This window comes from Toxorhynchites rutilus, chromosome 2 (genome assembly GCF_029784135.1).
Source record: "Toxorhynchites rutilus septentrionalis strain SRP chromosome 2, ASM2978413v1, whole genome shotgun sequence".
In the NCBI taxonomy this organism is placed as follows: domain Eukaryota; kingdom Metazoa; phylum Arthropoda; class Insecta; order Diptera; family Culicidae; genus Toxorhynchites; species Toxorhynchites rutilus.
Window position 1 is genome coordinate 316092844 of NC_073745.1, and position 72089 is coordinate 316164932.

Here is a 72089-nt window from a genome sequence, read left to right on the forward strand (position 1 = left end):
TTCCTGAAAGACGTAGTTCTACGTCCAAAAAATAGAATCTCTGATATCGACATATGTAAAAAATCCTCAGCTTTCCAGAAAAAAATAAAAAAATATAGCGCCCTCAATCTTGGGTCGATCAGTTGTACACTATTCACGAGAAAAATATAGATTTTCCTTGGTATAACTTGTTTTGACCATCAACATGTCATTGAGAATAGTTGTTGTACCATAGAGTCCCGCCCCTCACTCTCGCTTCAACTGAGCCAATGCTTTTTCAGACTACCATATCACATCGCTACAACTTTCATTTTCATCTGGTGCACAATACAGAATTAGTAGCCGAATCACCAAATATGGATGTTACGAATTGAATTGGCAAAACACATCGCTTGATAAACTTGATATCGTTGGGACTGGAAAACATTATCAACGTAACGAAGGAATCTGCCCAAGCACTTAGATAGCTATATAAATATTTTAATCAGAGGTATAGAGGAGAAATTGAGACTCGACCGTACGATTTCAAGCATTAGCATCTGAAATACATTCGAGGTTTATTTAGTCGTCGGCTAATCAACAGCCTTATCCAAATGCACCTGTGCTTTGGATTGGAAATAGGAAATTATTTGCATAAATCCGAAACCAGAAACGCGGACGATGCGAGAACATCACGCTCTGCCACAGAATTCTTTTTTCAATTTGATGGTCAGAAACTTTGTATAACAACATATGGCGCTAAACACAAAATCAGATGGAGGATATAGGTTATGAATTCTAAAGTGCATAGTAGAATTAAATCTTGAATACTGGAAGGGATATGATTTACGGAAACAACGGTTTACTTCCGAACTGGAAACAGGTTCAGTAGCGATTTCCATAAACCTTCTATTATCATGTATTTGGAATATAGAGGGGTTTCGATGTTTTCGCAGACCTCGTTGTGATTTGTTGCAATTTCCAGACATTTGGGTTTGGATTCAAAATGCTCTTTATATGGATGTTGGTATGAATTAAATGAGATCTATCAGCTTAATCCCTTAATTCAAGTTGGAACATGAAGTGGGACGGGACTGTCACCATTATTTGTATTTGAAGTGAGGAATAAGTAAACAAAACAATGTTAAAGGTTCCTAGATATAAGTCGTTCGGAGGAACGGTTTTCAGTCTCAGTCTCAAGCAAACGAAACCAAATTTGGCATATGGAGGTTCTAGGGTGCAATAAATGATTATATGGTGGTTAGGTACTCCTCCTCCCTCTCTTAGGGTGGGCTGTCATACAAATGAAAAACAAATTTCTGCATAACTCGAAAACTAATCAAGCAAATGGAGCCAAATTTGGCATGTGAAGATTTTAGGGGGCACAAAATGTTTCTATGGTGAATAGACACTCCTTCCCCCTCTCTAAGGGGAGAAGAGGGGAAGGGTCTGTCTTTGTTCGATCATATTTTCTGTATCAAACATTTATTCCATGTAACGGAGAAACATGTTATTTGCAAGTGGTTGAAAAATCTTGAACGAGAATTGTGTCTAAAAAATAATCTGATATTATAATGATGGGTTTTGGTAAAAGTACTAGAAATTTTTTTTTAAAAGGTAAATTCAACGGTGTCGATTAGAAGATCAATCAATGAACAGTTCTGCGATTGGGCTCATGAACTTGCGCTTAGTAAGAAAACGTGAATGTTTAAAGGTATTGATAAAAAAAACAAATTTTGGGCGGAACGAAGTTTGCCGGGTAGGCTAGTGAATAATATAAATGTAAATTTGTTTTTATAATCCTGAGTTCTATGATTGAGTTAAACATTCTTTTTATTTTTGACATGTTACCAAATTTGTGAGATCTCTCGTTATCTTGGTCGTACCACACATCATTTTTTTAAATCGATCACGGTCTTCTCGGCCTGAATAAATCAGTTATTTTTTCCACTTTTTCACTTACACAATGCAAAACAAAAAAAAGAGACTGAATAACCAACTTTGGCACAAGTGTTCTTGTACATATTTCTTCAAAAAAATATATTTTATTATATTTTAAGTGTAACAATACCATCATTGTTCTTAAACTGCGTATTTTCAAAGCAAACATCTTTCACAACGATTTAGAACATTTATTTATTAGAATCTTGTATAATCCGTAGACAGTATTTTTCACATATATCTCTTATCACTATTATCAAGTACATTTTCCATTCCACGTGCGTGGGCCACATAGTCAATAAAGGTTTCTGCACATATTTCTTCACTTCTTCCAACTACTCTATAGGAATATTGAATTGTGCATTTATGCAAAACAGCGTTAATCCACCTGTAACTTGCGGAAAGTACCAATCGCACCACTCTCCAACTCGGCATCGGAAGTTTCCTTCCAGTATTCCGAATCCGTAGCGATCTCCATGTCCATCTCGTCATGTGCCAACAGGTACGGCCGCATTTCACGACAGCGATTCTTGAAGTTCTCGATCAACACCGCTTGCGAAATTTTTCCGCCATACTCTTTCGGCAGCAGATTCCTGTCCACCTTGGCGTACAGTTCTTCCCAGTTGCGATGACACTGTTTGTAAAACACACTTCATTAAATAAGACCGCGTTGCTTTCCCAGCAAACACACAATACTCACAAAAACGCGGCTCCTCAGCTTCTCGTTTGCCAGTTGTAGTGCAAAATTGGCGACTGTCACCGCCACTCCGGGTGTGTTTACGATGTGAACCTCTTGTGTTCGCATCGGTGTTGCGTTGTTGAGCACCCGCGCCATCATTCGCATCTCGCTGAAGGACACAATATTCACATGAGCCAACGTGATTTTAGAGAAATCGTAAATGAGCACAAATCCTCCACACTGAACCTCGTTCAAATCGTGCAACATCTCGGCCATTAGCATATGGATTCGGCACGCATGGACGCCAGAAAATTTGGTCGGATCCACACCCGAACCATTGCTAAATATTAGAGTCCTTCCTTTGCTGTCGCGCTCCGGAAGCGGAAACAGATAACCCGCATCGACCAGTGCACAAAGATCCGGCTCATCTAAAGATAACTGACTAAACCACTTTCTGTGTAGAACACGTGCCGCAAGATACCGTTCGAGCATCTTTGAGGAGTTGATAAAGTTATACTTTTTCGTGCGAAGAAATCTTAACAGAAAGGGCGCATCTGTGCGAACCTTCTTGATGTAGGGATGCTTCGCTATCCAATCCCTCAGCTGCCTGAGCGATTGCTCCCGGATCTCAGGATCTTCGCGAATAAACTCCCTGGCGAGTCGCGTGAAAAACTCATCCATTTCGGCCAAACGATCGTCATACTTTTCTGGTGCCTTATCCAAACACGGCGCGCATATCTCACCAAGCATCTTCACAAAATTATCACTTTCACTTCGCCGACGGCCACAATACTGCGAAACTGTTTTCAATATTCAGATTGAGCTCTATGCTGAGCGAGCATCTGTTGCAAACTAAAGCTTCTGCGGACGAATAGTCATCCTATATAAAAATTTATGCGCGAGTCTTATTGCTGTACTGAGGTACTTTTTTAAGTGAAGGCATAATGCTGTACTTGCTCAGGTGGTTAAGAGGGACAATTAGCCGTATGATTTTTGATTTTTCTTTCAAACCTAACTTATGCCAGTTTTGCCAAATTATCTATGGATCTGTTGGCACATTCAATTGGAGAGACACGCTTTCGCGGTAAAACAGATCTGTTTGTGTTTGTGATGATCATTGATTCGAGATCGAAAATAATGCTGTTACATCGGGCGCAGCAATTATTCGCAGCATAATTTTTTAACATGCTGATTTGTTGCTGTCTGCTAAACCTCTCACGCACGTTATTATGTAACAATTCTCCAAAATACTTGCAAGGGAGACTGGTCATGAAATGAGCAAACAACCACTGATCAGGTTTTATTCGTGACCAAAATGATGATTGCCTTCCCTGGTGGTACCCCACAGTCACTTATTTCGATTCATTTGGAGTTACAGCGGTTTTCGGCGTATTTGAGATCTAATAATTACCTATTTTCATCAGTGCCCTGAATGCGCGATGTACTTTGGAGGACTGGCGCTCCCATGTAAGCTAAAGAAAGAGTTTTGCCGATTCGGTCAAAATATAACATATTTAAATGAAAATAAAGGAGTTTTTTCAAATAATCACAGTAACAGCCACTTTTCTCGAATTACTATGCACTTCTTAATAATCAATTGCTGTTAATGGCGGATCATTCCCAGTCAAATGATACATCAGGCTAATTTACTAATTTCAATATCTATCTAATTTATTCATTTATTCATGTACTGTTAGTAAAAATGACAAAAAGTCAGCTCCACACCGCGCTGATTTCCAAAACTCTGTGGTTCTTGTCCCTCAGCTTCCTGAATTTCTGTATTTGGTAGTTTTCAGCTTGTTTATCATGATCATCAATCATGGAACAGATTCGTTTGAGATGTGTTCAATGTGTCGTTGGTGCAGATACGCTGAAGTTGGTTTAGCGTAGTACGATGAGGCTATTGACGTAGGACTACGTTTTTCATTTCTGTACCGGGGTGTAAGTTCAAAGTTTCGATAACGAGAGAGTGACGCTGGACTGCAAGGTTTCGAACGTTAATATCTTTTTACAGGATGAATGGAGTGGTACAATAATCACCTCATCCGAAAGATAAAATGTCAACGAGTTATATGATTGTCACTTATTGGTCCAAAAAATCGTTTCAATAGCTGAAAAATTGCTTTGAAAGCAAGCTAATGAAATCATAACAATCTAGCTCATCGATGATGATTGGTAATCGCAATGTGTTCCCGAATACATGCAAGATGTGATTTTTTTTTGCTCGCTTGCATTAGTGTTTAGGAAACCATAGCGGACACATGCAAGGCGTGAGTACTTTTACTCGCATCAGTTTCTGTTCTGCTTTCGCATGGAACAGTCATAAAGAATTGTTCGCGTGTGAATGCGTCCGAGCGAAGGAATATTCGCACCCATTTACGCATTCGACTTGGTGTTCCTGTGATGCAATCCAATCCGCGTTGACGGCATTGAGCTTCGTATTACGGAATGGGGGAGTTTGCAGAAGAAATGAACAAACTTTTAAAATAAAAATTATGAATGAATTTTTTTCCCAAATCAAATTAGTACTCTATGTAAATGAAAATTACTTTTGCTTGCAAGTAGTGAAAAAATATACAAAAATTGTGTCTAAAGATGGTAAATTTTGGGGAGAATATCTGAAAATTCATAGAAAATAGTTTAAATTAGAGTCAGAACAATATACCTCTAGTAGGTAAATAACGCCAAGAAAAATTTTCATATAAATTTTAGCAATTTAAAACTGCATTAGGGCCGACTAATCTGATGGAGAATAGTTGGCCTCATATAAACTAATGTCGTATCCAGATGTCGACACCATTCATATTTCATTTTCACCATGAAATGGCGCCCTCAGTTTCTATTCTGCGTATGGAGAGATCATGGAAAATCTTGTGTTATTCTCACGAAAACAAAAATGAATCATGTATCAAACATCTTCAGTTGCTTTTACAAGGCCACTCAAATTCTATCGGTTCGTTTCAGGACCACCAACAAGCTCGAAAGAGTTGAATTTTATGCAATTGCAATTTCAATAAATGATTACCGAGCCAACGGTGGTCCTACGTCTGCCTTGCGATTATATCACAGATATAACCCACTTCTTGTTTTTTGCAAGCCCATTAATCGAATTTAATAATAGTAGAATACCTTTCGGTGACGACAGGTGCCGCTTTTTTAGCTTTCCGTATTTTGATCAAATGTATTTTTTCTCCTAAGCTCATGATAGGTTTTTGCCATCCGACTGACCGATTCCTCCCAAAATTTGTTATCTCACAAAGTGCATTTTTGCCTTGTTCTGATTATTCTTCTTTATTTCCATCCCTCATATGTTTGATCTAAGATCTTTTAAGTGAATAAAAAATTTACGAGAGTCTTCATATTTGCATCTAGGCTTTCATTCGGAGCACAGATATCTTAGAAGTTTCACAACACCGAGGGTTGTGACATACTGGCGATGGGGGTGAAAATGGATTACGGGGGTTGAATATGTGAGCCGTTTAATACGAAACATATTTCCACAACATCCAATGCATAATACTTAACTGTAGTAAGAAATGGTTATTATTCAATAATTTATCAAAGTTTGACGTGTAAATAGTCAAATAACACCTCAGAAAGAATCTCATGCCCAGCATTATACAGAACTACTAAAATTGTAAATATTGGATAGAATTATTCTTTAAATTCTTTACCAGATGAGTCATTACTGATTTTGAACATAAAATTTTTTTTGAGCTAGTTTTGTTTAAAAAACATTACACTTGAAAGAAAACCATATTTTGTTTTCGTAATTAGTGATTGTAATTGTTTTTCATAGCTTACATGGTTTCGGAACTAAGGTCACCATATTATTTATATTTTTTCTGGAAAGCTGAGGTTTTTTTTTACACAACATATCCGAATATCAGAGATTTTGTTTTCGAGTGATTTTGCAAAGTTAACGTGTTTTCAGTTTTCGTTCAATATTCCTATGTGACTAGAATCCACTATTTATGCATATGTGGTATTTCATGTGGCTTCAAATTGGTATATCGATCTTCTGAATCGGCCCGGTAGTTTCAAAGTTATGAATTTAAAAAAAAAGTCATTTTTGGAAAAAAAAACGGAAAAATTATTTTTTGGACCGTCGGTAACTTTTGAAAAATCATAACTCAATAACACAAAATAGCGCATCTCTGAATTTAGGATATGTTAGCTAAAAAAATCTAAGCTTCAAGAAAAAATATGAAAAAAGCGCCTTTGGTCCCGAGACAATGTAAACTATTAAAAAATACAATCTATGTATATAAAAATTGACTGCCATACAAATGAAACACAAATTCCTGCATTACTCGAGAATTATTCAAGCAAATAGAACCAAATTAGGCATATTGATGTTTTAGGGTACAATAAATGTGTCTATGGTAGTTAGACTCTCCACTCCCCTCTCTAAGGGGAGGCTGCCATACAAATGAAACACAAATTTCTGCATAACTCGAGAACTAATCAAGTAAATGGAACCAAATTAAGCATATGGAGGTTTTAGGGTGCAGTAAATATTTCTATGATGGTTAGACTCTCCACTCCCCTCTCTAAGGAGGGGCTGCCATACAAATGGAACACACATTTCTGCAATACTCGAGCATTATTGAAGCAAATTAATGCTGTTAGTCCATTTGATGTTTGTGATAGCGAAATTGATCTTTGTTCGAAATTGGAAATGGATTTTAATGTGATAAAAAGCACTCCTATATCTTCATTTATCTATAGAATAAAAAAGATCGCCAGAAGTGTTGATAAGAGCAGAACTCGAGGAAGACATTGTCCGATTTAGGGCTATCTTTATTCTATCATGTTTTCTGTATAAAACATTTATTCCATGTAACGGAGAAACATGTTATTTATAAGTGGTTAAAAAAAAAAGAATTGTGTCTCAAAATAATCTGATTTTATAATTATGTGTTTTGTTAGAAATACTAGGAATTTTATAGTAAAAAGTAAATGCAACGGAGACGAACAGAAAATCAATCAATGAACAATTCTGCGATTGGACCCATGAACTTGCTCATAGTAAGAAAACGTGAATGTTTGAAGGTATTGATAACAAAAAACAAATTTTTGGCGGGACGAAGTTTGTCGGGTCAGCTAGTCCATTAATAAAAGAGCAAAATCAAAAATTTTCGAAGTATAATATTTTTCGAAAAGAGACTCTGATTGGCTTTAATTTGATATAACGATCATCTGAATCGGTACAACAGTTCAAAAGTTATTAGTTAAAGAAAAAGTAATTTTTGGAAAAAAAAATCGACGGTTTGTATCCGAGACACGATCCGCTTAGGACGTAGGACTATGAAATCTTTTTTTTTAAATGTGTTGGTTTATCATTTCGGATATTTTTTGCGAATAAGTCGAAATTTCATAAATAACATAAATAATAAGAAGTTACGGGAACCCTGAAAAGGTTTAATGGCTTGCGTGGTTTTGTAGAATCATTTCGAGAAGCAACGATTCTTTCTTGCCTTTGCGATTAGCCATTTAGGCGTAAGAGTATTCATTCCTATTCTATCGATACGCAACATATGTCGCATTTTTCGGCGTAAGAATACTTCTATTGTTCGAATGTTGGATACAGCGGGACTGTTGATACAATGCTTCCATTGTTGTGTTTATAAATAGCACCAATTACCGATGCAGCAGATCGATCGTATGTGGGGTGAGAGGCTGGGATCACCATCACATGATGATTGGATGCATGGACGTAGTAGCTAGAATAACAAAAAAAAAAATGATCAGTTGACGGTTCTGTGTTAAAAGCTTATGATTGTTCGCTAAGTAGCGGACACGCAAACCAATCAGGCTCCGAAGACCCCCTGTCGCAATTTGTTTCTTTATATTTAACGAGAGGCATCTTCCGCCATTCAACAAGCATCAAATACGCGTCTAACAGATGCACATAGTTGCAGCGATAAAAATGAAACATCACGAGAATGACCGTTTATGGAAAATCGTTTCCCGACTCTCGGTCAAAACCGTCAACAAAGCTAGGAGCTTGAGGGGAAACGTAAAACACGAAACGAGCAGAATAATCGACCTTTGTTTGTTGTTTAGGGCACAGACGTAGAAGATTCTGAGAATTTTCCTCAGAGGAGATGCAACACGTATACTTTAGCAACAGCTTACTTACTGTGCGAGGGTGGAGTGTACTTCGCAAATATTCTCTTTTCGCTATCTCCCTTCGTTGTTTGTATTCTAGCGGCTACATAAGTTGCCCGTTATTGACAGCTCTTTTCGGGAAAGCAAACAAATGGACAGAACAAATGGATGGGGAAATGAGAATGTTTCCAATTTCCATCAATTTAAACCATACACAGACTATGGGATTGTAATGTAACAACAAATCTTAGAAAATTTCCGATTCGATTGGTATGAAAATCGTTGAAATCCGTTCGCGGCAAAAAAAGGTTATTGACGTTAACTTCATTTCATAAAAACGTGACCTGTTTTCTGATATGGCACCCTTAATGTAAGACGTAGTCCTAAGTCAAAAGAAGCAACCAAATTTCGCCCAGGCTTGGTTAGAATGCCGGACAACAGCCTCGCAAAGATCTCCCATCGAATCTGGTGGAGACGAGAAGAAGAGGAGCTCAGCGAGTTAAGTGGTTGGACCAGGGAGCAGGACTTGGGAAAATTGGTGTTGTTGGAGTTGGCGTTGGAGAACGGTTTATTAACGAAACCTCGTGGTGAATGAGCTCTCATCTGTCTATGATGCTGCTAAAAGAATGTCTACCACTGAAAATACTGTACATATTATAGTAACTTGAAAAGCCAATTTTAGGGATATTTGAGGAATGATCAGCATATATTATATTCATGATATTATATTCACGTAAAATGATATTCAAACTGTTCACCTAAATACCCAACAATTTGATTCAGTAAACGGATCAAACCAGAAAACACGAATTGGCGACAACAAAAGAATTCAATTAATTATCACATTGACATCGGGAAAATGTTCAAATCCAGGTGCCTCGGAAATAATGACGTCAATGTTGGTAGCTTTACTTGCGTGTGGCGTCTCTATATGTATCTCCGACTTTTAGATTCTTTAATCAGGTCATCAAACCCATTCTAAGTTGTTTACAATTTATATGGGTTTTCGCCAGTATTATGAGATCTCGCTGCTATCGTAAACACACGCGCAAGTCATAAACTGGTTCAGGCTGTCCTAGGTATTTTCACTTTTCTAGATTGTCGCATAGTATAAGGGCTGATATTTTAATCTCAAATGAATTAGTAAAATAGTCGGGTTGTCTGAAAAGTAATTTCGTTGACTTTACAACCAGAGGACTCTTTAGTAGCTGAATGTATTTTTTAACAGTCACCTTCACGCTCAAAGTGCGATTAACATACCAGTAACAAAAAGTCATCGTCAACTATTCTCTCCGACAAATAAAGTCACCGTCAACGTTGATGTTGATGGTGTTTGGATGCAGAAATCAAATTTTCAATATACACAGTTTATCAATTGAGTTTAGAGACTGGTATTGAACTTTTAAACAAGTTATTTCAATACTAGTTGACTCTATCTTTCAAAGTAGTTTTCACTAGGTATAATACACTTCTGAAATCTACTTAAATTCGAAGTTCAACGTTTTAGTTGAATCCGTTAGAAACAGCTGTCAACAAGGCTCTTATAATGTTGTCCTTTTGTTCTCAATTTTGTCAGTGACTTGTGACCCAACGCATTAGTTTGTACAAGAGTCTAACATTCTGGATTGTGATGTTCGGGTCGAATCCGGCACATTCTTGCCATCAAACTCTGAGATAATATTCTCCAAAAAATCGTTTGGAAGGGTGAAACAATCTTTTTACAGATGACAATTTGAGCCTCGGAACTTAATTGACATACTGTGTTTTTGATTTTACGCTCCTTTACATTGACTCTACGTTGTAAGCGTTTCACACCTACGCCCCTTTATTTGATACTCATGTAGCAAGACTTGTATGTTAAAAAGTTTGTTTGATTTTTGAAGATAAATTTTGTTTGGGGTCGGATCAATCACGGAGAAGATACAAATATCGTATAATTTCTTAATGGGTTTTAGGCTATGTGAAGCATCCGAGGACGTTGCTTGTTCCATCCAATTTCCAAAATATCGCCTTGTGCCGATTCATTTAAATCAGGGGTTCTCAAAGTGGCCGATATCGACCCCAAGGTGTCAATATTGGTTTCTCAGGGGTCGACAAGAACGAAAATTAATTTTGGGGGTCGACGAGGTCTGAAAATTGACCCCCATTAATTAACAAATTAATAAGTCCTTGTTTAAAACTTTCAAAATCAGAGGTGAACCAGCCTTCGGCTGTAAATCTCTTTAATAAAGAAAGGAGAGAAAAAACTTTCAAGATACAGTATAAGTTGTTTTTCGTAATCCAAATTAGTAGAAAGTATGATTGTTGTACTTTTCAAAAACTCGACAAATAGATCAGCGCGCATAAGTTCATATTAGATGATAAATTTAGCAACTGCATTTGGCATTTGCGTTCTGAAATTTGTTGGAACTTGAATAAACTCATGTTCTAATTTAATTCAATAGATTGCATTAATAGAAATAGAATGAAAGTCACCAGGTTCATGACATAACACTGATTTAAAAAAAAATAATACTAACGTATGATTTTCATATTTTTTTCAAAAATTGAATACCTACTCCAGTATTTGTGAGTAATTTGTATGAACATAATTACCAATAAATTAACCCTTTGCGGTCGTTTGTCTGCTATCAGCCACCACAGCAAGCCATCATACTAAATACTTTACTGAACGATGCAATAGTTTACAGTTTTTCTAAACAAATTTGGATATCTAGTAAACTTTTTCACGTATGTATAAGGAGTGAATATGAATAATATGAATAACAGGTAACGGCACTTACTATAAACAAAGTTTTATTCACGTAGAAAGATAAGAGGATTTCTTTCAATAGAAATCAATTCCGACCGCAAAGGGTTAATACCTATATAATTTTACATCTATTTATTTTGTTGAATTTTGATTAGAAAATTATGTGAAGATTACCCGCTTAACCCACGGTTGCAGGACTTCCATATTTGTTTGGAATCATGCAGACTTTGGTAAAGCAGCCAGATATCTAGACCGTCGTTTGTCTAGTCCAGACTTTCCGCACTTTGCCCAGATTTTTCCAGATTAAAGAATAAATCTACAATCACATTTGACTCTATTGAGTTGGTTTGGAAAGCTTGTTCGTGCTAGTTCTATTGAAACATTATTCAAAATGATATCACTGATTTCCCCGAAGGGATTGGGAGGCCAGACTGGGCTGGCTTTCTCAGAGCACCGATAAGCATGCTGGTTTCTTCGAAGTATGTAGTAAACACATAAAGTTTCTTGGATGGTTGAAGGATTTCTTGAAGCATGCTGCGATTTAGAAGCACAAAAGCGACTGCTAGGATCACGAATGTTCTCGAAAATGGTGAACACGAGGAGCCCGTTATGCCGGATTTACAATCCTTCACAATGAGCGCGATTTTTTTCTTCAATAATGCTTCCTTTACAATGCAGGCTTTTAATCGCATGTGATATACTCACTCGCGATATTTTTCAGTGCAGCTTCTTACAATGGTTAGCAATATCGCGCGATAATCTGTCATAATTTTTCTGTCAAACCGGCATCCCTCTGATCATATTGCCCAAGGCGCCTAGAAGTATATACTAAGGTGGGCCAACTTGCTAAAACCACTCTTCAGCCATCTTGGAAGTCTACTGTGTTTTGTTTGTAAACAAAACACAATACGCTATTGCCGAAGCTCGCTCGTGATCAGTCTGTCTCTTTCACGCTACAAGCAAATAATTCCCCTTCTACTTTCTTCCGTGCTGTTTCCATATACCGCTCCCCTAACCAACTTAGTGACGAAACGGCCTCAGCTAGTACCATAGACCCGTCTTGATATTGCCATTATTTGTTATGGACAAGGTCATACTAGATTGGTGGAATAAAATCATATCGCTAGAAATGTGAATGCAAGTATAAACTCCAGATTATTAATAATTGAAAAACTAACGAATTCAATCAAGTATTAACAAAAATGTGTTAAAATAATTATGATTATACAGCAATACGCTTACAATAGGTGATCGATTCAGCTCTCACTTTATGAAGCGCTTCATATGTATAGAGCTGAACATTTATTTCGATATATCGTTCCACCCATCAAGCATATTTTGTTCCACCTGTCTGATGTATATAGTGTCTCCTATCAAAGCAACGCGATTTTCGCAGCCAAAGCTTGGAAAGTTCTATCTTGAAAGAAAAAAAAAATCGCGCTCATTGTAGATGATTGTAAATCCGGCATAACGATTTTTATTCGTCAACCAATCAGAGCAAACCGCGAAATCACCCATGACAGTGTGAAAAAAAGATAGAACTCTCCAAGCTCTGGCTGCGAAAATCGCGTTGCTTTGATGAGAGACACTATATACATCAGACAGGTGGAACAAAATATGCTTGATGGGTGGAACGATATATCGAAATAGATGTTCAGTTCTATACATATGAGACGTTTCATAAAGTGAGAGCTGAATTGATTACCTATCTCAAGTGTTTTGCTGCATAATCATAATTATTTTTACACATTTTTGTTAATATTTGTATAATATATTGTTTAATTGAAATCGTTAGTTTTTCAATTATTAATTATCTGGAGTTTTATACTTGCTTTCACATTTCTAGCGATATGATTTTGTTCCACCAATTTAGTACGACCTTGTCCATAACAAATGACATTTGTCCATAACAAATGATGCGAAGTAATCCGTTCAGATTGATTGTCGACGAATCGACGGATCTTTCGTGGGAATAGTCCTAGCCTCAAGGTAGCCGTACATTGCTTGTCCGGAGGTCAACTAATTAACACTTTTTGACAGATAAAGTTTGGATTTAAATTTGTATGAACAATATTTTATTTACCACTCTTCAATTCTTAACAGTAGCAAACAATGTCAAACATCAAACATGGAAAAATTCGACGGAAATATTTAAGGTAACATAACCGGTGTGGATTTGAGTTATTTTCTTCGGGGAAAATTTTTTATGCGGTCCCTATCCACCGCACAATTTTTTTTTTCAAATTGTTTAGTGAACACGACTTTTTAAAGCTACTGGTGAAGTTTTGAACGATTTTTATGCGATTTTTTTGGGCGGTCCCCCACACACGCTTAAAGATCTGTATAAAGTTGCGTTTGATCAACACAATTACGAGAGCTTGGAAAATGTGTAGGCTGGGACAGCGGCTGAACTGCTCATTACACATCAAACCATTCTACCGTTTACTGAAAATTTTACCAATCTGAAAAAAAAATTACCAGTCTGAAAAATCAATCAGATTAACCAGGGAACCCAGGGAATTCAAACATAATTTTTGCCGGTGTCCTGAAATCGAGGTTTTTTTTACGTAAAAATGACTCCCAAATAATTATCGCACATTTTTAGCAGCCCTAAAATGTGACAATGTGACAATGTGGTTTTTCATCTCACTTTTCGAACCACGGAATGGATGACCCCGTAGAAAATGATAGTATCGAATCAACCATCAATGGTTATATTGGAATAGTGGACTTGGCATACAGTTATTTTCTGACGTTCGTTTTTTTAACAGTTTCAAAATATTTACATAACCGGAAACAGCGTCCGAAAACTGGTGTCATGAAAAATGAGTACGCGGAATCTTATGAATATGACAACAGCAGCTCTCTGAAGCAGTGTTCACCACATCTCCTGGTAAATTCGTCCGAAACTTCGAAACACATCAATATATTCATTTGTTTTCAAGCAAAAATTTAATTTTACCTTTGAACGCTGTTTCTCACATTAGCTTAAACGATCAACATTATAGCATCATTTCCAACAGCAAAAACTACGAAAACTATGTTACCGTAGCGATATGACGAAATTGAACCTTACCATTTTGAAAAGGACCCACATATTGTGAATGGTTGGACACAAGCAAACACGAAGAAACGCCGTCACTGTGATTCATTCGCATAATTCGTACATAGAGCGCGAAAGTCATCATCCCCCTCATCCGAGACTTTATTTCGCTGTTCTTCGATGAGTAGGGTGATTGGCTGAAGTTGTAACCTTACGGGTGGTTGATGAATGAACTTTGTAAGTTTGTACGGTCTACCTCCAAAATAAGTGATTTGTTTGGGAATAAAATATCTCGACCGTATGATGAAATACCCAAATACGAACAACGATGGCACCTTCACCCTTTAGCATTTACAAAAATAATGCCCAAATCGAAGAAAGCGAAATTTCGGCACTTGAGTGTATCTTACAATTACCAGTTACCACATAAACACAAGCTTGATTGGTGGACCAAAGCAGAACCGACGGAATTATTATTCGAATCAAAACGCGCGAGAAAATGAAACAAATGCGCGGAGATGGAAACGAAGATTAATATTTGTGTAGTTATTTGTTACGTCGTCCTCTGAGCCCGCAACTAGCTACTAGCGAGTGCCTCACATATGTTATCATTTTTGGGGCTTGCATTTTGAACATGAACGTTTCTCCTCTGTAAACCTTAATGCTTGAGGTGCCCATCCATTGATTGACGAAGCGTGCAAGAAGTGGCTTTCTACAGCTGGTCGCGAGATTACTAGCGTGTGTGCGTGCGTGGTGGCGTGGTGACCGTCGCATAATTATCACGGGCCTTTCGGAGATCCAGTTTTTGTCCTATCTAGTCAAGGTCATCGCTAGTGGTAATGATTCCGAAGTTTGTAATGGAATGGAAAGAAGAAGAAAACAGATTGTAATAAGGTGTTAATGTACTTGTTATGTGTGAATAAACTTTATCTATTTATTTGCGTTCTTGCGTTGAAGCCGTTTTTTTTACTTGTCTCATATTAGAGCGACGAATTGCGTTGGAAACCAAGTGTGAATAACATATGCTTTCGCTAGAGATAGAACTTACTTCAACAGCATTGTAATAAATAAGGTACAGGTTAATGAGTTCATAAAAGACAGAGCTATGCATACTGAGTTTACTATTCTATAACTGCTTTGGCCAAAGGTGTGATCGATAGAAACATTTTTAGCATAAAATCTGCGGATTCAGATGCACAATAATTAGATTCAAATTTTAATTCAAAACGATTCATAAGATTGAAAACTCTTTACTCGTGGAGAAACAAAAATAGCTAAATTATGGATTATATCTATTGGTAACTATTGAAGAATTTGACAAATGCACAATGATAATCATTGAATCAAACCTAAATGGATGTTTAATTGTAGCCTACAAAACAATTCCAACAGCGCTAATGTAATTAATAACACGATGATTAAGTTTAGTGTGCAATAAATCGATTGTCAGACAATTTCTGTCGTAATCGATTTATTGGGGCTCGTAGCTCCATCTTATTGGAGCCGTAGCTCACCCATGTTCGAGTCAAATTTGCATTTTCAGGTCATAAAAATTGGTTACCATGACTTGGTCGCACTTTTATAGACATTTCTCCTGTTATATTGTTTGAAGAGAAATGTTCAACAATTTCGCGATCCCAAAAGCCGAATGATTGCCAGATTTTGTGCCAAACCCCGTTTAAGAAAGTCGTACTGTTTACGTTATAATGGAGTTGGTAACATCCGATAAACAATTATAAAAAATAAAAACTTTTGTTTAGAATAGACTCCCAAGTTGAACGCGTATGATGGCTTTCTCTAGTTCTTATGTTACTAATGAAACAGCGCAAAAATAAGCAATACGAGTCACCATATTGAGAAATTTCCATCCTACGTTCTGTGTTATTTGTCATAAATGGCGGATGCAATTTACATAATATCAATTAAAATCAAATTATTCTTTAGTGCATTATAATGTCTAGAATGGTAAACTTGTATTTCATCGACATTGGGTTCTTTCAAAAATTAATATTCTTCTTGGCGAATGGACCGTTTGTAAATTTCGGCTCCCACTGTAGACGCTGGCCGCCAATGTAGGCACCCTTATTGCCTATATTTTGGCGGTTAAATCAGTATCCAATATTTACCGCCATGAACGAGAACGAGTTTAGATTTTTTCACTATGTGATATGGACATATAATTTATTCAATTATATCTGCAGAACTGGTTTGGCTCATCGTCCAAAACTGGTTGAAATGCATTTTGCGTTTGCGGAAACCTCGAAGTTAAACTTGGCCAGGGTGGCCATGGTAGTGGAGGAAAACAAAAAAATGGATGGGTTATATCTATGATATAACCGCAAGGTTGACGTGGAACTACCTTAGCTTAGCAATCATTCGTTTGTATTGACTAAATTCTTGATTGAATGAAACAGTTTCCAAATTCAATTGAGTTCAATATATTTGAGTGAAAAAAATGAACAAATGCCGTGTAAAGTCAATTCATTTATTGTGATTGATTGTTCTTCGTTACAAGTAAATTTAATGACGGACCTTTTACGTTTGGTATGATGATTAGAACAAAATATATGTACGGAAGAATTATCAAACGTTTGATGAACCAGCCTAAGGCTGAAAATCTTTCCAATAAAGACAAAAAAAAATTATCAAACGATTATTTTATTTTACATTTCCCTCTGAAGTTTACATCCCAAAAGTGTACATACTTCTCGAATCTCGAATTTGCTTGAAACTGGGAAGTTCATTCGCTTCTAGTGTCTGCACGATTTTCCCAGGTTCCTAAGTTTAGAAGATCATGTTAGGACAGACATATTCCATTATGCACAAAGTACTCGCAGTTTGCATTTATTTGCAGAGCCGATTTCCCCAGAAACCTCGGGTTTGAAGTCTGTGTTAGGGAAACACATTTCAATCGGAACAAAAATACCCCCGATTTGTATGAATTCGCAATGCCGATTTCCCCACGGATTTGAAGTCTGTGTTAGGGAAACACATTCCAGTCGGAACAAAAATACCCCCAACTTGCATGAATTTGAAATACCGATTTCTCAAATCTCTATTAGGGAACACATTTCGGTGGGAACAAAAGCTCCCCCTACTTTCGTGTGTTTGCAATGCCGATTTCGCTGCTTGGTTTTAAAGGGAACATTTTTCGATGAGAACAAAAGTCCCCCTACTTTCATGTATTTGCAATGCCGATTTCCCCAAGGCTGCTTGGTTTTGATGGCTGTGTTAGGGAAACCGTAAATCGGGCCAATCAAAACGATGCAGTTAGGGCGTTTAGATAACGCCTAATATTTTACAGTTATTCAATTGTTTATCTAATGAAAAACAACATTTTGTTAGTTGCGATAGATGCGTGGAAATATTCCCTATCAATTGATGCAAACATCTCTCCTATCCAGTACGAAATGTTAGAGCTATAAGCATTCGAAATCTTTCATTTTTTCCTGCATGTTCTGTGTTTAGGTTTTCATTTTACCCTCCATTTATTCCGGTTAGACGTAGTCTTACGTCAAAACTGGGAAGCGGTTCTCAATGGAATTTCCCCAGAATCATCGACCAATATACGATAACCAAAGTTGCCACATTTTCATCTGAACCGGAGGTGTAAAAATCTTTCTCATTTGTACTTTTGACGTAGGACTACGTCTAACCGGAAGATATAGGGGGTGAAATGGAAATCTAGGCACTGAACAAGTAAGAAAAAATGCAAGATTTGGAACGCTTATAACTCGAGCATTTCTCAATAGATCGCAAAGGTTTTTGCATCAATTGATAGGAAATATATCTACGCGTCTATCATAACGAATAACATTTCATTTTTCTTGAGATTAATAATTGAATAATTGTGAAATATCAAGCATTGTTCAAATGCACTATGTGCCCATTTTTGATTGGTCCATTTTGTGCTCCTCAAATCGTACCGACCAAAACGGGCAACCAGAGCAGCAGCGAAATACAATGAAGCACGATTGGAAAGGAAAAAGAAAAAAATATGAACGAAACATTGGTCGCAGTCTCACACATGCGTAATTCTCGAGCCAGCCAGCTAGCTTAAAAATCCCCGCTCCGCTGCCGTAACGATCATTCTTTGTGTGGACACCGACTGGACAACATCGTTGCTGGACGGGCTGGACGGCGAGGGATCGAGTGCCTTTCTCAAGGCAAGAGGGCGGAGGTGGTAGCGCTGGAGTAGAGTAATAGAGTAGAGTAGAGTTTTCAAAGGGCCTATCTCAAGGCTAGAGACGAATGAACTGCAAAAGTTTAAAGTCTCTATAATTCAAGACCTTCCTTCCTTCCTTCCGTAACGATCATTCTCATCCAAACCGTACATCACATCGTTTCGCATCACATCACATCAACAAACCAACACAAGCAGCCATGTCTGGACATGGCAAAGGAGGAAAAGTGAAGGGAAAGGCAAAATCCCGCTCGAACCGTGTTGGTCTGCAATTTCCCGTAGGTGTATTCGACAATTGCTCCGCAAGGGTAGCTAGGCCGAGCGCGTTAGTACCATTGCACCAGTCCACCTAATCGGCGTTATATAGTTTCGGCCGCCGAAGTGATCGAGTTAGCTGACAAAGCTGCCAGCGACGATAAGAAAACCCGCATTCAGAACAGATCACATTCGGTTCGGTGGACATCAAGACAACAACAGGCAATTGCAGCGAGTGGCGAGTGGCAAACGCAATCGCAAAACGGCAGCAGGTAGCACAAGAAAAAAGCTTGTTCTTTATACAAACTGCTTTGGTGGCAAATCCAGAACAAGGCGGCATCAAGGGCGTTCGAAATGGTTTTTTCCAAAACCACGAGTACTAAGTTTTCTAAATTGGAACCATTCCATAAAACACGGCGCTTTTCAGGGCCATTAAACCTTCCAAAACAGAGTTTACGAAATACAGTTCGAGTGGCAAACGCAATCGTTAAACAGAAAGGTTTAGCCGAACAATATGGGGATATCGAGTGATAACAAAACAATAAACTCTTTAAAGATATTTTTGTGATCCTGAAAAGGATCCTTTTTAGCCTGCATGTGAATCCAACGAGCGAACAAATCGTAATGAATGTATTTTTTTGCCATCGCTGCCTTTTAACGCTCATTCGTTCGTCTCGTTGGACTCGCCCCTTTGGCTGAGTTTGCCAATTTGTCTCTATCCTGTAAGCGTGTACCGCTAAAGTACAAAACGCTCGGATCCGCTGAAAAATATATCATTCTCTTTCAAACCGTAAATCAGTGTGGTTGTATGGCATCGTTTCACATCACATCGCATCAACGGATTGGTGCCGGAGCACCAGTAGTATACCTAATAGCGGTTATAGAATTTCGGCCGCCGGAGTGCTCGAGTTGGCTTGCGAAGCTGCTCACGACAATAAGAAAACCCGCCTACAGAACAGAGCACATTCGGTTCGGTGGCAACAACTAGTTTCAGCGAGTGGCAAACGCAATCGCAAAACGGCAGCAGGTAGAAGAAGGAAAAAGTTTGTTTATACAGACTGATTTGGTGGCAAAACCAGCCACCGTACAACACGGTGCTTTTCAGGGCCATTAAACCTTTCAAAGAAGAGTTATTAAAAGTTTTTCACAACATCAATGCATTCTAAAGTGACATAATATGACATATAATATAAACTGATTTATTTTGTTTATGCTTGTTCTTGAACTTATTGGTGGTTGGGGTCTTTTAAATTGATCATTCAGTTTTCACAAACCCATGCATGGTTCCCGAATTAAAAGTGGCTTCAAATTACAAATTACAAACACAGGATGGCATTAACGAATTTTCTCGGTAGCAAGAACTGTTTTCTTTGGTTGATAACTGATGTTGAAAATTGACTGAGGTTACATCTGCATTGTATAGAAACATAACTAAGGAGCAACATGATGAGCTATGTATTTCCTGCTGCTCTGTTCTTATTTTAAAGGACTTTAATCCGAATGTCATCCGTCCGTGTATTTACTGTTGGTTTTTCAGAACGCTTATAGCTCGTTTATTTCTCGACAGATCGTAGAGTTCGTCTCCAAAACCTCAGTTTTTTTTCATTTTTATTTACTTTGTTTGCGGAGATTACAAATCTTACAATTCATTCGTCTCCGAAACCACAGTTTAAGGTACGGTAATGTGCTCAATAGTGAAATATGTGATAGTGAATGAGCTGATGACCATCTATTCCCTATCACAGCCATCATTTTGATTGTACGATATGTGCATACGCCGAAAGATGCCCGACGTTGAACATTTAATAAGTACAAAGCCTTCAGAAAAAAATCAAGAATCAAGTTTGTAAAAAAAAACGCAAAAACACAACACTAGAAGTTCTTTTCAGAACCCCAACATGTTCATAAAGAGTAAACAGTAAACTAATCCATTTGTCAGGTAGATAGGTAGGTATTCACGAAGGAGAAGAAAATAAAACAATAAATTTAAAATATATATTTAGCAAAAGCTGTCCCCTTTGTATAGTCCTACGTCACTCCGGTTATGTCCCCGACATTACCCACCCGTCTTTTTTCTTCCAAAAAATCATCGGAAATATTCGTTGCGTTTTATAAGCATTAAAAAAACCTCATTTATTGACGTAGGACTACGTCTAATCAGAAGATATAGGGAGTAAAATGAAAATCTAGGCATTGAACATGTGTGAAAAAATGAAAGATTTCGAACGCTTTTAACTCGAACATTTCTCAATAGATTGCAAAGATAGTTACATCAATTGATAGGAAATATCTCTACGCATCTATCACGACAACTACTAAATCGGTTTGGCATGGAATGGCTATATACATAGTCCTTCTAAATTTGGAATTTGAATCATTCAATAAAAATTTAGATCTGCCGCCACGATGTTAAATCAAATCTTTTGATCTCAAAATAGCGATCATCGTGTCGTTGTTAAGCCGATTTCGAAGCTTATCCTTGTTCTGATGATACTCAGAAAAAATGCTTCCTACTCAACGTTGATGCTTGTTAAATTGGACAGTTTTCTGAAACTTAACGTTACAGCAGTCTGATTTTTGTCACAGTTTTACTGAAATCTTTTTCATCTGTACTATTTCTTTTAAAAATCTGTATCATTGGAAATATTTGTTGCATATAAGCTTCAAATTGCTCATTTGTTTGATAATTGCTATACACACTCTTGCTAAACTTTGACTGCATTAGTTATTAAAAGTTTCGAGCCGCCCTATGATAAAATATTTAGAATTCAAGGTTATGATCATCGTATTGTTCCTTGTCGATTTAGATGTTTAGTTTCGTTGTTTTTACCATTGCAGCAGCCTCGATGGTCCAATCATCGAAATCCAAACTCTGCCACATCTGTACCTCCACGTGTTACGTATGTGTCACTCCAGAAAACCTGTAACTATCTGCACCTTTGTACAAAAATCTGTAATCTGTACCAGCATTTGTTTTGCTTAAAATATGAACAGTCAATATAGTAAAAGTAGTTAACAATTTGACGATTAAAATTGATATCCTTTTCTGATTTTACTAGCCATTCGTTTTCCCCCACAACGCAACGAGCAATCTTTTTGTCTACAATTCGGGCGTTAGCACACAATGTTAGTCGATGCGTATTATGAATTATTCTCCATTTGCCGATAATAGTCATTTGTCAGTTGGCAGAATCAATGGAAGATCTCGGAAAGATCTTGGATGGTTTTACTCTATTCTCCCCAAAGATTGGATGAGACTCTGGCTCGAAAGGAAATGCTATTTTATCCATAGTATATTTATGTAACTACTAGCTTACCCAACGAACTTCGTCCCGCCCAAAATAGATTCTTTTATTTGAATACTTTCAAACATCCACGTTTTCTTACTAACTGAACGTTAGTGAGTCCTCGGGTTTAGGGCACACCAACACATTTGGCCTTCCATTTTTGTTTATATAGATAGAAGACATAGGAATGCGTTATTCCGTCTGAAAATCCTTTTCCACTTTCGAACAAAAATCAATTTCGTTAGCGCCTACATCAAATGGACTAGCTAATTGCAGAACATATGGGAATTCCATTTTTTTTCCGATGTTTCTTTCCGCTATATTGATCTACGGGAAGAGACGAATACAACGAAATATAGATGACTCAAATTGAACCATTCCTTCCTCGGGTTTTGCGCTTACCAACACATTTGGCCTTACATTTTCATTTATAGATATAAGATATGGAAATGCGTTATTTCACCTGAAAATCCATTTCCACTTACGAACAAAGATCAATTTCGATAGCGCAAACATCGAATGGACTAACAACGCATATTGTGATGTAATTTTCGAACATGTGGGAATTCAATTTTCCGAATTTTTCGACCTTCCTTTAGAGTTTTCCGAAAGTTTTCCGGTTTTTCTCTCCACTATATTGATCTACAGGAAGAGACGAATACAACAAAATAAAGAAGGCTTAAATCGGACCATCCCTTCTTCGGGTTTTCCGCTTACCAACAGATTTTACCTTACATTTTTATTTATATAGATTATGTAGCTATTAGACTTAGGTTTATTTCTATGAAGATCTATGCTATTAAGATTTGTGTCCAAAAAAGCACTGATAAATGATGGCTCTTTATCCACTTCTGCATAATTAAATGAATAGAAGAAAAGGGTGGCAATGGCTTTAATGTATGTCAAAAAAGGCTGTCAAAATAGTCCTGCGGTATTTCCGCGAGGTGTCGTTGTAAGCGCGTAGTTCTAGTTGTATTCATTGTATCGAATCATACTATAGCTTGTTGGAAAGGTATTTTAGGTGCGCGCTATAATATAGTCCTTGACAGTGTTTTGTTTGGTTAAGTCGTTCGTGAGTTATAGTGTCGCAAATATGGAGCAAAATAAAGAGAAAATCCGACATATTTTACAGTACTACTATGACAAAGCCAAAAATGCATCTCAAGCTGCCAATAAAATTTGTGCAGTTTATGGACCCGATACAGTTTCCATTTCCACCGCACAACGATGGTTTCAACGTTTTCGTTCTGGTGTAGAGGTCGTCGAAGATGCGCCACGCTCCGGAAGACCTGTCGTCGAAAATTGCGACAAAATCGATGAATTAGCCGAGAAAGACCGGCATAGTAGCAGCCGTAGCATCGGCCAAGAGCTGGGGATAAGTCATCAAACCGTTATTAACCATCTGAAGAAGCTTGGATTCACAAAGAAGCTCGATGTATGGGTGCCACACACGTTGACGCAAAAAACATCTTTGACCGTATCGACGCATGTGAATCGCTGCTGAATCGCAACAAAATCGACCCGTTTCTGAAGCGGATGGTGACTGGCGATGAAAAGTGGGTCACTTACGACAACGTGAAGCGCAAACGGTCGTGGTCGAAGCCCTAGGCCCTCATTATCGGCCAGGAAGGTTCTGCTGTGTGTTTGGTGGGATTGTCAAGGAATAATCTATTATGAGCTGCTTCCCTATGGCCAAACGCTCAATTCGGACCTGTACTGCCAACAACTGGACCGCTTGAAGGTAGCACTCATGAAGAAGAGGCCATCTTTGATAAACAGAGGCCGCATTGTCTTCCATCAGGACAACGCCAGGCCACACACTTCTTTGGTGACGCGCCAGAAGCTCCGGGAGCTCGGATGGGAGGTTCTTTTGCATCCACCGTATAGTCCGGACCTTGCACCAAGTGACTACCACCTGTTTTTGTCCATGGCGAACGAGCTAGGTAGTCAGAAGTTAGCCATAAAAGAGGCCTGTGAAAATTGGCTATCCGAGTTTTTTGCCAATAAGGAAGCGAGCTTCTATAACAGGGGTATTATGAAGTTGGCATCTCGTTGGGAACAAGTCATCGAACAAAACGGCGAATATTTTACATAAAACAGATGATTGTAACTAATTTTATGAACAAATGAAAATTCAAAAAAAATACCCCAGGACTTTTTTGACAGCCTAATATAAAAAAATAAAATAGTTGCTCGTGTCATCGTGTAAATGTTAGAATGTCGTTGAGTATTCTACCTCATATTGAAGCGGCCCTAATCCTTTCATATATTGATGTAGAGATGCTAGGAGAATACCATATTTCATTAAAGCACACTTGCGCTTTATCTTCAAGCTTCAAAAGGGAAACCCTTGTCCAAAATAGAACACTTCTGTAATTACATTTTTATTCAACCTATGTTGTTGCCGAGTCTAAATTTTTTTACTGACCTCAATTTTGTTATTTTTGTGCGAGTGAATCAAATCTCAAGTTTCCACTTGATCCGTGGCAGTTTAACACACACGGGACATTTTGACGTAGGACTACGTCTTTCATTTCTATACCGGGGTGTAAAATCAAAGTTTCGAAACCGAAAGCGTTACGCCGGAGACCGAGATTTTGAGCGTTAATAGCTCCTAAACAACTGAACGAAATGGTATGATAAACACTTTATTCGAAAGATAAAATGTCTACGCGTTATATACTTGTTACTTTTGACGTAGAACTACGTCTAACCGGAAGATATAGGGGGTGAAATGGAAATCTAGGCACTGAACAAGTAGGAAAAAATGCAAGATTTGGAACGCTTATAACTCGAGCATTTCTCAATAGATCGCAAAGGTTTTTGCATCAATTGATAGGAAATATATCTACGCATCTATCATAACGAATAACATTTCATTTTTCTTGAGATAAATAATTGAATAATTGTGAAATATCAAGCATTGTCCAAATGCTCTATGTGCCCATTTTTGATTGGTCCATTTTGTGCTCCTCAAATCGTACCGACCAAAACGGGCAACCAGAGCAGCAGCGAAATATAATGAAGCACGATTGGAAAGGAAAAAGAAAAAATATGAACGAAACATTGGTCGCAGTCTCACACATACGTAATTCTCGAGCCAGCCAGTCAGCTTAAAAATCCCCGCTCCGCTGCCGTAACGATCATTCTTTGTGTGGACACCGACTGGACAACATCGTTGCTGGACGGGCTGGACGGCGAGGGATCGAGTGCCTTTCTCAAGGCAAGAGGGCGGAGGTGGTAGCACTGGAGTAGAGTAGAGTAGAGTTTTCAAAGGGCCTTTCTCAAGGCTAGAGACGAATGAACTGCAAAAGTTTAAAGTCTCTATAATTCAAGACCTTCCTTCCGTAACGATCATTCTCATCCAAACCGTACACCACAACACATCAACAAACCAACACAAGCAGCCATGTCTGGACATGGTAAAGGAGGAAAAGTGAAGGGAAAGGCAAAATCCCGCTCGAACCGTGTTGATCTGGAGTTCCCCGCAAGGGTAGCTAGGCCGAGCGCGTTAGTACCAGTGCACCAATCCACCTAGTCGGCGTTATATAGTTTCGGCCGCCGAAGTGATCGAGTTAGCTGGCAAAGCTGCTCGCGACGATAAGAAACCCCGCATTCGGAACAGAACACATTCGGTTCGGTGGACATCAAGACAACAGGCAGTTGCAGCGAGTGGCGAGTGGCAAACGCAATCACAAAACGGCATCAGGTAGCAGAAGAAAAAAGTTTTTTCTTTATACAAACTGCTTTGGTGGCAAATCTAGAACAAGGCGGCTTCGAGAGCGTTCGAAATGGTTTTTTTCAAAACCACGAGTACTAAGTTTTCTAAATTGGAACCATTCCATAAAACAAGGCGCTTTTCAGGGCCATCAAACCTTCCAAAAAAGAGTTTAGGAAATACAGTCCAATGCTTTCTAAAACATTATCCAAAATAATAATAAAACACAAATTGATGTTTTCATAATTTTTTTGCCAGGATCTGATGAGTATGTGAATTTGGCAGTTGTTTTGAGCTTATTGATAGTTGGGGACTTTCCTGATTATTCAATTTTCACCAATTCTTAAATTGTTTCCAGATTGAAAGTACAGTAATTTACAATTAGTTCAACATTTAGCTAATTGGACGGACATGTAATGCGACTTATTTAGTTGGACATTTTTGTAAACATAGAGATCCAAATTATGACCCCACATTGAAAGTCGACACTGTACCACTGTCATCGCAAATGTTCAATTACAGGTTAAAATCGCCTCCAATGCGACACTGAGTGGCGCTTCGGCACGTCGCATTAAATGTAATTTACTGTACAACATGTCACAAAGCTGGATGGGAAGAAATTTTCCAACTGTGAAAGCTGTGGCGAGTGGCAACAAATCGCTAAACAGGAAGGTTTAGCTGAACAAAATGGGGATATCGAGTGATAACAAAACAATAAACTCTTTAGATTGAAGATAATTTTGTGATCCTGAAAAGGACCCTTTTTAGCCTGCATGTGAATCCAACGAGCGAACAAATCGTAATGAATGTATTTTTTACCATTGCTCCCTTTTAACGCTCATTCGTTCGTCTCGTTGGACTCGCCCCTTTGGCTGAGTCTGCCGATTTGTCTCTATCCTGTGAGTGTGTACCGCTAGAGTACAAAACGCGCGCTGATGATCACCTATGCATTCCCTATCACAGCCCTCATTTTGATTGTACGATATGTGCATACGCCAAAAGTTGCCCGGCGTTGATAAGTACAAAGGTTTCAGAAAAAAACGCAAAAACACAACGCCAAAGGTTCTTTTCAGAACCACCAACATGTTCATAAAGAGTAAACAGTAAACTAATCCATTTTTCAGGTAGATAGGTATTCACGTAGGAGAAGAAAATCAAACAATATATTTAAAATATATATTTAACAAAAGCTGTCCCCTTTGTATAGTCCTACGTCACTCCGGTTATGTCCCCGACATTACCCACCCGTCTTTTTTTTTTATCCAAAAACTTGTTTCAATAGCCTTAAAATTGTTCTCAAAACAGGCTATTGAAATCACCAATCGGTATATAAGCGAGCGCCGCTCGGAAAATCCACTCAGTTCTAATTGAACAGCGATTGGAGCATGTTGTCGCTGTTGTGGTGAAGCTCTTCGTGTTTATCATGAAAGCGCGGATGAACAGTGTCACCAAGAGCCTGTTTGTGCACCTTAGGCCAGAAGGGAATCCATCAGGAGGAGAGTGATGCCACAAACGGTTCCCCGGGAAGACATCGCTACACACACACATACACGCGCGGAATTCTTTCCGTTTGGATGCCATTCAGCATCGAGAAAGTTCCGGAAAGATCTAATCATTTCTGGAATATAATCTGCCAGTTCCTCTGGGAATTTAAAAATACATTCATGTGAAAGAGTTTATTTTAATGTTTTCTAACCAAATAACACAGCGACCAAATATATTTGATTTTGTAATTTTTCAACCAAGTGTAATTAGCAGGAAAGCTTCTGAAGATTATTCTTCCCCATTAGTAGGATATTTCCGTATCCAATATTGTATGCACACGCAATCGATTATTGCTCAGTCGCCGAAAGTTTCGAGTTCAGAGAGTTTATTCCCCTGTAGTTTGCCTTCCAAATTGCCATCGTAAACCACACCTTCTCTCGATTCAATCACACACAAAAAACATACTTAAGCGATATTCTGGTGGTGAGACGCATTCATTTTTCGTGAGGACATCGACAAGACAACATCGTTGCCTAAGGTGCTGGAGGAGGTGGACGGCTAAGGATCGACACATACACGCGCAGAATTCTTTCCGTTTGGATGCCATTCAGCATCGAGAAAGTTCCGGAAAGATCTAATCATTTCTGGAAAATAATCTGCCAGTTCCCCTTGGAATTGAAAATTACATTCAAGCGAAAGAGTTTATTTTAATGTTTTCTATCCATAAAATATCCATATAATACCTTTGGTTTTGTGATTTGTCAATCAAGTGCAATTAGCAGGAAAGCTTTTGAAGACTATTCTTCAGAACAAGGTTTTTCGTATACTATATTGGATGCATAAAACCTTGTGCCTCCAACGTAACGCTCTCATTTTCGAAGTCCCCCAAATATTCATTTATTCATTCATTCAGAATGGATTTAGATTCAACTTCAAACAAATGATCTCTAAATCAACGATAGTCCTACGTCACCCTTGCGATTATGCTATAGATATAACCCACTTCCTGTTTTTTGACTACTCGACGCATAATCATTTATAGGCAGAAATAGAAGGGTAACTCCAAGCGCCTCCCCATAAATTTGCAGGCATAGAATTAGCTTGAAGAAATAAGTTCGGAAAAATAAAGAGTCGGAAGTTACACGTTAAGAGAATCGGTCGTGTTTTTTTTTATTTAAATCGTTTATTTTTACAGGCTCAGTTGCATAGGTTTAAAGGAGCCGAACTCCTTACTGTATTGTTACTAGTATATATACATTTTTCCTTAATTCTAATGTTAATAATATAGGAAACCGATTACTCGCGGTCGACTCGAGTTTAGAAGGGTGACATATTGGTCGTGTTTTAGTTGTATGTAAAAAAAGAAAAGCCCAAGACCGTTCGGTCCGCTAATATATCCTACCCGCCAATAAGCTAATATAAGATACTGTATTTCCAGGACCCCCATTGTATGGATCAAAAGAGTAAAAATTACAGATTTCTTAACAATGAAAACGTTTCTTTCAAAGGCAATAACTACACAATCAATCACAGTCCTACGTCAAGCTCCCGTCCGTGCCTCTAGGCTCAGATTCATATTTTTTTTTATATCATTTTTTTTATATATTTTTTTTTATGTCAGTCCCAGCGATCGACGTTTTGCTAACGAAAAGCTCAACAACAGCACCTAGGGACCGACACGGGGCTCATCGTGTTAATAGTGCGGACCATGGCATCGCCAACGTCCACTCGCATAGCATTTTTAACCCACTAGAGTCATCCCTGACGGCTCGCTAGACTGATGACATAAATCGAGGATGAACCAAAACAATCAGTAAGAAAAGCAGTTGTCAAAAAATCAAGTTGTCAAAAATTAACTTAACATTCAAAATAGCCGTACTTGTCAGCATAAGTAAAATACATGAGTACCAACATAATGCCACAAAAAAATCTAGAATCGAATATACGTAAAACGCGTAAATTCAAAAGTCGCGATATTTTTTGAACAGATCTCGTATAATAAAATCACAACGCGATATATCAAATTAAATGGTAATCATAATCATACGCATTTGCTATTTTACGATTGTTTCCAGAGTTGTCGTTGTTGCTGAAAATTCTATGACCCTCGGCTATCGTCCTAATACGAGTAATATATGTGCAATCGATATGTTTATTAGATTCAACTTGATGAAAACTACAACTGTTATTGTGTATTATAGTTTTTCACTTATACAAGCACTGTTTTCATAACTTCAAATCACTTTGGAAATGTATAATTATTGGCCAATCAATGCCAATCGTACGCCGTTTTCAATCAATCTGTAACTTCCTAAAGCTTCCCGCCGCTCCCACATCAACGATGTCGGCACTCTTGTGAGTCTTTCCTGAAGAGTTTGCAATCTGAATCTCCATTTCATCCAATGCGAGTAGCATGTCCCGTTTCTGTAGCAAATACTTCTTGAAACGCTCATTCAATTCATCCAACGGAACCATTCCACCGTACTCTTTCGGCAACAAGCTGACGTCTATGTTTTGCATCAACTCATCAAGATTTCGATGACACTGGAAAATAGAATTCACCTTGTTCGTATACACCGTTCAAAGTTTAGACTACCCAACAAACTTACATATATTCGTGATTTAAGCTTCTCACTGGCGTACGAAAGACAGTACTTGCTGGTCTGAGCCGCAAACCCGGGCACATTGACGAAATGGTTCTGCTTCAGACGAATCGGAATACCGTTGATCACACTGCGTAGATAACCGGTTAAATTTTCTAGCGACCAGCAGGTTACATGGGCCAAAGTCATGTCGCTGTTATCGAACACGTGTGTAAATCCTGCCACTTGGTTAGCTTCCTCGTCAATCAACGACTCTGTCACTAACATATTCAGCCGAATCATAAGATCCGAATTGAATCGGTGAGCATCGAAATTTCGAACGATACCCACGATCACGATTCGTCCCGCATTATCGCGACCTACCGGTAGAAGAGCACAAAAATTCAGTACCGTCTGCAGATCTTTATCCAATGGGTCTAGATTCTTGCACCATTGTGGGTATGTTTGCCTCATGATAAGATACTTCTGCAGCGTTTCACAGGCTCTCACGACCGAGAACTTTCGAACGCGCAAAAACCGAAGAAGGAATCGATCATCCGTTCGGCAGTGCTTGATTCGTCGATTCTGTGCTATCCATTCGCGCATCTGTTCCAACGATTGTTCCCGGACGAACTCATCCTCGCCAAGCTCCTTCTTGGCAGTCTGCACCAGAAATTCGTTCAACTGCGGTAATTCGAACAAACAATCAGCGATCGTTTTATCAACATTAACACTTTTTCCATCGTTGCCTGCCATCAGAATATGCGTTGCAAATTACTGTGATCCAATGGTAAAAAATGGTCACGATTAAGTCCTCCCACACCAGCGGCGAGGCAAGAATGAACCCGGGTTCGGGCGACTGTTCCAGTATAACAACTATCGAGTATCAAATGTGATTATCATTTTCATTTGTCACGGCACGACGATATAAGATGCTTTTGAACATGAAGTTCACTTCATTTGACATCTTATCTTCACCATCATATAGGTGTTTTCTTTCAAATATTTAGTAATTTTTCGAATATGTATTCTCAAGATGCGATTTTTAAATTTTCATCTTACAATGAAACGCCGCGTTTAGCATCATTTCGTCGCTACTATAGAATGATAGTAGTATATTCTTGAACACATAAGTGAACTTGCCCCACACATATATAAAACCGACGCAGGTTTTTATTAGGTAAACTTCTATTAGTTTATTATCAATGATCATCGTTTCCGACGGCTATTATTTAACGACACGATCACAGCCTGTTGATAATTGCTGGTTCGCGTTGCTTGATAAAATCTCACCCATTTCAGATGCATGCTAGCATTTAAAACCGAATTGGGTCGAACTTCTTGTGACGTATTCCATTAGCTGTAATAACCGAGCATTTCGAGTTTGAATAGCAATTGTTGTATTAGCACCGCAACCGTTAGCTAAATGGATTTACTTTGTACTTCAAGCTCATGATCCTCGTGTCACGGAAAACGACCGCAATTTTTCATTGTCGTTTTGTACATTAGGCTGCTTTCGTTTGCAACATACCAATTTTCATGAAAATATTATTGTCAAGCACTTATTGATATGATATGAAAATAAATTATTATGAGATATATCAGGTATGTGCATATGGAACTGATCAAATAAATTTGAACTGGAGAAGGTAAGAAACGAACGGGTTGTTATAGCCATAGTTTGTTCTATAGTAAGGCACAGCTAATACCGGAGAGTTCCGAAATCGTCTAGGAGAAGTGTGGAACGGGATCTGTGTCAGCAGTTCTGCAGAGGCAACCTGCTGCTTGCCTCTTTTGGATCGTGTTCACCAACAGAAAGGGAAATTGGTCAGGTGAGCCCAGACCTGATGACCACATTCTGTGACGGGTCCGAACATTATTATTATTATTACTAGCTGACCCGGCAAACTTCGTCCCGCCCAATTTTTTTTTATCAATACCTCCACAAACATTCACATTTTCATACTTACGATCATGGGTCCAATCGCAGAACTGTTCATTGATTCATCTTCTAATTGACCCTTTACAATTGAGGGGCTTAGAATGAAAGGGGTGTAAGTGATTTGATCGATTTCTCTACATCGACTCTCTCTATCTCTAACTCATTCCCAGCTGTATTTGACAATGTGGAAGGATGGTCAGAACCTCATCCATAGGATTCTATAGCAAACCCAAATTGGAATGTTTTTGCAGTTGAGTTATTAATCAACAAAAAGTTGACGAAGAGAAATCGATCAAGTCACTTACACCCCTTGCATTCTAAGCCCCTCAATTTATGTTGCGCAAGCAATCGAATAGAACAGCAAATTTTCAAATTTCGTAACACCGTTTATTTTTACAGTATGTTATTAAATTCCTTCAAGGAAACAAGTAGGATACAATTCATATTTTACGTTAATTTTGTAATACATGTACTTTTATATAATTATATAAATATTTTAACGATATGTGTTTTTCAATGTGGTATAAAACATGTTTGTTTTCTAAATTCATGTGTGTACTCACGTTTAGCAACTGCTTTTAATGTTCAATCTATTCGTAGTTGCACAAGTATTTTGTGTCTTTCGTATGGCAATTGGAATCTGTGATGAGACATTGTTTAGGGTTAGGTTTTTTTTATTTTCTCAATATTTACGTTTACCTGTATTCTCTACGTAATGTATGTGTTCAAAAAAGGGGTAATCTGTGGGCTCTGGCCACTACAGTGTCGTAGTATTTTTCGAAATAGAATTTTTATAACTTGTAACTAAAAAAGTATTTCCACCATCCACGGTAGCTTTGGTTTACATTTTGCTTAAGGCTGATTTAGACGGTGCCAGTCAACGCGCTAGTAGAAGAATCCAATCACTAGAGTCTAGTTATTAGAGCCATGTAAACACCCGGCTCCAGTTACTTGCGCAAGTATCGCACAAGTAATTGGCCACGCCAGCGAATAGAAAATTTTCTAGATACTGGCGCCAATAGATAAATGACAATTTCTCCCAAACAGTGCGTCATATTAGACATTTGTGTGAAATCGAAATTCCAGGCAGTTTCAGTGGTGCCATATATTTATTTGTACTGGAAGGGGAAAAATATTTTTCGGCTATGGTGAAGACAATTATTAAACGGTGTTATTTGGCTTGCTTGTAATTTGTATGTTTGTATGTTTGTAACATGTTTGTAGCGCTTTACCACATTGAAAGAAATTTAACCCCCTTCCTGTTGACCGATTGGTCTGAAATTTGGAACACACCTTTATCTCTGCAGTCATTATAAAACTGTGTATTTCATTATTTTAAAAATCCAAGATGGCGGCTGCTACAAAATGGCGGATTACATATTTTCTCAAAACCCCATCAACATGGGTATCAAATCAAAGGGCTTGACTAGTAAAACACAGTTATAGCTGATTTACACATTGACCAGTAATTGGCGCCAGTTACATGAACGTCAACGGCACGCCATATTTAGATCACCAGTTGACTGGTGCTATGCGTTTATACACATTTTCAGCAACTGGACAGCTTGGCTGTCACTTTATCCTCGATGACGAATGACAGTGGCGACATCTGGTGGCGATAACCATTTTGGGAGGCAAATTAATCTTTATCGGTTTTGTAGGCCCGGAGGCAGTTTTAAATTGTCAAAATTTGAATGAAAAATTTTACTTCTTGTTAATTTACTAATTAAAACACGTCGTACTGAACCTTCATCAGCTGTTTTTATATAAATTTCCTGATATTTCCATGATTTCATTGTCTATTATCATTTTCGCTTCACAAATCGAACACATGAAGCACAATGCCGTCAACGTGAATGGAGATTCTTCCATGTATACGTTGAGGGAATTGAATTTGGTGTTCCTTGTACCGTCGAACCATCCAGTGTTGGCAAATGTACAGATTTATCCGGAAAGGTATATTCTTTCAGTTTTTTTTGTTTTGTTCTGTACAGTAAGAACACAGATTTTTCTCATAAAGCACCGATAGGAACTGTTTTAAAACGGTTTTATTTAGCTTGCCCTGTAATTTGCATGTTTGTATGTTTGTACGTTTATATGTTTGTAACATGTTTGTCTGTAGCGCATTACCACATCGATAGAAATTTGAGCCCCTTCCTGTTGACCGATTGATCTGAAATTTGGAACACACCTTTATCTCTGCAGTCATTATAAAACTGGGAATTTCATCATTTTAAAACTCCAAGATGGCTACCGCTACAAAATGGCGGATTACATATTCTCCCAAACTCCTTCAATATGGGTATCAAATGAAAGGGCTTGGCTAGTAGAACACAATTATTCATGAGGAATGCAAATCCAAAATGACCGCCACCACAAAATGACGGATTACATATTTTCTCAAAACCCCATCAATATGGGTATCAAATGAAAGGGATTGACAGTTATTTATGAAAAATACGAATCAAAAATGGCGGCCACCACAAAATGGCGGATTACATATTTTCTTTAAACCCGATCAATATGGATATCAAATGAAAGGGATTGACTAGTAGAACACAGTTATTTATGAAAAATGCGAATCAAAAATGGCCGCCACCACAAAATGACTGATTACACGTTGTCTCAAAACCCCATCAACATGGGTATCAGATAAAAGAGCTTAACTAGTAGAACACAGTTATACATGAGAAATACAAATCCATGATGGCGACCACTACAAAATGGCGGATTACACATTTTATCAGAACCCCATCAATATGTATATCAAATGAAAGGGATTGACTAGTAGAAGACAGTAATTTATGAAAAATGCAAATCCAAAATGACCGCAGTCCCCAAACAACTAATTACTGTTTAAATAGTTTCATTCATCTTGACCTGTTTGTATGTATGTTTGAATGTTTGTAGGGTTGTCCCATATTAATAGAAAATTGCCCCGTTCCTATTGACTGATTGATCTGAAATATGGAACATACTTTTAATTCTACTGCCATTATCAAACTACGTATTCTATGACCTTGAAAAATTTATTTTGGCCTTCGCTAAAAATGGCTGAATGACTTGGCATGAAGAACACGAAACATAATAAACAACATAAATTCAAAAAGGTCGCCGCCACTAAATGGTCGACTATGTATTTTTCGCAATTCCCTCTGTAAGGTTCATGCTGGGCTTAACAATAATAGATTCATTTCTCTCACATTTGAACTACTGGTAACACTGTCATGCAATGGTGGTACGACAGACGTCAAGTTTGACAGTACGGCACAGCGGATGTGGGTACGTCAGCGCTAGCGGGCATCTTTCTCCGCATACTCTTGACGAGGTAAGAAGTGTTTCGTAAGCTAGTCGATATCCGTATCGATTGATTCTCAAGCAATGGCGTGAGCTGGCTTCGTACCGTTTGGCCCTGCGGACCGTAGATATTTACACCCTCGATATCGGTATCAAACAAAATGATTTGACTAATAGAATACAATACATCATGAGAATATTCCGAAGAAAATTAGGTAAGAAATAAACGTTGGATTTCCATTATCCACAGTTAGTTGTTTCATCATATACCCCACGATGTTATTTTAGTCTCATCATTGCCCTAGATCAATAAAAGAATGGATGTGATAATTACTAACAGCTACTTGTCAAATTATTTTCTAGCTCTTAGTACATTAAACCGTTTAACTTAAAAAGGTTTTTGACGTAGGACTACGTCTAACCGGAAGATATAGGGGGTGAAATGGAAATCTAGGCACTGAACAAGTAGGAAAAAATGCAAGATTTGGAACGCTTATAACTCGAGCATTTCTCAATAGATCGCAAAGGTTTTTGCATCAATTGATAGGAAATATATCTACGCATCTATCATAACGAATAACATTTCATTTTTCTTGAGATAAATAATTGAATAATTGTGAAATATCAAGCATTCTCAAAATTCACTATGTGCCCATTTTTGATTGGTCCATTTTGTGCTCCTCAAATCGTACCGACCAAAACGGGCAACCAGAGCAGCAGCGAAATAGAATGAAGCACGATTGGAAAGGAAAAAGAAAAAAATGAACGAAACATTGGTCGCAGTCTCACACATGCGTAATTCTCGAGCCAGCCAGTCAGCTTAAAAATCCCCGCTCCGCTGCCGTAACGATCATTCTCATTCAAACCGTACACCACAGCGGTTCGCATCACAACACATCAACAAACCAACCCAAGCAGCCATGTCTGGACATGGTAAAGGAGGAAAAGTGAAGGGAAAGGCAAAATCCCGCTCGAACCGTGTTGATATGGAGTTCCCCGCAAGGGTAGCTAGGCCGAGCGCGTTAGTACCAGTGCACCAGTCCACCTAGCCGCCGTTATATAGTTTCGGCCGCCGAAGTGATCGAGTTGGCTGGTAAAGCTGCTCGCGACGATAAGAAAAACCGCATTCAGAACAGAACACATCAAGACAACAACAGGCAGTTGCAGCGAGTGGCGAGTGGCAAACGCAATCGCAAAACGGCAGCAGGTAGCAAAAGAAAAAAGTTTGTTCTTTTTACAATCTGCTTTGGTGGCAAATCCAGAACAAGGCGGCATCGAGGGCGTTCGAAATGGTTTTTTTTTCAAAACCACGAGTACTAAGTTTTCTAAATTGGAACCATTCCATAAAACAAGGCGCTTTTCAGGGCCATTAAACCTTCCAAAAAAGAGTTTAGGAAATAAAGTTCAATGTGTTCTAAAACATTATCCAAAATAATAATAAAACACAAATTTATGTTTTCATAATTTGTTTGCCAGGATCTGATGAGTATGTGAATTTGGCAGTAGTTCTGAGCTTATTGATAGTTGGGGACTTTCAAGATTATTTAATTTTCACCAACTCTTAAATTGTTTCCAGATTGAAAGTACAGTAATTTACAATTAGTTCGACATTTAGCTAATTGGACGGACAAGTAATGCGACTTATTTAGTTGGACATTTTTGTAAACATAGAGATCCAAATTATGACCGCACATTGAAAGTCGACACTGTACCACTGTCATCGCAAATGTTCAATTACAGGTTCAAATCGCCTCCAATGCGACACTGAGTGGCGCTTCGGTACGTTGCATTGAATGTAATTTACTGTAAAATATGTCACAAGCTGGATGGGAAGAAATTTTCCAACTGTGAAAGCTGAGGCGAGTGGCAAATGCAATCGCTAAACAGAAAGGTTTAGCCGAACAAGATGGGGATATCGAGTGACAACAAAACAATAAACTCTTTAGATTGAAGATAATTTTGTGATCCTGAAAAGGACCCTTTTTAGCCTGCATGTGAATCCAACGAGCGAATAAATCGTAATGAATGTATTTTTTTGCCATCGCTCCCTTTTAACGCTCATTCGTTCGTCTCGTTGGACTCGCCCCTCTGGCTGAGTCTGCCGATTTGTCACTATCCTGTGAGTGTGTACCGCTAGAGTATAAAACACGCGGACCCCAAAAAAATATCTTATTTTCTTTCAAACCGTAAACCCGTGTGGTTGTACGGCATCGGCATCGTGGACGTAACAAAGAAGGACAAGTTAAGGGAAAGGCAAAGTCTCACTCGAACCGTGCAGGTCTCCAGTTCTCTGTTGGTCGCATTCACTGATTGCTCCGCAAGGGTAACTAGGCCGAACGGATTGGTGCCGGAGCACCAGTATACCTAACAGCGATTATAGAGTTTCGGCCGTCGGAGTGCTCGAGTTGGCTTGCAAAGTTGCTCACGACAATCAGAAAACCCGTATCAAGAACAGAGCAGCTTCGGTTCGGCGCTCATCAAGGCAACAATTAGTTTCAGTGAGTGGCAAAGTGCTTCTCCGGCACGTCGCATTAAATGTAATTTACTGAACAATATGTCACAAGCTGGATAGGAAGAAATTTTCCAACTGTGAAAGCTGTGGCGAGTGGCGAACGCAATAGCTAAACAGGAAGGTTTAACCGAACAAGATGGGAATATCGAGTGATAACAAAAACACAACACCAAAGGTTCTTTTCAACCCTCAACTTATTAGTAAAGAGTAAACAGTAAATTAAAAAAAAATTTCAGGTAGATAGGTAGGTATTCACGTAGGAGAAGAAAATAAAACAATATATTTAAAATATATATTTAACAAAAGCTGTCCCCTTTGTATAGTCCTACGTCACTCCGGTTATGTCCCCGACATTACCCACCCGTCTTTTTTTACTTATTTTATTTCCTAGTTTCTCTACATTAAAACCATTCAAAAAATTTGTGTTTTTTCAATTTTTGTTTCTTACCTAACTTTCTTCGGAATATTTCGAGTGTGTACTGTATTCTATTAGTGAAATCATTTCATTTGATACTAATATTGAGGGGATTGCAAAAAATACATAGTGGACCAATTTTATAGCGGTCACCTTTTCGAAATTATGTTGTTCATAGGGTAGTGTATTCTCCAAGTCAAGCCATTCAGCCAGTTTTTAGCGGCGGCCAAATCAAATTTTCCATGAACATGGAATACGCAGTTTTATAATGACAGTAGAATTAAAAGTATGTTTCGATGTTTGTTGGGATTTTTCATGATCTACTGTGTTCTACCAGTCGAGCATCTTCATTTGATACCCATATTGATGGGCTTTGAGAAAAACATGGCGCCATTTTATGATGGCGGTCATTTTGGATTTGCATTTTTCATAATTTTCCATAAATTTCTGAAAATATGTAATCCACCATTTTGTAGTGGCCGCCATTTTAGATTTGCATTTTTCATAAATAACTGTATTCTACTAGTCAAGCCCTTTCATTTGATACCCATATTGATGTGGTTCTGAGAAAATATGTAATCCGCCATTTTGTAGTGGCCGCCATCTTGGATTTGCATTTTTCATGAATAACTGTGTTCTACTAGTCAAGCCCTTTCATTTGAAACCCATATTAAAAGGGTTTTGAGAAAATATGTGATCCGTCAATTTGTGGTGGCGGCCATTTCGGATTTGCATTCCTCATGAATAATTGTGTTCTACTAGTCAAGCCCTTTCATTTGATACCCATGTTGATGGGATTTTGAGAAAATGTAAACCGCCATTTTATGGTGGCGGCCATTTTGGATTTGAATTTCTCATGAAAAACTGTGTTCTACTAGTCAAGCCCTTTCCTTTGATACCCATGTTGATGGGATTTTGAGAAAATATGTGAACCGCCATTTTATGGTGGCGACCATTTTGGATTTGCATTCCTCATGCATAACTGTGTTCTACTAGTCAAGCCCTTTGATTTGATACCCATGTTGATGGGGTTTTGAGAAAATATGTAATCCGCCATTTTGTAGCAGCCGCCATCTTGGATTTTTAAAATAATGAAATACACAGTTTTATAATGACTGCAGAGATAAAGGTGTGTTCCAAATTTCAGACCAATCGGTCAACAGGAAGGGGGTTAAATTTCTTTTAATGTGGTGAAGCGCTACAAACAAACATGTTACAAACATACAAACATACAAATTACAAAGCAAGCCAAATAACACCGTTTAATAATTGTCTTCACCATAGCCGAAAATGATTTTTCCCCTTCCAGTACAAATAAATATATGGCACCACTGAAACTGCCTGGCATTTCGATTTCACACAAATGTCTAATATGACGCACTGTTTGGAAGCAATTGTCATTTATCTATTGGCGCCAGTATCTAGAAAATTTTCTATTCGCTGGCGTGGCCAATTACTTGTGCGATACTTGCGCAAGTAACTGGAGCCGGGTGTTTACATGGCTCTAATAACTAGACTCTAGTGATTGGATTCTTCTACTAGCGCGTTCACTGGCACCGTCTAAATCAGCCTTTATGCATGAGGGATGCAAATCCAAAATGGCCGCCTCCACAAAACGGTGGTTTACATATTTTCTCAAAACCCGGTCAATATTGGTATCAAATGAAAGGGCTTGACTAGTAGAACACAGTTATTCATGAGAAATGCAAATCCACGATGGCCACTACCACAAAATGGCGGATCACATATTTTCTCAAAACCCTATCAATATGGGTATCAAATGAAAGGACTTGACTAGTAGAACACAGTTAAGGCTGATTTAGACGATGCCAGTCAGCGCTCTAGTTGAAGTATCCAGTGAATAGAGAACAGACACTCTGTTCAAGTTAGAGGCCAATTACTTGTTCGATACTGGTACAAGTAACTTGGACAGAGTGTCTGTTCTCTGTTCACTGGATACCTCAACTAGAGCGCTGACTGGCATCGTCTAAATCAGCCTTTATCCATGAGAAATGCAAATTCAAAATGGCCGCCACCACAGAATGGCGGATTACATATTTTCTCAAAATTCCATCAACAAGAGTATTAAATGAAAGAGCTTAACTAGTAGAACACAGTTATTCATGAGAAATACAAATCCAAAATGGCCGCCACCACAAAATGACGGATCACATATTTTCTTAAAACCCTATCAATATGGGTATCAAATGAAAGGACTTGACTAGTCCTGTGACACAGTTATTCATGAGAAATGCAAATCCGAAATGGCCGCCACCACAAAATGACGGATCACATATTTTCTCAAAACCCTTTTAATATGGGTATCAAATGAAAGGGCTTGACTAGTAGAACACAGTTATACTTATGACAGACATACAGCTGTACTTGCGTTGTACTTCGAAAATTGTATGTCTGTCACCATGTACAGCGCTAGAACCATGCAAGCAACTCAGTACAATCGCTGTATCTGTACCGACCTGTTTTACCGCTGTACATGGCTACAGATGTACTGTGCGTAGCGCCATAGACGGTTGGTGGTGGGTAGCATAAACAAACCTAATCAAAACACTTGGTAAACGTTCTTTTTATGGACTTTCTCTTGAGGTCATAACTCAGATTGGAAACTTGTTTGTTGTTGTGATAGTTTAGACGCTAAATAAAAACCTTTTTCATTGAAATATGTAGTGAAAATTGGTCAAATTTCTGATTGTCAGTTTGACATACGGTACAATGTACAACCAAAGTATGTCTGTCATGGTACGATGGTACCTGTACAACGCTGTACACGTACAACGCTAGTACAGCTGTATGTCTGTCCATGATATCATTCATGAGAAATGCAAATCCAAAATGGCCGCCACCATAAAATGGCGGTTCACATATTTTCTCAAAAACCCATCAACATGGGTATCAAAGGAAAAGGCTTGACTATTAGAACACAGTTTTTCATGAGAAATGCAAATCCAAAATGGCGGATCACATATTTTCTCAAACCCCTATCAATATGGGTATCAAATGAAAGGGCTTGACTAGTAGAACACAGTTATTCATGAAAAATGCAAATCCAAGATGGCGGCCACAACAAAATGACGGATTACATATTTTCTCAGAACCCCATCAATATGGGTATCAAATGAAAGGGCTTGACTAGTAGAACACAGTTATTCATGAGAAATGCAAATCTAGAATGGGCGCCACCACAAAATGGTGGTTCACATATTTTTTCAAAACCCTTTTAATATGGGTATCAAATGAAAGGACTTGACTAGTAGAATACAGTTATTTATGAAAAATGCAAATCTAAAATGGCGGCCACTACAAAATGGTGGATTACATATTTTCAGAAATTTATGGAAAATTATGAAAAATGCAAATCCAAAATGACCGCCATCATAAAATGGCGCCATGTTTTTCTCAAAGCCCATCAATATGGGTATCAAATGAAGATGCTCGACTGGTAGAACACAGTAGATCATGAAAAATCCCAACAAACATCGAAACATACTTTTAATTCTACTGTCATTATAAAACTGCGTATTCCATGTTCATGGAAAATTTGATTTGGCCGCCGCTAAAAACTTGGAGAATACAACCCAGCAATGGCATTTTATTTGATACCGATATTGAGGGAATTGCGAAAAATACATAGTCGACCATTTCGTGGCGGCGACCTTTTTGAATTTATGTTGTTTATTATGTTTCGTGTTCTTCATGCCAAGTCATTCAGCCATTTTTAGCGAAGGCCAAAATAAATTTTTCAAGGTCATAGAATACGTAGTTTGGTAATTGCAGTAGAATTAAAAGTATGTTCCATATATCAGATTAATCAGACAATAGGAACGGGGCAATTTTCAATTAATATGGGCAACCCTACAAACATTCAAACATACATACAAACAGGTTAAGCTGAATGAAACCATTTAAAAAGTAATTAGTTGTTTGGGGACTGCGGTCATTTTGGATTTGCATTTATCAAAAATTACTGTCTTCTACTAGCCAATTCCTTTCATTTGATATACATATTGATGGGGTTCTGATAAAATGTGTAATCCGCCATTTTGTAGTGGTCGCCATCTTGGATTTGCATTTCTCATGTATAACTGTGTTCTACTTCTTCTTCTTCTTCTTCAATGGCATTAACGTTCCTAGAAGAACTTCGCCGTCTCAACGTAGTATTACTTGCGTCATTTTTATTAGTACTTAGTTGAGATTTCTATGCCAAGTAACACGCCTTGAATGCATTCTGAGTGGCAAGCTCTAGAATACGCGTGATCACAGTGCAAGTCGGAGGAAATTTCTTTGACGAAAAATTCCCCCGACCAGAACGGGAATCGAACCCGAACACCCGGCATGTTAGTTGTGACGCTAACCACTCGGCCAAGGGAGCACAACTGTGTTCTACTAGTTAAGTTCTTTTATCTGATACCCATATTGATGGGGTTTTGAGACAACGTGTAATCAGTTATTTTGTGGTGGCGGCCATTTTTGAGTCGCATTTTTCATAAATAACTGTGTTCTACTGTCAATCCCTTTCATTTGATATCCATATTGATCGGGTTTAAAGAAAATATGTAATCCGCCATTTTGTGGTGGCAGCCATTTTTGATTCGCATTTTTCATAAATAACTGTCAATCCGTTTCATTTGATACCCACATTGATCGGGTTTAAAGAAAATATGTAATCCGCCATTTTGTGGTGGCGGCCATTTTGGATTTGCATTTCTCATGAATAACTGTGTTCTACTAGTCAAGCCCTTTCATTTGATACCCATATTGATGGGGTTTTGAGAAAATATGTAATCCGTCATTTTGGATTTGCATTCCTCATGAATAATTGTGTTCTACTAGCCAAGCCCTTTCATTTGATACCCATTTTGAAGGAGTTTGGGAGAATATGTAATCCGCCATTTTGTAGCGGCAGCCATCTTGGAGTTTTAAAATCATGAAATTCTCAGTTTTATAATGACTGCAGTGATAAAGGTGTGTTCCAAATTTCAGATCAATCGGTCAAATTTCTATCGATGTGGTAATGCGCTACAGACAAACATGTTACAAACATTGTTGCCAGAGAAAACCGTAGGGCAGATCAAACAGCCATATCACCAACAGTGGGCTGTTCAACAGACATATGTAACGATGTGTCAAGGGTATGTCCGGAATAAACAAACCAAACGCCATAAGCAAACAAGATAGTCGAGTGAGCAGCATTTATTTCCAAATTATATTATGCTTTATTTACGGAGAAGTTTATGAAATTTACTAAAAAAGGAACGAAAAAATGTAAATATTATTATATTTATAATGAATTAAATAATAAATGAAATCGCATTTCAGCTTAAAGCGATACAAACGTGAAGCAACGCCTTTTTGCTTTTGAGGTCGTTCGAAAGATTTGTAAACACTCCGTGTTTCCAACAAACATATAAACGTACAAACATACAAACATACAAATTACAGGGCAAGCTAAATAAAACCGTTTAAAAACAGTTCCTATCGGTGCTTTATGAAAAAAATCTGTGATCTTACTGTACAGAACAAGATAAAAAAAAATGAAAAAATATACCTTTCCGGATAAATCTGTATATTTGCCAACACTGGATGGTTCGACGGTACAAGGAACATCAAATTGAATTCCCTCAACGTATACATGGAAGAATCTCCATTCGCGTTGTCGGCATTGTGCTTCATGTGTTCGATTTGTGAAGCGAAAATAACAATAGACAATGAAATCATGGAAATATCAGGAAATTTATATAAAAACAGCTGATGAAGGTTCAGTACGACGTGTTTTAATTAGTAAATTAACAAGAAGTAGAATTTTTCATTCAAATTTTGACAATTTAAAACTGCCTCCGGGCCTACAAAACCGATAAAGATTAATTTGCCTCCCAAAATGGTTATCGCCACCAGATGTCGCCACTGTCATTCGTCATCGAGTATAAAGTGACAGCCAAGCTGTCCAGTTGCTGAAAATGTGTATAAACGCACAGCACCAGTCAACTGGTGATCTAAATATGGCGTGCCGTTGACGTTCAAGTAACAGGCGCCAATTACTGGTCAATGTGTAAATCAGCTATTACGAATGCTTTATCTTTTTGTTCGAGTGGGTGACAGTTGCCAACCAGGGTTGGGTTCGGGTGGTTTGGCGAATCAAGGTGTATGATGGTAGGTTCGTTACTCACTGAAGGGGTGTGACAATTTACTTTTAATATAAATTTCCTAGGACTTCGACCAAAACTCGTCATTATAAGGCTAGGCGCAAATTGAGAAGCGTATAGCGCTCGTAAGCGAACACGAGACTATCAACACGACTCATACGTGCCACAAACGTAGCGTGGTGGAGCGCATATTGAGTCGCAGTTTGGTGTAAATGTCGTGCCACTCGCATACAATGTCTGATTCACACAGAGTTGTGCGATATATTTATTTACTAACACAACCTTCCGACCGGTACAACCATACAGTGTCAGACTCATGGCGCTATATGATTGTTCACCAACACAACTACCACAACCGGCATGACCAGCACGAGAAACTGTGGTTCAGCCACAGCGTCGAGCGAGTCGTGTCTCACGAGCGCTCCTCCATCTCGCGTCATCTGACCAATTTGCGCCATTCCATCTGTTTTCATTAGCCACAAAGACAGGCGCTATATCGCGCCAAGTTACTCGCGCCATACGCGTCTCAATTTGCGCCTAGCCTAATATCAGATTATTTTCAGACACAATTCTCGTTCAAGATTTTTCAATCACTTGCAAATAACGTGTCTCTCCGTTACATCGAATAAATGTCTGATACAGAAAAAATGATAGAATGAAGACAACGCCAAATCGGACAATTCCTTTCTCGAGTTTTGCTCTTATCAGCACATTTGGCGATCCATTTTTATTTTTATAGATAGAAGACGATATAGGAGTATGTTTCATCACATGAACCCTTTGCGGTCGGAATTAATTTCCCTCGAAAAAGATCCTCTCATCTTTTCATGTTGATAATATTTTATTTATACCGAGTACCGTTATTATTATTATTCATAGAAACTTCGTATACATTCATGAAAAAGTTCACTAAACATTTAAATTCGACTAGAAGAAATGTAAACTATTATATCGTTGAATGAAGTATTTAGTATGCCTCTTTGCTCTGGAGGCTGAGAGTAGACAAACGACCGCAAAGGGTTAAAATCCATTTCCACTTCCGAACGAAGATTAATTTCGTTACTGGACTAACAACGTTTGTCAATATGTAATTGTAGAACACATGCGAATCGAATTTTTCGAATTTTCCCATTTTCCTTCAGAGTTTTCCGAAAATTTTCAATTGTCATGTTTGGTTGGAATATGTTTGGTTGAAATATGTGCATTATATTTATGGGACCTCCTCTCCTTTCCAGAGAAGGAAGGGGTGTCATACCATCATAGAAACATTTCTCGTACCCAAAAACCCTCACATCCCAAATTTGGCTCCATTTTCTTGATTGATTCTTGAGTTATGCAGAAGTTTGTGTTTCATCTGTATGGCATCCCCTTACCCCTTAGAGAGGAGAGAGGTGTGTCGAACCACCATAGAAACATTTCGTGCCCTCTAAAACCTCCACATGCCAAATTTGGATCCATTTGCTTGATTGATTCTCGAGTTATGCGAGTGTTAAACCACTATAGGAACATTTATTGCCCCTTGTATTATTATTTATTTTATTTATTTTGGCTTAACGTCTTTACAACATGGCCTGATTCACGATTTTTCTCCAATTAACTCGGTTCGTGGCTATCTCTCTCCAATTCCGCGGGCACCCCGTGCTCACCATGTCATGCTCCACTTGGTCTAACCACCTCGCTCGTTGTGCTCCTCGTCGTTTCGTACCAACCGGATTCCCGATGAACACCATTTTTGTTGAATAGTTGTCCGACATTCTTGAAATATGTCCTGCCCAGTGTATCCTTCCAGCTTTGATCACTTGATCACATCTGGATTTTTTTCGCCGGTGAGTCGCGTGAGCTCGTGGTTTATTCTTCACAACCATACGCCGTCCTCCTGTACACCGCCGAAGATGGTTCTTAACACCCGCCGTTCAAAGACTCCGAGTGCTCGCAGGTCCTCTTCAAGTATTGTCCACGTCTCGTGCCCGTAGAGGACAACCGGTCTTATGAGCGTTTTGTACAGGGAACATTTCGCACGACTGCTAAGTCTGTTTGACCTTAAGTGTTTGTGGAGACTATAGTAGGTACGACTCCCATTGTTGATGCGTCTCCGGATTTCGCGGCTGGTATCATTGTGAGACGTTACCATTGAGCCAAGGTAGACAAATTGGTCCACTACCTCGAACTCATCGCCGTCGATCATTACACTACTACCTAATCGGGTCCTGTCGTGCTCGGATCCGAAAACCAGCATGTATTTGGTTTTAGACGCATTGATTTTCAACCCAATTCTCTCTGCTTCGTGCTTAAGTCTGGTGTAATGTTAAGCTACCGTCTCAAATGTTCTGCCGAGAATGTCTACGTCATCAGCGAAGCAGATGAATTGACTGGATCTATTGAAAATCGATCCAAGCAAATTAAACGACGCTCGTCTCATAACACCCTCTAGCGCGATGTTGAACAGTAGGCAAGAGAGACCATCACCTTGTCGAAGCCCCCTGCGGGACTCGAATGGATCAGATAATCCACCCGAAATTCGCACACAGCACTGTATTCCATCCATCGTAGCCTTAATCAGTCTTGTGAGCTTCACGGGGAAGCCGTTCCCGTCCATGATTCTCCATAGCTCTTTTCGTGTTATTGAATCGTATGCGGCTTTAAAGTCGATGAATAGATGGTGCGTGGGGACTTTGTCTGGCATTTCTGGAGGATCTGCCGCAAGGTGAAGATTTGGTCAGTAGTAGACCTTCGATGAAGCCGGCCTGATAACCTCCCACGAATCTGTTTGTCAGTGACGATAGACGACGAAAGATGATTTGTGAAAGCACTTTGTAGGCGGCATTCTGGACGGTGATTGCACGAAAGTTTTCACAGTCTTGTTTGTCCCTTTTCTTGAAGATAGGTCAAATAACCCCATCTTTCCACTCCTGCGGTAGTTGTTCTGTTTCCCAAATTCTGACAATCAGCCGATGCAGATAACTAACCAATTTTACCGGGCCTATCTTGATAAGTTCCGCTCCGATTCCATCTTTGCCAGTTGATTTGTTGTTCTTCAACTGTTTAATAGCATTCCTTACTTCACCTATCGTTGGAGGTGGTACATCTTCATTATTTACCGCAACAACGTAATCGCTTACATCGTCATTTTGGTCCTCTGCCTGTACGCCATTCAGGTGTTCATCGAAGTGCTGCCTCCGCCTGCCTAAGAACGTGTAAGCATCTTTTTTATCTGTTATTATTATTAAAAAATATTTAAAAAAATGTTTTGTTCTTGAAGAATGTATATTAAATTGTTTGTGAAGCAAGCAGTTGCAAGATTGATTCGTGAGACACGACAAATGAATTAGCAGGTTCAATACGTATGTTTAAAATCTCCGTTCATGCGCATCAGTTGAGAGGAATTCTGTATTGTGAGTTCTACCAAGCAACCAGTCGATACATTCCCACAAATACTGTTCGCAACTGGACAAATTAGCTTCCATTATTAGATAATGTTTAGAATTGTTAGGCTACCTGAAAGATTTCAGAACTTCCAGAATTGCTTGCAAAACAACACTGTGCATATAAAATTAAAAAAATAATACTTTTGTTTTCTCAAAAATGGGTACGAACTTTCCGGACAACCCAATATGAGCTATCCTGATTTTCCCTGATTTTTTTTTCATTCTCCCTGATTTTTCGAAAAAATAGTGTTGGCAACACTACCTGTAATACTTGCTGACACTCATCATCGAACCACTCGTACCGTCGTCTTCGTTCCACTTGTCCTAGGATAAAGTGACCAGATGGTCAGAGGTCTAACGCGGGACACAAAAAACAAAACGTTATGTAAAGGGTGTGTCGCATCAAATTGCATCACGGAAAAAACGCTGTAGAAATTCGCCCAGTAGACCGATCCTTTTGAAAATTTTAGACAGTAAAATAAAAACTATTGAACAACTTTTGGCATTTTCTTTTTATTCATACTTCGAGCCCAAGCCCGTATGCTCGTACCTTCCTCTTTACCCCGTCCATAAGGTTCTGTACAACGTCAGGTTGTAGTTTTTTTTTGAACAGAAATCCATTTCCTCTTGAAGTCCGCCTCCGATTTGACAACTGTTGGGTTCTTCCGGAGGGCCTGCTTCATAATCGCCCAATATTTCTCTATTGGGTGAAGCTCCGGCGCGTTGGGCGGGTTCATTTCCTTTGGCACGAAGGTGACCCCGTTGGCTTCGTACCACTCCAACACGTCCTTTGAATAGTGGCACGAAGCGAGACCCGGCCAGAAGATGGTCGGGCCCTCGTGCTGCTTCAATAGTGGTAGTAAGCGCTTCTGTAGGCACTCCTTAAAGTAAACTGCCCGTTTACCGTGCCGGTCATCACGAAGGGAGCGCTCCGCTTTCCGCAAGAGCAGATCGCTTGCCACACCATGTACTTTTTGGCAAACTTGGATAGTTTCTGCTTGCGAATCTCCTCCGGAACGCTGAATTTGTCCTCTGCGGAGAAGAACAACAGGCCCGGCAGCTGACGAAAGTCCGCTTTGACGTAGGTTTCGTCGTCCATTACCAGGCAATGCGGCTTCGTCAGCATTTCGGTGTACAGCTTCCGGGCTCGCGTCTTCCCCACCATGTTTTGCCTTTCGTCGCGGTTAGGAGCCTTCTGAACCTTGTATGTACGCAGGCCCTCCCGCTGCTTGGTCCGCTGGATGAATGAACTTGACAAATTCAGCTTATTGGCGACATCCCGGACCGAACTTCTCGGATCACGTCTAAACTGCTTAACTACGCGCTTGTGATCTTTTTCACTGACGGAGCATCCATTTTTGCCGTTCTTCACCTTCCGGTCGATGGTTAGGTTCTCGAAGTATCGTTTTAGTACTCTGCTGACCGTGGATTGGACGATTCCCAGCATCTTACCGATGTCCCGATGTGACAACTCCGGATTCTCGAAATGAGTGCGCAGGATTAATTCACGACGCTCTTTTTCGTTCGACGACATTTTTCCAAATTTACGAAAAATTGACAGTGAAGCATGGCCAACGTGATCTATACACTCTTATCTGATTATAAGCGAAAGCTGAAGATATAATTCCTAAAAATTAAATTTCTACAGCGATTTTTCCGTGATGCAATTTGATGTGACACACCCTTTATATACGTTATGTGAACATAAACTATAGTTTAGCGAGTCTAAACTGATCAGTATTATTTCTTTCTGAGTATCGGCACTCAGTTGTGATTTTTCGGTGGTTTAGATTTTGTTTGCGCCCGAAAATCACTCGCTCAATCAGAGCAATTACGCCTGGCAAGCACGTTTCAAATTCTACAATTTTCTTCAAATTACCGAATGGAATGCTCGAAAATTCCAATTCATTTTTCATCGATTTTAGTGTAAACGTAAGCATTCAAGAAGATGGACTAATTTCGAATGGCGATGAAAGATAATTTAATAAAACAAATTTTCCTTAAATCTTACTTTTCACATCAAGTTCTCAAAGAAGGTCCTTCTCTGACAGACGTGAAGGAAATGTCCAAGCCGCTCTTCTTTCGAGTCATATGGTGAACGGGGAGATATATGGTACGAAGTGCTTGCCGGAGTCGGGAAGGTGATGTGGTATTTATGTGGTCGAACCTGGGATCAGCCCATTATGCCAAAAGATCACTGGAGGATGGATCGGCTGGAGATAAACATTGTCGCGAAGACCACCATTCCCCAGCTGCGCCCGATAGAAAACTTTTGGGCGAATGGCCAAAATAGAGAGACAGACGACCACCAAAGCCACGAAAAAGTAAAATAACACGACGATATACATCTTTTCATCGGCCATGGTTCAGGTTCCGGTCAACTTCCGTAAGATCGCCCAACGCTTCATTTACGATACTTCATCAAACAACTCTTCCTCTTCGTGTCGAGTATACACTAGTTCATCCGGGTTATTTAAAACGTTGAACCCTGACCGAGCTAGGGGACCAAAGATGAACTTATCGTCTGACTCACGTTGGTCCCTGCGGATCAATAGGGGCCTTTTATGAAAATCATTTTCCAATTTTGTTGCTGCCGCTTCCAGTTGACACTCTCTAAACAAAAAACCCAATGTCGGTGCGATGAAACCAGCTCAACGTATTAATCTTTAGATGCATTAGAAGCGCTCTTGAACAGTCTGCCAAATAAAAGTTTTTTTTTGAGGTTCATCCATTTAAGAAAATCAACATGATCAAATTGTGATATTGAAATATATTGATATCGCGAGACATTTTCGTTTCTTTTGCCAAATGCGGGACGTTTCGCGGGACGGAATCTTACACGGGATATTTTGTTGAAATGCGGGACGTCTGGTCAGTTTATCCTAGGATGTTCTCCGCTACGCTGTTTACGGCTGTTTTAATCATGCTCCAACAGTCCTCAAGAGGAGCTTCGTTAATTTGTTCCTCTTCCGGCAGCGCAGCTCCAAGCGAATGTGCGTAGTTTCCCTTGTATTATTATTATTCATTGATTCTCGAGTTCTGCAGCATCCCCCCCTGAGGGAAGGGGGAGGAGTGTCAAACTACCATAGAAATAATTACTGCCCCCGAATTCCTCCACATGCCAAATTTGGTTCTGTTTGCTAAGTTAGTTCTTGAGTTACGCAGAAATTTGTGCTTCATCCAGATCCATTTGTATGGCAGTTTCTCCACCCCTTAGAGAGGGAGGAGGAGTGGCTATCCAACATGCAAACATTTATTGCACAATAAAACCTCCACATACCAAATTTGGGTTCGTTTGCTCGATTAATTCTCAAGTTATGAAGAAATTTGTGTTTCATTTATATGGCAGCCACCCTTTAGAGAAGGGGGAGGTGTGTCTATCCACCATAGAACATTTATTGCACGTCCAAACGCCGAATTTGGGTTCGTTTGCTTGATTAATTCTCGAGTTATACTGAAGTTTGTGTTTCATTTGTATCTCAGCCCCTCTTTAGAGAGGGGGAGGTGTGACTATCCACCATAAAAACATTTATTGCACCCTAAAACGTCCACACGCTGAATCTGGGTTCGTTTGCTTGATTAATTCTCGAGTTATAAAAAAAAAATGTGTTTCATTTGTATGGCAGCCCCCCTTAGAGAGGGGGAAGAGTTCTCAAACTATCGAAAAAACCTTCCCCGGACCCAAAAACCCCTACATACAATTTTTTACGTCGATCGGTTCAGTAGTTTCCAAGTCCATAAGAATCAGACAGACAGACAGAAAAACAGAAATCCATTTTTATATATATATATATATATATATATATATATATATATATATATATATATATATATATATATATATATATATATAGATAGATAGATTAGTGTTGGCGCACCGAAGTAGATGAAATTTCCGCTTTTATTACAAGATTACACAGATTTAAAAATTATAAAATTTCTGTTGGAAACAAGAAAGTTCAATAAACAATATGTTCTTGATAAATATAATGCTTCGTAACTCGCGTTTACTATTTCCACTCGATCAGGATACAGTTGTAAACCTGACGAATGTTTTATAGGGGTGCCAACGACGTTGAAGAATTGGATTTAGGTTATATCACTTCAGTTAATCCCCTAGATTAAGCTACTAGATTTGTAATGATTTTAAATTAGATATAATTTCCGATGGAGTTAGGCAAATAATTACCTTCTTGATAAATCTAACTATTAAGCGCAATTATATTTAAGTAGCACTAGGATTTTAGCTTTGACGTCGTACTGAAAGTTTAGTTAGATAAGTTTTCATTAAATAATAATTCACTAGTTTAAGTGTAGTTTTTTTACCGTTTTGAGTAAACTATTAGTGAACTGTACTTTCCAATAGTTATAAAAATGAATTTTGGAGTTAAACAATTCTTTTGGCCTTCCTTCTATTCCACTTTTATTTCAACACTGACCTTTGTCCTTCTCAAAACTATTTTTTTCTTTTCTTCGATATTTTCACCTTTCTCATCTTAATCATTCTTATAATCTATACATATTGACCACTGCTGACCAGGGTGTAATATTCCTGTCGAGGTATGGCTTCTCCGTACATTTGTTTGTATGGAATAGTGCTGTCAGTCAGATAGAGGCGCGTACTGATAACATTTAGGAAATGCCTCAATCGGTTGATAAAGGTAATCTGGAAAACCGAAAAAAAAATTCGATGCCAAATGAAAATGCATGAAACGTCGAGATCTGGTGTTATCGCGAAAAAAAAGTTGGGCGAAAATCGACATTTTGGGACTTTAAGTCATTTAGCTTCGAGAAAAAAAAAATGCGATTTTCCTAATCTCACTCCACCAGTGTTTACAACCGAGTGATATCAGATAGAAGATGCCGAAGTGGATTGAAATATGATGAAAGCCGCCCTCTGTTACTCTGGACGAAAAAGCTCCTGTGTTCTGTATGGATGAAATAAAGAAAAAAAAACACCAATCAAATATAAGATAATTATCATTATCGAGCACAATTATCAATTTTTCTCACAACAAAAAAACATGATACTTTATTAAAAAGAAAACATATTTGAAATGAAAAATGGAAATTTTTTTATAATTTTTACTTTCTGAGTGTTTATTCAACTCATTTCAATTTTCGCTTCAAACCCAACGGAACACGATGCTATATGCCTCAATGCGAATTTCAATTGGACTAACAGCACATAATACGATATGTAAACCATATGGGAAATCACTTTTTCGAATATTTCTCCACTCTTCCAATTTTTCTAGCCGCATGAACTTTCCATTTCCACTTTCCATTCACCTTACTTGCAATATAAAAATGCCCCCGACGCTTGGTTGGGGAAAAGGTAATTCATTATTTTCTCGGTGGTTGGCTTCAGTGATCCATATCTTGCATAATATCGATCATACAATTTCAAATTTAGGCTCGTTGTAAAGGTGACATTTTAAAACAAAGAAAAAAATTTTTGCGCGTTTTCTGCCATACGCGCTAGAGAAAGACAGACAGCTGTGTGTGGTTTCGTTCTCCTCTTTGTGGGCGTTGATCGTGCTAAGTGTGTTTTCGTTTGTTTACGATAAAGGTCGCGGAACAGAGTTTTCTTCGAGAGCGAATGTTTCCCCCAGGCGCGGCCAATTGAGTCGTATTAGGCGAAACCGTCCTAGTCGGTGTACGAGAATTGTTTTAGAAACCACCTCAACTCAACAAATCTAATCCCGTATCATCCGTATCATCAGATTTGCAATAAAAAAAAATGGAATTTTTGTTAACAATTTTCATTTCGAAAACGTGTTAATTTCTTCCTAGGATATGCTAGTTGCTGCACACCTACATGCTGTCTCGTTTTTTTTTTATATTTAAATCGTTTATTTTTACAGGCTCAGTTACATAGGTTTAAAGGAGCCGAACTCCTTACTGTATTGTTACTAGTATATATACATTTTTCCTTAATTTTAATGTTAATAATATAGGAAACCGATTACTCGCGGTCGACTCGAGTTTAGAAGGGTGACATATTTTCTTCAGGAAAAGGAGGGGATATGAAGATATGTTGACAATGATCACACTCACACTCTCAATCACACTCATCATACTCAATTCTTAAACCTATCTTATATCTAATATGTATTTACATTTCATCTTATTCTTAAGAAGGGATCCGATCTCTCACAAAGGAAAAGGAAAAGGAAAAACTAAGGGTATAAGGATAATCACACACGAAGATCGATAGCTTTAAGGTATACATATATTTGGGACATGTAATCAAGGTCTAACCGAGCCAACACGTCTCTCACCGGCACCATGGGCTGCCTTCCTCGGGCCCGAAGGGTGTCTTCTAAATTTGTTCTGGCGACAAGATACAGTTCGCACGACTAAACAACGTGCTCGATGTCGTGGTAACCTAGGCCACAAACTCAAAGATTGTTGTCGACAAGGTTAATACGAAAGAGTAGCGCGTCTAACGAACAGTGATTGGACATGAGTCGGGAGAAGGTGCGAATAAAGTCCCGACTCAAGTCCAGACTTTTGAAGTGCTGTCTCGTTGTTGTGAATCATATCCAGTTACTCTGGTATGCTATTAAGCTCATACCATAACAATACTATAGGAAAGTCATGACAGAGTAATTTTGGTGTAAGATCGAGCATACCTGTTAAACTGAAGACCATAACAATACTGTAGGAAAGTAATGACAATGGAAATGATTGTGTACGCCCAAAATTGATTTTTACCTCATGTTTAGTCATCCCAATTTATGACATTAAATGAGACATAACATAACAGAAAATGTCATGACTCACAAATAGTGGTAAGCATTTATATAATATACATGGTACAGCAATATAAGATTAATACGAGCGAGCGAAACAAAAGACAAATAAGCTTTCCGCATGTTTTGCTACATACACGGCCCAGACCGAGATAGATATTGTTCTCCTTCATGGGCTGCTTTTTTACTCTTAGAAAACACCTCCCAACTTTATTTTATAATCAGGTGAAATACTATCACGTATTTGCTGAACAACTTCTTAGGCACCATTAGCCATGTGGATAGCGTGATCGTGTAAATTATCTTTGCATTCCAGTCGGCCTAGGTTCGATCCCCATTGACGTCTTATGGACTTTTTTTCCTGACACAATCCCAAATGAAATGAGAAAAGAAAACAGAAAGACATTTATGCACGCATACATACAAACCATTTTTAAGCTTTCAAAATAGCTCATTATTTGCGCATTTGACTCTTATGCACAGGAAATGGCATCTTTTCTGCCAAAGATGAAATGTTTTCTGCCAACACTAGTTTGGTGGTAGAGTTGAACAATAATAATAAAGTGGATTGAAGTGAATCTCGAATGAAGATCATTACTGCTAGTGTCAAAACGGATGATCGTGTAAGGGCCGCTTAACAATCTCACTATGCCTCACTTCTCGGCACACGGCATTTTTCCTAATATCACACGATGAACGAGATTTTAAGATCAACAGATTTGATTGAACAGCTTGGCTGCAGATGAAAATTTTTTTAAAATTTTAGTATGCAATTTAAGTTTAGAAATACTATTTATAAGCCTCACCAAACGCATAAATGATTCGTCGGCTTGCACATTTTCTTACAGCAAATGTACTATTTTTAGTAAATAAATGTAAATTTAAAGTAAGTAAGCAAATTATATATTTTGTACAATATAAATGAGTATTTTTTTCATACTAATTAAGCATATTTTTATCTGCAACGCGTTGGAACAGATTTTTTGAAGAAAAAGTACAGATGAAAATGATTTTTACCCCTTCCGGTACAGATGAAAATGTGGCAACACTGCTCTCAACGGATAAACTTACCTTCAACAAACTATTGATTGAGTCATTTCTGAGGAGATGTTTATGAGCTATTGATTTGATTTATTGTGCTGCATATCTCTTGATATTGATGGAAATATTAAACGTGAAAGGTCCGTATAAAGTTAGCACAAAAGTTTGCACCCTAAAGAACCGCATCGAAAAGAGTTCACTAATCATGCATAATTGTAATGTGATTTGCTTACATGCAAAATTCCAAAGTAAAACATTCAATATGAACAATTTCAGCGAATTGTACCACCATACTCAAGACACCATGATCAACAAAAATCAAACTCGCTTGAAAACATTTCTAATTCACCCCGAAAAGCAGTATGGGCAACATACAGCTGTCAGATTTGAATAAAAACAAAAACAAATTTAAAACATACGCTTTTGTAATCATTTATAACGAATCTTGTGAGTGATACTTAAAACTCTACTATGGAACACAAATCTTCAGATTCTGAGCGGGATCGGATATATTTGCAATACGCAGAATTGGTCAAAGAGTTTATAGCTGAACCAGAAGGAAAGGTACTACATTTAGACATGCAGCATTTCCCTCACTGATTTTACTTTCGTTGAAAACAGGACACTGAAATACTCTTCGATATATGTGCCGAATGCGTTCCTAGATTGAGAAATTATTCAATTTCAAAGAAGCAGCGTCCGCTTGTTTTGAGATTTGCTGTAAGCCTTATAATTGCAAAACACAATCGAGACATTCGGCCTCTCGTTGATTTGGTGATAGATGATGCTGAGCCACTGCAAAAATGTTTGAAAACACTCATCGAAAAGATCGTTACATTGGAACGGTTGTTTGAAGAAGGTAAAGATCACTCTACAAACCTTGATGATACTCGAAATGACAGTGAGCATGAAGAAACATCAAAGCTTGAAGATATATCTGAGGTTAATTCAAATTTGGAGACTCCAGAGGCCAGTTCCTATAGGAGGAAGAAGGACAGTAAATACATCTTTAAAAATGGTGTAAAATACAAACCGTGTATTCTTGTTGGATGTAACGTGGATTACGAAGTGGGAAACCGCACAGCTTATCTGGAACACGAAAAAGTATTTCATCGGTATGCCTGTAAACTATGTGGTCGAGTTCTGGCTTCTAGGACATCATTTCGTAACCACATACTTCTTCATGACGGGGAAAAGGCTAAAGTGAAGTGTGAATTTTGTGATCGTACATTCACTACCAAAGGCAGTATGATGGTTCACGTTCGAGACGTGCATGATAACAGTGGGGTTCATTTCGATTGTCAATATTGTGGCAGTGGATTTACGGAGTAAGTGCAATTTATATGAATCATAGTTCGTCACGGAAAAATGTTCGTTCTTTTAGGCAGAAAGAATTGTTTGCTCACTTGCATGAACACACGGAATGTAAATTTTGTGATGAGAAGTTTCACGACCTCCCAAACTGGATAAATCACAATCGCCGTAAACATGCAAATATGTTGTACACGTGTGATCAATGCGATCACATATCTCTTAGTCTTAAGCTTTTGGATCGCCATAAACGTATGAAACACTATAAAGACAAGCCCGATCGAACTGAGCATCGTTTTACAATGTATAGTATCAACGATGCATTCTTTCATCAATGTCCGCAATGTACATCGCAATTCACTACAGCAGACTTTCTGCATCAACACAACGAAGAAGTCCACAATCACCCTCAGAGCGGAAAACAGAAACAACTCACAGTTACTCGAAGATCGAGAGAAGAAAGAGAGAAGTTTACCCTCCGATATAGTTGTGATGTTTGTGGTAAGATGTATCGATTCAAGAACTCGTTGTGGTCCCATAAACACAAGGAACACAATATGCCAAAACAAATGTCCATATGTGACGTATGTGGTCTAAATTTCAAACATCAATCCTATTTAAAGGCGCATATAGCAAAAAAGCATGCAACTGAACTACCATTCCAGTGCAAGAGTTGCCCGAAAGCATATTCTCAAGCGTTTCTCCTAAAAGAACACGCTAAATCTCACTGCGCGGAGAAAACATACGGATGTCCGCATTGTCATTATCGAGCGAAACAATCGCATGCCCTGAAAGATCATGTACGCAGGTTGCATACATCTGATCGTCCGTTCAAGTGTTCCAAGTGCGATAAAGGATTTATAAACAGGAATGATCTACGCAAACATATGCCCACTCACAATAAGACAATGCCGTTTCAGTGTGAACATTGTGAACAAATATTCCGACGAAGGATGGATGTTAAGCGGCATTTTGCTAGAGTTCATGTTGTGTCCAGGAATATCAAAAAGGATACCCGAGCGAGAACAGATGAGGACTCTGATTTGGATAAGAACATGAAACTTCAAGACGATGAGACAGAAATCATGCCTGAGGCGACGGAATTCTTGCCCATGAAATCAAATGCTACTATATCTAAAACATGAGCAATTCATATTTTTGGCAACACTGTATAAATATTTTTTTTAGAAATATAAATGACAGCTTAGGATAGTTGGTTGCCTTCCTCAAAACGACTTCATTGATTAACTGATGTGAAGGTCGAATAGCGTTATTCAGCCCACTTCCAATGTGGTTTCCATATCGTAATAGAAGGTTCCCATATTCACAGGCTAAAAAACCTAAGAAGATAACCCCTTCGCGAGGGCAAGCATATATCGGCCTTAGTGAGACAGCATGGCGAAATATAAAATTACTACGAGAAATCTAGAGAACAAAAGTGGAATGGAATAATCGGAATAATCAGGCTCTAAACCAGCTATACTAAACCTGCGGCCCACTACACCCAAAGTTAATTTTTAGCACATGTTATGACATCCCGATTTATTACATTGAATGAGCTGAAAAATAACGGAAAATGTTCTACTCCCCAATACATGTATATCATTTGTATAATATATATGCTAGAGCCAATATGAGCGAGCGAAACAGGAGGCATATTTAAATTAAAGTATATGAAAGCTTTTCGTATAGTTTGCTAGACACACGGCCCAGACAGAGAAAGATAGATTCTCGTTCGTGTTCTTCTTTATCCTCCTAGAAAACACATTCCAACTTAATTTTATGATGAAGTGTGATATTATCACGATTCTTTATAACAGCACTGGAAGCTATATGGACAGCGTGGTTGTGTGAAATAGCTTTACATTCCAGCCGTCCTTGGTTCGATCCCCATTGACGTCGTATGGACTTTTTTTTTAGCACAATCCCAAATGAAATGAGAAAAGAAAACAGAAAAAGATGTCTGCTCGCATACATACAAACCATTTTTAAGCTTTTAAAACAGCTCATTATTTGCGCATTTGACCCTCCAGTACACGAAATAGCATCATTTCTGCCAAAGATGAAATGTTTTCAGCCAACGCTAGTTTGGGTGTCGGCTCTTCCGGTTGGCCCGCCTGACCCGTTAACATTTTGTATTTGTAACAATCACAAAAACTTAATAAATCATTTAGGAAACATGAGATGAGAATAACGGATCATAACACATTACACACTATACATCTACACATTAGTAAGTTGTCTAGTTATGTGGTTTAATATCTATTAAATACATATAATCCGATCATTAGGGCTAATCCTGTCGACATTAGTGAATAAAAATGAAAATATGAATATGAAATCATTACCTTATTTGACATTAGACTACGTCTTTCAGTAATGGTACCAAATCAGGAAACTGGTCACGGTTTTCTATGAAATAGTTTTACCATTAACATTTATTTTATCTATGAATGAATTTTGATGGTTTGCATTCCAATCGAATCGGTAATTCTTTTAATTTGTTTGGGAAATTTATACATTCCGTATACGTTCCCTTACCCATAAGAGATTTAAATTAAGGAAAATTGGAAGAATACACATTTTCCTATCGTATTGTTGTGATGAGTATGTATGAGGGAGGTACAATATCCAAATATCACTGCTAACAAGACAGGCGTAAACTGGTCGCTCGAAATGCAATTGCATTTTTCAAATTGGTCTTCTCAAAGCTGGAGGCGAATGAACTGATGAATTTGAAAGCCTCTGTAATTCAAACCATCATCATCATTATCATCATTCAAGTCGTATCGCTCCAGCTATCAAACAGCAGTCTTTCTCAATGCTGATGTTACACACATAATGGTTTTGCTCGATTCTAAGGAAGAATGAATGATAGATATCGTATGCTGCAATTTTGTTCGGTGGGAAAGAGGCGAATGAACTGCAAAGTTTGAAGCCTATCAAAAACAAAGAATGGAATGGAATTGTTCGGTGGGGACACCGCGTCCATTTGCATGGTGAAGAGCACCTCGGTATTCTTGCATCACATCATATTTGAATCTGTACTGGGACGTAAGTTTAAGATTTCTGAAACTACTGCGTGTTACGTTTGGGGTGCAAAGTTTTGAGCGTTAACACCTCTTTATCAATATGTCAACCACTTCATTCGAAAGATAAAATGTGTATGAGTTTACTAATTGACCCAAAAACTTGTTTAAATATCTCAAAACTGCTTCGAAAACAAACTATTGAAATCGCAAAAATCTATAAATATGAGTATCTGCTTGAAAGTACATCGTAGTCAAGATTTGTCGATGCATGTCGTTGACTGTTAACGGATGTTCTCTAAATATTGGGCTCGCCATGGCCAAACAGAGATCGTTCGTTAATTGGGCCGGAAAATCAAACAATTATCGACTTTTACTCGTAAACTGGAGTGCAAAACAGAAAAAGCAATACTTCAAATTGAAGATGACATCTATAATTGCTACATAACTGTTTTGCAACTCAGTTAACGTACGCCCTGTTATAATAAGTCCCTTTGAAGATAGTCCAGTTAGCGAATGACTTCTGTATATGAAGGGGTGACGAACATCTAAAGCGAGTGTCTTCCGGGCTACGGTAACATGGGCAATTGTATAGCGAAAAATTATATAAATAATAGGAGAATGGCAGCGATTATCATGCGAGGACTTATTGAGATCGGCATTACTTCGCATCACAAAAATGAAACGAAATGAAATATAAATAATCTTCATGACTCATATTCATAATTATCAATGACTCAATTCCTTCTATGATAGATTGAACAGAAGAACCAATACGACTTGATTGTGATAGTCCGAAAATGAACATTTCACCGAAAAAACTGTTGCTCCCAATCAGTGTTACCACATTTTCATCTGTACCAGAGGGGTTAAAAATCTTTTTCATCTGTATTTTCTTCTTCAAAAAATCTGTACCATCGAAAATATTCGTTATAGAGAAAAATCTGTTTTATTAGCATGAAAAAAATACTCTATTTACTACAAACACTACATTTACATTTGCAAATCATTCGTGTGTTTGATGATGCTTGTACATAGTTTTTCGGAAACTAGATTGCTATATTGCGACACTGTGGCGTAAAAGTCGTCTTGTACCTTAATGTTGCATTGTTCAAATCTAAGAAATTTTACACGCGCAAAAAATCTGTACCAATCTGTACTTTTTGACGAAAATCTGTACTCTGTACCGTACAGAATCTGTACCAATAATAACGAAAAAATCTGTACCTTTCCAGATAAACACTGTTTCTGGTGCCTTAGAAAAAGACTAATAATATGAATAATACAATGGAAAGAAATCACAATACCATACTGTCGTTCAACGCATAGTTGTCCCATGTTCCAAAATCAGCAACTGAGAAAAACTCAATCAAAGTTTTCTAGCATATTTGTCTACCAAAAGCTTTAAGTAGTTCAGTTTGGCAATATACCGGGTTTTTTTTATAAGCAGTAAGTTATTGTCTAACGAAATATAAAATGTTCCTTTAATAGAATCAATCCAGCTTGATGACGGGTTTAAAAACTCATGGTGAGACATTTTTCCCTAGAATATCAATATAAGACAATTGAATTTGATGTTTCTTTCTGAAATAATGGGAGCAAACTTTTTTTTTTGTGTTTTTCCGAAAGATTATGCATAAAACTATCGTTTTATTAAGAAGAGAGTAACGGTTATGAGTATATATAATAAACGGCCCTTTTCAGGGCAACTGTTTGGAGTTTCAAAAGAGTTAAACTAACAGATTTCTGAACAATGAAAATAATTACATTTAAAAAAACAACTGTTCTAAACAATCAGAGTCCTACGTCAAAGTACCGTCCGTGCCAATAGGCTTAGACACTTTGTTGTTGTTGTACTTACTATAAGTGTTTGATCCAATACACAACGTTGAACGTAGTAAAAGGTTCAGTGTTACACGCTCCTGGAAACTCTTAGTTCTTTCCTGCAATTTCGCTGGTTACTGCTTACTTGCTTCGCACTCTACCGCCGATGCCGATAAATAGAAAGAGGAAAACATCCCCGAATCGTTGCCCGTAAAAATCCCGTCCGTTGAAGTCCCCCGACAGACGGCAGACAATTACATCAGCATTTTTGAAAGGAATCTTAAAGATTCGGCGCAAAAAGTTGGCTTAGAGAAGAAGTTCATTACCAATAAATGCTTATTTTATGATTATGTACTGTATTTTGTTAGAACACTTCGAATATCCATCTGCCTTAGATTCAACCACAATCAAGAAAGTTTGAAAATATCACAGGTGCGTACTTTATTTTGTCCAGTACTGTATATACCAGATATAAGACACAGACATGCTACCGATAATGGTGCTTAGCTAAGTAAAATATATGTGTTTTTGCGCGTGGGATTATCGAAACATATCCTTCTCATATTGTTCTTTTATCCATGTCATGGAGGCTCAATTTTTAAGGCTGCCCTACGATATTGCATCTGTTGCACTGTCGAGTCCTTTGGTGGTCATTTTCCTGCGACAATATATAGAGCAGGGGTGGCCAAAGGGTTGTCCGCGATATAGGGGAACCGCGGGTAATACGGACAGTGGGGGTAATATGGACAGGTGGTTGATTCTATATTTACATTTTGAATTTCCGATTTCTGTTAATGAGAACACTTTCTACATGTTATTCTATAATATTTAAGCCACCCTATGGCAATGAAAACTGATTAGAAATGGAAGAGGGAAACAAAAACAGAAAATCACACATGATTCCGCGTGAGGATGTACTTTTAGCTGCTTCGATATTGAGTATTTTGAGTGGTTTAATATCAAAATTCAATTCGCTGATGGTTTCGGTTTGTGAGTTAACAGAGAAGCGATATTAGGTATGTACGGAAAAGTAAATAAATTTTTGAGTGGAAAATTTAAATTATTGAAATAATTGTACTGGTGGGGTAAAACGGACAGTTACCAGTAGGAGTGAGATGGACTGTGAAAAGTCTGTTTAATCTGTTCCCAAGATATGCCCTGCGTCTATAAATGGAAATCAAATCGTCAAATGTGGACTGTTTAGAAGCTGACTGGAACCAAAAGCAAAATAGTTGATTCCATTCAGTTGTGAGTTACAGGGTGTGATAGTTTTTTACTTTTTTTTTAAGCTGGTTCTTTCGACACAGCTTGGGTCGTCTGTTTAGAGATCTCTGGGGAAACTTCAAACAATAACTCGCGACGGGAATACAGAACAATGGTGGACACAAAATGACGGACTATTTGGTGGAAAAGCACGTTACATAGTCACTTTTAACGGATGGCGGAAAACAAGATTTACACTGGAAAACCTAACACAAAAATAATGAAATCCGCAGTTTGGACGGCCACACAATAAATAAACTTATTATATAAATTCTGTCCATGTACTGTTTTTTTTATTATAATTTTTTTTTTGTTTCAATTTGGCTCGAGCTCACCTGTTCGTTGCGGCCGTTCGTTGCGTTGGTGCACTTCCGGGATCTTCTGGGCTGGAACTGATGACGGGAACGGGGCGGCTTCGGCTGGACAGGATACTGGATGACGGTCACAAGACGGGAACAAACTTCTCACGTGGCACGGCCGTATATAATGTCCGCCGGCGACACTGGTTAGCCAGAGGGTCGAGTTGGCTAAATTGCTCGCACTCACTGTCTCGCGAACGCACACGGTAAATACCGTGGAACCGGGAACCGGAAACAGTTGAATTTCTCTGTGAACTAGTCTTTTTACGTGGCTAGTTCACACACGGAGGACTTAAACCCTTTTAAATTTAGGGATAACTTTTAGTTAATTTTCGCAGTAATAGCAACTGCGTCCGTCCGTGACCAGATCTTCGCGAAGACTCCCCGATTCTGTCTCATTTTCTCCTCTCAACGCTTTTTTTTCTTTTCAAATTCTTTGCTCGCTTTTTTCAATTCTTTCAAACTATTCAAGCTTTTGACCTTATTCAGGTTCCCAGGTACTTTTCCATTAAGTCCTTTCGCTGCGACGACGAGACACACGATGATTACTCCGACAAACAAACACACCTAAATCTATTTGTTTTGGTTGGTGTCACTACTAATAACTAAACATTTCCACCAAATCCCATATTGTAACATAACGTTTGGTTACAGGTGTTAACAATGGAAGTCAACAAAGAGAGATTTCGGTACATTTGGATGGTTTATTGGTTTTTGGTGCCGATTCTGTAACAGCTAATGACGTGCAATTTTGATTTCGTCGATTTCGTACAGACATTTTGACGTAGGACTACGTCTTTCATTTGTATACCGGGGTGTAAAACCAAAGTTTCGAGAACGAAAGCGTTACGCTGAAGACCGAGATTTTGAGCGTTAATAGCTCTTAAACAACTGAACGAAATGGTATGATAAACACTTCATTTGAAAGATAAAATGTCTACGCGTCATATACTTGTTACTTTTTCATCCAAAAACTTGTTTCAATAGTCTTATAGGTGTCTATTGAAATCACCAATCGGTATATAAGCGAGCGCCGCTCGTAAACCCACTCAGTTGAACAGCGATTGGAGCATGTTGTCGCTGTTGTTGTGAAGCTAATTTCGTTTATCATGAAAACGCTGATGAACGGTGTCACCAAGAGCCTGTTTGTGCACCTAAGGCCAAAAGGGAATCCATCAGGAGGAGAGTGATGCCACGGTTCCGCTTGAAACATCGGAGCAGCCGCCACACACACACACACACACACACGCGCGCGGAATTCTCGTTGCTATCATCGTTGCTGAAAAATAATCTGCCAGTTCCCCTGGGAATTGAAAAATACATTCATGCGAAAGAGTTTATTTCAATGTTTTCTATCCATATAACACTGCAACCAAATACATTTGGTTTTGTTATTTTTCAATCAATCGCAATTAACAGGAAAGCTTCTGTATATTTTTTTTCCCCATCAGTGGAAATTTTAGTATCCAATATTGGATGCATAACATGAAAAACGGAAAATGTTTCACATCGCGAAAATCAAGTCATTTTCGAGCGATTATTTGCTTTCTACTCATATAATGCTGCGACCAAATACATTTCGTTTTGGATTTTTTCAATCAAGTGCGATCAACGTAAGACCACGTCTTTCGGCAATTTATTAGAGGTGCAATGAATCTTTAGGAATTCCCGCTCTACGAGCACTGGCAAACAATGTTTACTCAACAATTTCTCAAACGAGAAATGGGTGTTGTGAGAAAGGATTAGCGAACGCGAAAACGACAAACGGGAGAAAGATACGTTTGGAGGTTGAAGGAAATTGGCAGAAAACTTCTTCATTCTATCATTCAAATAATGTGATTCATACCACATCGTTTTGCCAGAAAGAGATTATTAATGTTCAAAGGAGGAATCGAGTCCTCCGAGGAAATTACCCAGCGCAAATTAGAGTCGACTATCGATTGCGGCATTCGTACACAAATAATTTTATAATGCAGTTTCACCAAAGTGATTTCTTCGGATATATTCACTACATCATGTCATGTATTTCATATTCTTCATTAAGAAATCCATATCCATGGCACCTATCTGTAACGAATTATTATCGAAACCACGATTTTCGCTAAATGCTCCTTTCAGTTCGGCCTGTAAAAAACTTTTCTGTACTCTAATCCATCAAATTTGGAGCCCTGAAAAGGGCCGTTGATTGTATGCTAAGCTAATATAGCACGCTCTCCTCGGATACGATGGGCCAGCTGGATGTCCTTGGGCTTGATGTGACGCGTTTTGCATGGATAGCACACAAATTGGTATCTTCGAATAAGCCTCCTGCAGCGTCATAGCCGCGGAACTTTGGAAGCGCAAGTCGGTTTTGAAGTCCTGAGCAATTCCACGAACCAAATGCTGCAAAGGTAGCTTGCGGATCAGCAATTCGGTCGACTTCTGATAGCGATGAATTTCACGCAAAGTTCCCGGTCGATAGCGATGTGGCTTCTCCACCTATCCTGCTACTGGTGCGCTTATCCGAGCTGACTTCGTGTGTCTTACCACCGAATGACTAACGAGCTGTCTGCGAAAGACTAACGAGCTCGAGTCCTGACGGTGCGAGAGTAGAGTAAGAAATGAACGAAAGCAAAGGAAGCGTCATTTTATAAACCATAAAAGTATAGAATCTAAATCCCACCCTTATTATATTCGTGAGTATACAGTAAGCTTATATAATAAAGAGGGTGGGGTTTACATTCGATTCTTTTATGTTTTATAAAATGACACTTCCTTTGCTTTCGTTCATTTCTTACTCTACTCTCGCACCGTGAGGAGTCGAGCTCGTTAGTCTTTCGGTGGAAAGGCACACGAAAGCAGCTCGGATAAGCGCACCAGCAGCAGGATAGGTGAAGAAGCCACATCGCTATTGACCGGTAACTTTGCGTGAAATTCGTCGCTATCAGAAGTCGACCGAATTGCTGATCCGCAAGCTACCTTTGCAGCATTTGGTTCGTGGAATTGCTCAGGACTTCAAAACCGACTTGCGCTTCCAAAGTTCCGCGGTTATGACGCTGCAGGAGGCTTATTCGAAGATACCAATTTGTGTGCTATCCATGCAAAACGCGTCACATCATGCCCAAGGACATCCAGCTGGCCCATCGTATCCGAGAAGAGCGTGCTATATTAGCTTAGCATATAATCAACAGCCCTTTTCAGGGCTCCAAATTTGATGGATTAGAGTTCAGAAAAGTTTTTTACAGGCCGAACTGAAAGGAGCATTTAGCGAAAATCGTGGTGTCGATGATAATTCGATACCGATAGGTGCCATGGATATGGATTTCATAATGAAGAATATGAAATACATGACATGATGTAGTGAATATATCCCCATATCGAAGAAATCACTTTGATGAAACTGTTTACCGTTTGTCGTTTTTAAGTGTTGGGAAAGGGCATTATTTTTGCTGAGTAAATTCCAAGAAAAAATCCATTCCTTCTTTAAGCGTGATTCATTCTGCTTCGGATCAACGGAACAGTGATAATCATTTCATACAAAAGATAAAATGTCCAAGAGTTATATGATTGCTATTTATTGAGTCGGAAAATTGTTTCAATAGCTTAATGAATGCTTCGAAAACAGGTTATAAAATGACGCTTCCTTTGCTTTCGTTCATTTCTTACTCTACTCTCGCACCGTGACGACTCGTTTGTTTGGGACCAAGCAGATAGCAGGTTAGTCTTTCAGTGGTAAGGCACACGAAAGCAGCTCGGATAAGCGCACCAGCCGCAGGATAGGTGAAGAAGCCACATCGCTATCGACCGGGAACTTTGCGTGAAATTCATCGCTATCGGAAGTCGACCGAATTGCTGATCCGCAAGCTACCTTTGCAGCTTTTGGATCGTGGAATTGCTCAGGACTTCAAAACCGACTTGTGCTTCCAAAGTTCCGCGGTTATGACGCTACAGGAGGCTTATTCGAAGATACAAATTTGTGTGCTATCCACGTAAAACGCGTCACATCATGCCCAAGGACATTCAGCTGGCCCATCGAATCCAAGGAGAGGGTGCTATATTAGCTTAGCATATAATCAACGGCCCTTTTCAGGGCTCCAAATTTGATGGATTAGAGTTCAGAAAAGTTTTTTGCAGGCCAAACTGAAACGAGAATTTTCGTTTGGATGCCATACAGCATCGAGGAAATTCCTGAAAGATCTAATCGTTGCTGAAAAATAATCTGCCAGTTCCCTGGGAATTGAAGAATACATCCATGCGAAAGAGTTTATTTTAATGTTTTCTAATTATATGGCGAACACAGCGACCAAATACATTTGGAAAGCTTCTGAAGATTATTCTTTCCCATCAGTAGGATATTTTCGTATCCAATAATGGATGCATAACATGAAAAACGGAAAATGTTTCGTATCGCCAAAATTATATAATTTTCAATCGATTATTGCTCAGTCGCCGAAATTTTCATACTCAGAGAGTTCATTCTCCTCTAGTTTGCCTTCCAAATTGCCATCGTAAACCACACCTTCTCTCGATTCAATCACGCACGAAAAGCATACTGAAATGATATTCTGGTGGTGAAACCCATTCATTTTTCGTGAGGCGTCGTGCACAAATTACGTAACGCGATAAGGGGGGAGGGGTTAGATGTTGCGTTACTTTCTGTTTATTAGAGATAGGAAATTGCGTTACGAAAGGGGGGGGGAGGTTCAAAATCCGGATTTTTGCGTTACGTAATTTGTGCACGACGCCTGAGGACATCGACAAGACAACATCGTTACTGAACGAGCTGAACGGCGAGGGATCGAGGTATTCATTACCTGGCTTGACCTGACCTGAAATGCAATCAGTTTGTTTTAACTGTGAGGGAGCGCAGAAAAGCCGATCGATCAGAAGGAGAAGAGAAGGTGACCAAGAGAGTATCAGCATCGAAATACGGTTCCTCGGGAAGACATAGAAGCAGCCGCCACACACACACACACATACACGCGCGCAACTCTTTTCGTTTGCTGGTTATCGAGAGGAAACCTGGAAAGAAATGATCGTTGCTGAAAAATAATCTGCCAGTTCCCCTTGGAATTGAAAATTACATTCAAGCGAGTTTATTTTAATGTTTTCTATCCATATAATACTGCGACCACATACATTTGGTTTTGTGATTTGTCAATCAAGTGCAGTTAACAGGAAAGCTTCTGAAGATTATTCTTCAGAACAAGGTTTTTTGTATCCAATATTGGATGCATAAAACCTTGAGTCTTCAAAGTAACACTCTCGTTTTTGAAGTCACCCAAATATTTATTTATTCATTAATTCAGGATGGATTTAGATTCAACTTCAAACAAATGATCTCTAAATCAACGATAGTCATACGTCACCCTTGCGGTTATACCATAGATATAACCCACTTCCTGTTTTTGATGTTAAAGATGCACCTTGCACTGAAATGTCCGTCACAGAAATAATCGAAGCTGACTGGCATGTCTGAAGTCTGTAGATCGATCATAGAACAGTTTTAAATCATTTGTTCAAAGTTAGATTCAAAAATGTTCTGGTGTCACACCAATTAACACCAAAAACAAATGAACAAATGAAAAGAATAAACCGAATATCTTAAACGGATGGTGACTGGGAATGAGAAATGGGTCACATACGACAATTTGTGCGAAAACGATCATGGTCAAAGTATGGTGAAGCAGCTCAAACAGTGACCAAACCAGGACTAACGGCCAGGAGGTTCTACTGTGTATTTGGTGCGACTTGAAAAGAAACATTCATTATGAGTTGCTTCCGTGCGGCCAAACACTAAATTCAGATCTCTACTTTCAACAACTGGGCCATTTCAAGCTAGCGATTGACCAGAGTTGACCAGAATTCTAACCAATTCTAACATTTTAAAACGAGTTTTGAATTTCACGCAAAAATAATGAAGTTGTTCCCCCAACCTAATACAGTGGAATCCGTTTATAATGACATCGAAGGGAGGTCATGTTAGGCGGACGTCATGCAAAAATTTTTGTGAAAAAACACGTTTTTTATGTAAATACGTACTAATGCCTGTGAAGAAGTCATTATATTAGGCTGTCAAAAAAGTCCTGCGGTATTTTTTTTTAATTTTCATTTGTTCATAAAATTAGTTACAATCATCTGTTTTAAGTCAAATATGCGCCGTTTTGTTCGATGACTTGTTCCCAACGAGATGCCAACTTCATAATTCCCCTGTTATAGAAGCTCGCTTCCTTATTGGCAAAAAAAACTCGGATAGCCAATTTTCACAGGCCTCTTTTGTGGCTAACTTCTGACTACCTAGCTCGTTCGCCATGGACAAAAACAGGTGGTAGTCACTTGGTGCAAGGTTCGGACTATACGGCGGATGCAAAAGAACCTCCCATCCGAGCTTCCGGAGCTTCTGGCGCGTCACCAAAGAAGTGTGTGGCCTGGCGTTGTCCTGATGGAAGACAATGCGGCCTCTGTTTATCAAAGATGGCCTCTTCTTCATGAGTGCTACCTTCAAGCGGTCCAGTTGTTGGCAGTACAGGTCCGAATTGAGCGTTTGGCCATAGGGAAGCAGCTCATAATAGATTAAATATTCCTTGACAATCCCACCAAACACACAGCAGAACCTTCCTGGCCGTTAATGAGGGCTTGGCCACTGTCTGAGCCGCTTCAGCGGGCTTCGACCACGACCGTTTGCGCTTCACGTTGTCGTAAGTGACCCACTTTTCATCGCCAGTCACCATCCGCTTCAGAAACGGGTCGATTTTGTTGCGATTCAGCAGCGATTCACATGCGTCGATACGGTCAAAGATGTTTTTTATTGCGTCAACGTGTGTGGCACCCATACATCGAGCTTCTTTGTGAATCCAAGCTTCTTCAAATGGTTAATAACGGTTTGATGACTTATCCCCAGCTCTTGGCCGATGCTACGGCTGCTACTATGCCGGTCTTTCTCGGCTAATTCAGCGATTTTGTCGCAATTTTCGACGACAGGCCTTCCGGAGCATGGCGCATATTCGACGACCTCTACACCAGAACGAAAACGTTGAAACCATCGTTGTGCGGTGGAAATGGGAACTGTATCGGGTCCATAAACTGCACAAATTTTATTGGCAGCTTGAGATGCATTTTTGCCTTTGTCATAGTAGTACTGTAAAATATGTCGGGTTTTCTCGTTATATTGCTCCATATTTGTGACACTATAACTCACGAACGACTTAACCAAACAAAACACTGTCAAGGACTATATTATAGCGCGCAAAAATACCTTTCCAACAAGCTATAGTATGACTCGATACAATGAATACTACTAGAACTACGCGCTTACAACGACACCTCGCGGAAATACCGCAGGACTTTTTTGACAACCTAATATCATTATTTTTTTTACAAATAATTTTATATGAGAACCAAACATTGTTGTTTAATTACGTAATAATAGGCGGTTGGTCAATATAAGCGGAGTCGAATTCTACTGTATTTCTTTGTGTAAGTGTCTGTTTTATCAGATTGTTTGAGATTTGTTTGAGTTTTACACATCCAGTTGTTCGATCATAACTTTTACTAAATACGTACTTATGCATGTGAAGCGGAGTCATAATAAACAAAATCTACTGCATTTCTTTGTGTTTTCAGATTTTAGTTGTTTGAGTTTTACACATCCAGTTGTTCGATCATAACTTTTACTAAACCAAAAAATTATCACAATTTTAATAATGTTCCTTCAGTTATATGATTCCTGAAATGACAAATTGATAATGTTGGAAACAATTATACATCCGGCATAAGATTTCTAAAAGCAATAAAAAATATGATTGGAAAGAATTACACCTTTGAAGGCTGCTAATTGCAGAATGTAAGTTTTGAAAATTAAGTGGTGTGAAATAACTTTGCAAAGTATCGCTATAGCCATGATAAGAAACGTAGTAATGAATTTAGAGTATTCTGAAATTAATTATTAAGCTCATATCTTTACAGTTCAACATATTCAAACGTATTTAGTGTTAGCGTATACTTTTTTGAATATATTTCCCTGGAGAAAATTTATAGAAAAATTTACTCATGAAGAACCAAAACAAATTCGAGATATAACAAATATCTTCCGTAGATTTCGTAGACTGATAAATGAAACAACAACTCAAGGATAATAATCAATTTCATGCATCATCTATGCTTCAAAACTGACATATTTTTCTTTATTATATACAGGTCGGACTCGATTATCCGGAGTATTGATTTTTTTTTTCATTCCGGATAATCGAATCCTCCGGATAATCGAGTCATAAAAAAACGAGTTTTCTCTCGGTAAACGTAATATAATTATGATTTGCACTTATTTATTAAACATTTTTTCTAGGTTGACCCGTTTGTATGTTCGTGACTTTGTAACTTTGTCTGTAGCGCTGTACCACATTAATAGAAATTTAACCCTCTTCTTGTTGACCAATTGATCTGAAATTTGGAACACATCTTTATTTCTGGTGTCATTATAAAACTGCGTATTCCATGATCTTCAAAATCCAAGATGGCGGCCGCTACAAAATGGCGGATTATATATTTCTTCAGAACCGCTTCAATGTGGGTATCAAATGCAAGGGCTTGATTAGTAGAACACAGTTATTCATGAAAAATGTAAATCCACGATAACGGCCGCTACAAAATGGCGGATTACACATTTTCTAAAAACCCCATCAATATGTAAATCAAATGAAAGGGATTGACCAGTAGAACACAGTTATTTATGCAAAATGCAAATCCAAAATGACCGCAGTCCCAAAACAACTAATTAATT

General features: G+C 38.6%; 3 protein-coding genes across 3 annotated transcripts; 1 reads left to right on the forward strand and 2 right to left on the reverse strand.

Annotated features, from left to right (window-relative positions):
* Positions 1–2076: 2076 nt before the first annotated feature.
* On the reverse strand, positions 2077–3418 carry LOC129769572 (clavesin-1-like). The gene is made up of 2 exons (XM_055771927.1): positions 2600–3418; positions 2077–2533 (listed from the first exon to the last, which is right to left on the reverse strand). Exons 1-2 carry the CDS (start codon positions 3326–3328, stop codon positions 2279–2281), a joined length of 984 nt encoding a protein of 327 aa, XP_055627902.1. The 5' UTR covers positions 3329–3418; the 3' UTR covers positions 2077–2278.
* A 25135-nt stretch (positions 3419–28553) lies between these two features.
* On the reverse strand, positions 28554–30867 carry LOC129767948 (retinaldehyde-binding protein 1-like). Its single transcript, XM_055769259.1, has 2 exons — positions 30025–30867; positions 28554–29959 (listed from the first exon to the last, which is right to left on the reverse strand). The coding sequence occupies exons 1-2, from the start codon at positions 30751–30753 to the stop codon at positions 29708–29710; spliced, it is 981 nt and encodes a 326-aa protein (XP_055625234.1). The 5' UTR covers positions 30754–30867; the 3' UTR covers positions 28554–29707.
* Positions 30868–55931: 25064 nt separating this feature from the next.
* LOC129770962 (zinc finger protein draculin-like) lies at positions 55932–58088 on the forward strand. The gene is made up of 3 exons (XM_055774172.1): positions 55932–56109; positions 56167–56873; positions 56930–58088. Exons 1-3 carry the CDS (start codon positions 56017–56019, stop codon positions 57999–58001), a joined length of 1872 nt encoding a protein of 623 aa, XP_055630147.1. The 5' UTR covers positions 55932–56016; the 3' UTR covers positions 58002–58088.
* Positions 58089–72089: the final 14001 nt, after the last annotated feature.

Excerpts from the sequence above, each read along its gene's own strand:
- LOC129770962 (XM_055774172.1), top strand. The coding sequence starts at position 56,017 with ATGGAACACAAATCTTCAGATTCTGAGCGGGATCGGATATATTTGCAA. Across the intron at positions 56,110-56,166 it reads TAGCTGAACCAGAAGGAAAG|GACACTGAAATACTCTTCGA; the intron begins GTACTACATTTA and ends CGTTGAAAACAG. Across the intron at positions 56,874-56,929 it reads TGTGGCAGTGGATTTACGGA|GCAGAAAGAATTGTTTGCTC; the intron begins GTAAGTGCAATT and ends TCGTTCTTTTAG.
- LOC129769572 (XM_055771927.1), bottom strand. The coding sequence starts at position 3,328 with ATGCTTGGTGAGATATGCGCGCCGTGTTTGGATAAGGCACCAGAAAAG. Across the intron at positions 2,534-2,599 it reads AGCTGAGGAGCCGCGTTTTT|TGTCATCGCAACTGGGAAGA; the intron begins GTGAGTATTGTG and ends TTTTACAAACAG.
- LOC129767948 (XM_055769259.1), bottom strand. The coding sequence starts at position 30,753 with ATGGCAGGCAACGATGGAAAAAGTGTTAATGTTGATAAAACGATCGCT. Across the intron at positions 29,960-30,024 it reads AGCTTAAATCACGAATATAT|TGTCATCGAAATCTTGATGA; the intron begins GTAAGTTTGTTG and ends TCTATTTTCCAG.